Raw genomic sequence first — 71378 nt, 5'->3', positions numbered from 1 at the left:
ACCCCCTCCCATTACCCACCAATAACCCCAAACAGGGTCAAAAAGTCCATTGCCAATACAGCGGCGCCCTACTGGAGCAATTCAAATTAGGGCGCCCAAACGTCGAACTTAAAGCGGCCGACGCCAGACCCATGACCCCCGATCGTCCATGACCGTTGATCGTCCGATTTTTCTGCTGTATGTATTGTTGATTTTTAGTTCTTATTGTGTGTTCCCGAATAACCTCCGTTTGTCGGGGTAACATATTCGAAAATCATGTATGCGATTTAGTCGCTTTTGGACAGCTCAATTAGCTTAGCCTGTTTATAGGGTTCTGATGTGCTTTTGATTGGTTTACTTTTATACCAGGCCAACTTCGTCAGTCAATTACTAGTCATAGCACACACGTTAACATTTTAAACTATATCTACTAGTGTTGTACACAAGCCATTTTTAAATGACTTAAGTCCCAGTCAAGTCATTCGTTGTATAACTTGAATCCAAGTCAAGTCATTTAGAATAAATAACGAGTCAAGTCCCAGTCCAAGTCATCGGTTGCCCAAGCAATTAAGTCCCAGTCAAGTCATTATTAGAGCAAGTCAACTGCAAGTTAAGTTCTTGTCATAAAAATAAAACTTTAAATTATTAAAACTGGTAATCTCGTTCGATTATGAGCAATAAATCAACTAAAAAATAACATAAACGCAACAATAGCAAGAAAATTGTTTGATGCGCAAAAATTAGATAAATAACCAAATTTTATAAATCATTGCTTTATGAAAACACTTTATTTTTACTCAAGTCATTCGTCCAGAAGACATAAGTCAAGTCAAGTCATTTTGCCCAAAAGACTTAAGTCAAGCCAAGTCATTTAAAAGCAGTGACTTAAGCGCACTTAAGTTAAGTCATTGACTTGAGTCATTACAACACTGATATTTACAGTTGTGTATAATTCAGCTGTAAAAGTTACCTTGTAAAACGACAAATCCTACAAACGCGGTTAAACAATTGCCTTATTACCTTTGTAAATGCTTTTGTTCCTCCTCATCTTCCCCCTCCTGGTTAACTTCCTCTTCCTCAAGGCGAGTGTTTGGTTCTTTGTCGCCATCGTTGGCTTGAGTTGCCTCTCGGAGCAGTTCTTCCTGCGTCTCCTCCCGAATCGAGATGGTGGAAGGAGGGTGAATAGAGGACAGCGAGGAATTGCGTCGCGCTTCATTGTGGCCCGGTTTCCAGGCGGTTTCATCAATCATACTAAGAATAGCGTTTCATTGGTAATGAGATTGACCGATATCACTGTTTTGGACCGATACCGAACCCCATTTTTTAAATTTTGTCGACCGATACCCGATACCGATATCGATTTCTTATATACCTAGGAAATGATCAAAATTTGAATTAATTGAAAATAAAATCCAAATAACGTTTTGGTTTATATAGCTTTATTAACTATAAACTATTATTTTGCATAATAACTTGGCATAATGCCAAAACCCAATTTTTTTATCAAAATATGGGTAAGATGTTTGTTGTACACGAAAAATTATAACATATTTATGTACTAAAATATAGGCTGAAGTATCGGCCAACATTTACCGATATTAATATATCGGTAGACGCCAAATGTCGGCCTACTATCGGTAAATAGATATATCGGTCTATCCTCCAGTAATGTTGTCGAAAATGAAAGTCGCCGCAAACAACATCTCTTTTCACCTTGTGATTTGCAATGTAAAATATGCTCTTTACCTGATGGTTGATGCTGAACCGCCTGTGCTTAACCGCTCGCCCGAAGTTGCCTTGTAACCATAGTTCAGAAGCAGAACAACCACTCTATGGTCTAAAGTAGACAAATTCGAAAATAAAACATAAACCAATTATTTGGTAAATCATACCAGTTATATAGTAGAAATATCAAATATATACTAAAAAATTCCATTGACTCGTGGCTGCATTGTCAATTAAAATACATATCGACAATATGCATATTCCTGCTAAATAAAAGTATGGCTGTTATAAAATAACTATACCAACGCAAAAATCTTCAAAAATAATTAAAAGTACCATTGGAAGAGAAAGTCGTGATTTTAAAACTTTTATAAATTATTTTGGGTATATTATTTTAACCAGGCTGTGTTTACCTATCCAGAAAAGAAGAAGCTTTTTGGCTTCCGCGGGGAGCGCGTGTATGTGAGCCACCACTGTGTACAAGTCGATGCCGCTCGCAAGCGTGACGTCATGCACGCAATCGTTCTCGTCACCGAGCGCCAGGCGCATAAAGGCTCGGCCACAAAGTCCCTCAACGCAAGAAGAATTCACCTATCACAGAAAAGGAGGAATTGTAGAATTTTTTCATGCTAGCAACTTATCCTATCAAGAATCACTACTATACGTAAAAGTTTGAACATTTTAACTTTAGTGTTGTCATACACTTACTCAGTATAATCTGCTAATTTCTCAAGTATCAAAATTTCACACAATTGACCTTTTTTGTCAACAAGCTTATTTTTTCTCCGTTGGTTTAATTGCTTTTCTGTCTATTTCTCGCAGCTTATAGCGTTATGTTTACCCGGAAATACATAATTTTAAAATAGTATTTTATACCAGTAATTAAAATAGTAGTTTTACCATAAGTGTTTTGTTTAGACGAATTGTCGCATACCTCAATTGCCGCTGAGAAATCCAAAATGGCTGCTCTTTGGTCTCCCAAGTGCGCCATACACTCTGCCCTGGCCAAGTAGGAACGGTAGACGCCAGTTCCCCCATTTAAACCTGATCGGGCAATACAGCAAGCGATTAATTAAATAGCAACATATAATCAATTACAAGTAGGCGACATAAGTCAAATTATAATGCGTTGCACACCAAATAGACTTAAGGTAAGCATTTTTAGCTGGGAACTTGTTGATACAGCAACAACGTTCCAACACTTTTTGGAACTAAGACATAATAATAACGCAATCATATAAAAAAGCTAAGACCAAAATATAACACAGTAATATATATTGCTATAGTAAACCAACAAAAGATAACACAGCAATCGAGCCCTACGAAGACAAAAATCCCAAACCACAACAAGCCAGTTTCTTGTTAGTGCCGCTTTGACAAGAAATCTGCGGAGTAAAGAGCAGTCAGCAAACTGCCTGCTTACTTTTGACTTTTCTCTTGTCGAGGTGTATAAGTTGCTGGGGCGCAAAGCGAAACTTTATAGTATTTCGCGGCTCGCGATTGATGTAGCCGGTGCTTGGGTACGAGGCCAGTGACCAGGCGGAATTAGACATTTTATCGGCCTTCTTGCGGATTCCAGATAAGCATTTTGTGCTCGGTAATAACAGCCAAAGAGCAGAGGTTTCTAAGCGGCGGACAATAGGGAAAAAATCAGACGAAAAGTTAGGATTGCTAAATGACAAGAGTGTCCTAAAAGTAGATTTGTAAATAAAGATTCGAAGATTGTTATTCTAGATAGAATAAGGAGCAAAGTTACTTGACAAAAGATTAGGAAGACAGGCGACTACAGAATTAACCGGAAAGGAAAGGAAGTTGTTATAAAACAAGAGGCTCAAGCACCTCGAAGTATATCACAGAACAGATAACATTTGAACTAAATATAGAAACGAGAGAAGAAACCAAAATCGATCAAACAGGAGACAAAAAAATGCACCTCAAGCACACAGTTCATACCTTCCAAAACCAAATCGGTTCCCCGACAAGACAGTATGGCGATGGTAAAGCAGCTGATTGCCTGCTTGACTGTATCTTTGTCCCTGTTCTTCTGCAGAACGTCGATTCCGAACTGGTGGCTCTCATCTGCCAAATGTGCCCTTTCGCTGACGGGAATGTCCCGCAGTAGCGACGAAACCACCCGTTCGCCTTTTTTCAAGAGCACCTTAAGGGAGGTTACAAGGTAGTAGAAAGCAAATGTAAGCCGTATTGCGAAATTTCCTGAAACTAATCTTATCTTGAACCGTTACGGAACGCAATTTAAACGCTGATATTAAGTAAACCAACAAATCTCAAACATCTCTAAATATTCCACCTCTATAAGTGAGGCCATCCCGTCATCAATTCGTTTAGTGAAGATCTTCATTAGGCCTAGGTGCAGTTTTACAACGTGAACATCAACTGTCTGTAAAAATGGGAAAAATAATTAGAGATAAATTGCAGGTTCAATAAAAACCCACTTGGCTCTCAGACAGCCGACCAGCCTAATTAAAATTTTAGATTAACGTTCGCTTTGACATATTTGATTAGGATACAAAACTAATCCACCTGAAAGTTATCTTGCAGCATTTTTTTCAGCTTCGTCTCAGCGTCGTTGGTACAGCCGGAATGGAACATGGCTTGGGCCATAAGAATGTGGGCCGACTGGTCAGCCGGGTTTAGTCGAGTTAGCAGCTGGGCTAAACTCAGAGCAATTGATGACGCTGAACCGTCGTTTTCACTAATTACGTCATCAACAGAACCAGCGTCCGGCCGTGGACCTGAACGAATTTTTTTTAATAGTATTTTTTTCTTATATTATTCGCACAAAAGTAAAGGTTTTTCACAATTCAGCTGTATTAAAAAAATAAAATAAAATAAAAAAATTGCAAATTCTTGTCTATGTCAACCGAACATACATTAGTAAAAATGTAGGCTACATATTACACTCAGCATCAAATATTATAGGAGTTTGTAACTGAAACATAGAACATGTAAACTTTAGGAAAAAAGAGTTACCTCGTCTTAAGGGCAGCGGCGCGTCTTGCAGTAAGGACTTTGCGTAGTCAAAGAGGACTTGTCTCGTTCTTGTGCGTTGGACGAGGAGTTCCTTGTTCAATTGAATGATTGTCTGTTTTTGATTGATTCGCGTTGCTTGCTAAACACAGAAAAAGTTTGCAACGTCAACTAAATCAATAATTGTATGCTACATAAAGTGAGGATTCGAAGTGAACTAATGTCATCTATAGATAGAGCAACGAAAATACAAAACATTGTAGAATTTAATTGTTAAAAAATTTCCAACTTGTACCCCAAACTACAAGTCAAAAACAATTGAAATTGATGTACCAAATTGAACAAATAGGGATAAAAACGACGCTCACTAAAAGATCATCTACAAGCGCTTTCAGGTTGTGATCCTCCATATAAACCATCGCGCGTTCACAGAGTAAAACAACGTCCTTTGGATTGTTGCGGAGCAAAGCGTCGTAGTCCTTTTGAGCTTTGACCTAGCATAGGATACGGTAATACAATATATTCCAAATATTAAACCTTGAGCCGCGATATGTCAAAAAAAAATTGTTTATTCTTAATATAAACACAAAAGATTTTGAGCACACTTCGAGATGTCAATAAAATATTTTCTTAAGAACGTTTACCCCTTGACTTAAAAGTAGAAACCTGATCTATTGCAAACTTACATTGTCGACAACACAAAAACTTAAAAAAAAAAATTAAATTACCAAAACTAAATAAATTACCAAAAATCTATTTGCTCTAGTAGAAAATGTATGAAATAAAACATTTTTCCTGAAACACAAAGAAATATAGTAATACTTTAAAATTCAACGTAGAAAAAACATTGCTATTCACAAGGCTAAAATCGCTGCGGTGTTCCTATCTTTAGTTTTGTTTTTAATCCCTTTATTGCCCTCGATGGAAGTTATCACCAATAGTAGATTTACCTTGTCTCCTAGTTCTCGGTGGCACGCCGCTCTCGCAGATAAAACCGACGAATCCTTGGAGAAGTGATGGTCCTCCACCATTTTGTCGTACATCTGAATTGCCTGCTTGTTCTTGCCCAGCTTCGCGTAGCAGTTGGCCAGCTTGAACATTGCGTCTTTGCTGGTCGGCTGAACAACCAACAGAGCGCGATACAGGTCGGAACAGGCTCGGATGTTGTCGATCTTCGTCACTGTTTTAAAACGATCCTCCGCCGATAGTTTGTTGGCGGATTTATCGAGCAAAACATAAAGGTCGGCCAGGTCGCTCGTCTTTCCGCCAAATATGTCTTTTGCGATTGCGACCGTCGTTTTGTTGTCGTTGGTCAAAAATTGCAGGTCGTTGTCTGAATTGGTGCGCGCGTTCGCTCGAATAATAGCGTCGTTTTCTGCGTTCAGTCCGTTAGTTATGTCCGAGATAGCCTGGTCGACGTGCTGCTTGGCCATGTAGCACGCTCCGCGCCGCAAATAAACCTCCGTTAGCTTCGTTGTGTCAGGCTTTTCGTCCAAATGTAGAACGTCCAGAGTTTCGTTCAGCATCGTGATTGCCCGCTCAGTTTTGTGCATGGATTTAAGTCGTTCGGCGAATGTCATTTGCAAGGCGAAATCGTCAGGCTCAAACGTAAGTAAAAATCTGAAAGAGTCAAAAGTATTGAGTCAGCAAGCATCCACATTTTTACACCTCTATAGAGTTTAAAATATTACAGTGATAGTCCATTTCTTACCTGCAGCAGTCTATTGTAAGTGCGATCCATTGCTTGTGTGCTTTGGCATCAGTGTTCGATGGCGGTGTAGAGTAAACGCAATTTCGCATTAGGGTCATCACACTTTTTAAGTCGTCAATTTGTTTGTGCCGTACAACCTTTTGGAGTAAACACATTTCAACAATGGTTGCCGTTTTTAATTTGTCTTGTTTAACGTTTCGTAATCAAGAACATAGAAAACGATCAAATTTTAGGTTTAAACGTAAAAGAAAAAACACACTGTTGTCTCGAAAGGTAACCAGTTTTATTGCACCATCAATTAAAGTTGTGTGTAAATAGCACATCGACTCTGGAGAAGGACTCGGGCATTTACATACCTGAACAGTTGCATCTTTGTCCTTTAAATAGGCCCGGAGATAATCTGATATGGCTTCTTTGTCCTGCCCCTTAATCAAAGTTCGAGCCAAGCCCCTTTGAAGAAGGACTGGGGCTGTTTCTTGGGGATACTGCTTCAGAATCGCAGTACAACTGTCAATCACCTGCATAAGTATTCCGCTTAGGAGGTTTTGCTGGTAATACCGGTGCATATTACGTAAATACTTGGCTACTCTTGGTATGTAGGTCAGTTATTTTTATTGATGTATTTTTTCCCATGTGTTTTAAACAGTAAGCGCCGTCTTTCTCGCAAATGCAATCCCAATTGCTATTTTAAATATAATTGTTGTATACAACTGGTCAAACGGTACAAACCTAAAATAAACGAAACTTAGTTTTGGATGACCATCTAAAACTCATGTGACTTACAGCATAAAATTCGCCAAACTATTGCATTTTGGAAAGTTTGTATCTCTGCTCGTGTCGCCAAAGTTATAATAACTTTAAATATATCGCAAGTGGCCATGTCAACGTTTCAATAAATAGTTAAACGCTATTCTGTTACACAAAACAACAACGTTATTATTTAGATTTCGAGGAATGCCCAGGAGATTTTTGTACTAAACTGTTGAACCTTGCAGTTTACCTGTTGGTATCGCTTTTCCCTTATCAGCGTGTCGATTCGCGCGAAACAAGTGGTGACGGCTTCGGGCTCCAGACAAAATATGAATTCCCATATTTGGTCCGGTGTGGCGACGACTCCTAGTTTGGACCTAAAAGAACATATAGCTGAGATTTGTTATCGGCTTTTCAGGAATGGGTGACTATACTACGTAAATCCGGCCAAAAATAAACCGAAACGCGAGTTGATAAAGAAGCCAAAGACAAAACATGCTGGATAACTAGAAAGTAAATTTTCACTGTAAGTTGTAACGGGCCCACGCCAAGTCCCTTTCTAATTCATTGTCATTTTAAGTTAAACTTTAAGCCAAGTAATTTTGTATTAAAAATAAATGTTTAATTGTTCGGCAAAATCTTTTAATAACGAGCTGAAATCTATTTATCCTGTATTAAGGTAAAGGAGCAACTTTAATTGTAATTAATGCAAGCCATTAATCTAAATTATTTACGTTTAAATTACTTTACGTTTTGCTGTAAAGATTTAAGTTAAGACAAGCTGTTTTAAATCGGCTAAGTGCACTCACGTCAAATATTTCAGTCATTACAACACTGAAAAAGTTAATTATTTGACCTATGTTTAAATGATTTATTTTGAAAAAATTGTATATAGAAATTAATAAAGGGCAGTGTACACATTTGGTTACAACACAATACAGTTTAAGAGATTGAGCGTTACCAAAAGTATAACTTGCAATTTGATGGAATTAACATTAAACCGTTTAACATTAGACTGGAAGGAGAAAGATTAACTTCCAGAAAAAATCAGCTTGTCTCATTCAAATAAGCCTATACGCAAACTCTCAACTGGCACAAGTCGACCTCAAGTCTTACTTGTCGCTTTTTGCCTCCTCCTTGGGCTTGAGCCATTCCTGTAGAATGGCGACGAGTTCGCGGACCTGCTTGGGCGCCAGTGACGTCACGTGCTGCTTGGTTACGTCACCATTAAGCACGTGAGCATGGAGGAACGACACGGCGGCCGCGCTGTCCTCCCCAGCCGCCATCTTGATGTCGCCGTCGACGCAGAACGACTGTGCTTGGCTCGATGAAGTCATATTTCGGTATTGCTTTGTGGTCGGTTACAGGTGTGGCGTCGGTTGGGTTCGACGGGGTTCAGAACTATTGCACCGCCATGTGGCAAGTCACTATGATTGCTTACTGAAGGGATTACACTTAAGTCGGGTTCTGTACATGTACGGTGACAACGTTAAACTGTATTGCACGTGTCGGCAACCTGGAATTGAAACTAAAAGAGCTAGTAGGTCTCGTGTCTGCCAAACGTAAACCTACTGCGAGCAACATTACCAAACTGAGTAGGTTAAACAAAAACCTTACACTTAGTACATAAAAACCATGTTTTACGCGTAAAATACTTTAGTATTTTTCATTTTAACAGCAGCTACGCATTAACCCGACTTTGAAACACCTCGTCCGACTCGTGGTGTGATATAATATAAACATTCACATGCGCTATTGGCTTTCATATTTTCAATTATAGTCTTATAATTGCAACGTGTATACCGTAAATATGATGTCGGTACCTGAACTTCACTGCTCAGCTAATCAGGTATGTGTGAAAACCGATTTAGATTGCCTAAATGAGCATGTTGTTTCTGATTCACGGAAGCCATAACACAAGACGACAGATTTTTATGGCTTATGTGACTCTAGACCTGCGGGTTGCTGTCAATTTCCTTAACTTTATTGCTTGTAAGAATTTGTATATAGCTCCGCCTTAAAGAGCTCCACGTGTATTTCATCAACATTTTTTGGAATATGCTAATGTCTAACAAAATTTTCACAACACGTTCTGACGCAAACTAAGACTGCTATGCAATGTTCCTAACATCGCAATTTAATATAAAATGCGTGGTAAGAAACCTGTTCTTTAAATATAAGGCTGATGCTAATGATAAAGGACGGTTACTAAGGCATCAGTAACCATTCCCAAACTCTTAAAATCCATCAAATACATAAACAGAGATACCTTACAAACGGACTCCCGGGCACGCGCTCCCTAAAGGTCCGTGGTGTTTACACAAGGCATAACCTGTCTTTATCGCCTTACAAGAAGTGCTCATATCGTGTTCGATGGGCGGGCAATCGGGCATTGGCGTTTCATGATTCATTCGCAAAGATGTCGCGACACGTGTACGATGAAATCCGACGTGCTCGGCCATTGTAGATATGCGAAACGCTGACTGGGTGGCTATTGTTCTGACGCTTGGCCTGTGTTTTCAGCCGCCTTTTAAACATCGTCAGTAGCGGGTTTCGAAACAGGCTGGAGGTGATAATAAGCGAGAGAATTTAACATTCTCCGCAACCACCGCTGGACTAAACCTATTATACTAAGTAGGCTACAGGGCATTCGAAAGGCCACCTAGAAATGACAATGGCATGTCACTTTCCGGATATCTAAAATTGCCGTGTATTTCGAATCGACAGGACCACCTTGGAGATCGCAGTATCTTTTTAAGTAATAAATCGCTTCTCGATGACACTTCGTTACATCTAGGATTCAGCCCAATTATAAATTCTGACCACTTTACATTTTATAGGCTTATTATTTGTTAGCAAAGATAAATCCATACAAGCCGTATTTTTTGCGACTGTCCTTCAACAGCATGACAAGCCAAACTTTTGCTGCGCTATGACTACGTGGCTTCTCTTAACACTCTCAATGCTATGGCGGCCAGCTGTTTCGGTTATCTTTTTTGTAAAGCAAACGCTTCCTAAAAATCTGCAAGCGGGATAACTTAAACTTGTCAAAGTTTCCACTGGCACCAGAGGAGCAGCGCTGTCAGTAAATCCACCCCGATAGCCTTTCCCAAACTCTTGCGCTATTTGTGCTGGCTGCCCATCGCGACTAATGGCAACAAAGGCGTGCTGTAATCTTAGCCGCAAATCTGGAAACTGGAAACGTCGATGCGAGACGAGTTGTAACAACCCTTGTCGCACAAGTCGACTTTTAATTGAAGCCGATGCATCAGCCTACACACACCGCCGGATTTGCCTTGTCTGCGCAGGCCGGACTCAATTATGGCCTGCGCCGATTGCAGGTCAAGTGTCTTGTCGAAAGACAAATGCGCACTCTGTCTGTCTACACACCGAAATCAAAAGGCAGATTCTTGCGTTTAAATTTTGCTTCGTGTTAATTTTTTACAGAATAACGACGTGGGAAATTAAGTGGATTTCGTTTGGGAGATGTAATTCTCCGCAGTTTGACTAGGATTAGGTTAATAGGTTATTATACATTCCGAATTAATATTCCTTGTTGAAACATATCAATAACCAAAACTTAAATTTTAACACAAATTTTTTCAGTTTGTTGTTTTGATTTCCAAAGTTTTTTCACAGAGAGCAAATTCAATGTTAAGTTTGCGTTAGACAATGTCGGTAAAGTTTGGCCAAACTGAGAAAAGCCACCCATGGATTTAAAGGTAGCCTAACGCATAAGCCTAACCATGCCATTAGTAGCTTAACCTCCAATAAGGAACCCGGTGTTTGTTGGTTGGCGGCGTTTCACGTGAAATTGAACACGGCGCTCGAGACGGGATGTGAGGGGTCATTTCAAAAGTCCGGGCTGTATAATATTATCTCGCGTAGGGTGTGGATGCGGTTTCGTGGAACGTGAAGGAATTTAAACTGACGAACAAACCGGCGGTGAAATACACCAATGAGAGAGTTTAAATCTTCATAAATTATTTTATATAAATCTCAACGTGTTTACTATAATTTTTTTTCTTCTAAATGTTCAACACTAAGGTAATAATAAATGTGAGTAATATTTAATTTTACGCCTACGTTCATAATAAAGGTAATATGTGTAAGTAATAAAAAAGGTTTGCATTTACGAACACACTTCTTAAAAACTAAGTGTACTAAACAATACACTATGTAGTGAGCCGACTTCTTTTGTAATTTTTTCAGTGACTTACGACACGAATAATCGAGCTAAAAGGCTTGTCGAAACAAGCAAACGTTTCTGCTGTTTAAACCAAGGGCCCCATCTCCTTAGTTTTCTGCAGTACAATAAATATTCCTCCTACATTTCGAATAAAATGTACCGGAAAACACGCAAACAGTGCAGCTTTTCTGCGCGCTAGGTTATATTTTTACAAGTTAATAATTGCAGGCGGCGCATAACGCGTTCAAAAAACAGTTATATCTATCCTGAGTCTTTAAAACAAAGTTCATAAAATCACTATAAAAATGCGCGAAGGCCTAATCTGCATGCATTTAGTCACGTACAAGCCATATTCTACAAGCTAAACCGCGAAATTAAGATAACGCTAGCTGACTGAGAAACTCTACTCTGCTAAAGTAACTTGAACTCGTTTTACGACCAGCATTCCTAACCTAATAAAACGCAATAACGTTCAATCAAACAGGACTGTAAAGAGTATCTCCGTCCGTTTCTTGTTTTAAGTAAACCAGAGCCACACCGGCTTCCTGATAAAACAACTCAGCGGAGAAAGACTGCAAAGCCGTACGCGGCGAGCCAGCAAATCAGAATTTGTTCACCACGTTGTGTTTAGCACTTCAACTTCGCGGTGAGGAAATCACCGGGCGCGGAATCGCGCGCTTTGGCCGTATTTCAACGATGGGAATGACATTCGCCTTTTCGTCGCACGAGGTCAAACGTGGGTCAGTCTGTTGGCGCCTTCAAGTATTCTTGGGCCACGAGACACGGGTCTACGATTTGTAAGGAGTAGCCTACTTAGATCAGATGCTTTTTAAATTGTAGGCCCATGCAACTTTTTTTAAATCCTACTTAAGCCTGCATTTGTTTTGTGGTTTTACATTTCAAGCTAAGTTATCTGCTGATGATTGTTTGGTTCAGAACAATTTGTCCAGACAAAACCTACTTTTTCAAGAGGTGAAATAACAAATAGTATAATAAGTTAATATCTAACCCTTCCTAATAGTTCTAACGGAAACAAAAAGGGGAAATTATTTCGGTCCGATAAGCGCAGTTGATATTTTGGCTCAGCAGCACCTATAGGGTGCCTAACTCGAACACCTATCGGTCATTTGGAAAATAATCAGCTAAAACTATTTGTCCAACACTTTCCCTTAGTAAAGAAAAAAAAAAGAAAAAAACTGTTTTAGACATCGAATCCTTCCAATTTGATAACGCTGCTTAGAAGTTAAAGATGCTTTCCTTAAAGTGTTCAAAATGAACCGCACACGTTGGCAAATTCGGAGGCTGCCCTGAACAAAGATCAATCCTCGCATAACCAGGCATAAAGCGTGTTGAAAGTAACTGTAGGAAAATAACACAAAAAGCAAAAGAAACAGCGGCAGGTCACTTGCATGCAAAAGCGGCGTGCAATGGTGATGGCATAGGCAGATACAGACGAAGTTATATGCGATCCTATTTCACATAGGTGGGTAGAAAGCAGTTTGCGTGAAATCGCTGGCCTGTACAATGGCAATACGGGACAAGGGAGAATGTAAAATTGTACATATATATATATGTGGGTGCGCGAATTTGCTGGTATTTGTAAGCGTGAAAAAAGCGAAACAACGAAAAGAACCGTCAATTAGACGGGCTGCAAATTATTCAGCTGCTAATACTGGGCGGTAACGATTTGGTGTGTGGGTTAGTAAAATTAAGCCAAAGAACGACAGGTTACATAATGTACACGTGAAAAAGCGAATTGAACGCGAGTGTTTGGCGAAAACCAAGCTAAGCCTGTTAAAACTACGAAATTAAAAGTTTGCTTCTTTATACAAAAAATTGGTGCGAGTAGAAAAACACGAAGAAGGATTTATATGCAGATAATTGCGTTCAACCTTTCCGCTTACTGCATTGTAAGTTTGTATAAATACATAGATATATATGAATCTCGCCATCGTGTCATGGTTTGGCGGCAGTGGGATGTCAACAATTATTAACATGAGCTATTTTTCATTCACGACGACATAAATTTCATCTTCTTAAGCTTTATAGATTTTGGAGCCTAATGGTTGGAGGTTGTAGTAAGTCGTAATAAGAATACCAAATGCCATACAGAAAACATAGCAATGTTGAAAATGAATAAAGAGTTATTCGAAACGCTCAAAATGATAACTACTTCTGTATGGGCTTAGATATTATTACGTTTTAAAGATTTACTTAAGAAAAACATCCCGCTTATAAAACACTGCTTTTATGCGTGAAAATAAATGAGGATCAATTCAGCAGGATATTTTCAGGCTATACACATATTTCGACCGGCGTGGCAAAAATAGGTAGGAATCTAAACCTTACGCTCCCAACTTAGTTAATTGTAGTTTCAATCAGCAGACGCGAAGTTTTATGCTTTACATCGCAACCGTTTGTCGGCATTTTTATATACAAAAAATGTACAAGCACGTCCGTGTAAAACGACAACGGCGATCCGGAAGAGAAGTCCGGCTTTTCGCAAACCAAAACTGATGCTCAAGGGTCAACGAAAGATACGACTATGTAGCGGGTTCCCTTGGTAGTCGGCAGGCCCTCGTGATAGTGGGTCAGTCTTCCTGGGTGAATGATGGCGTAACCCTTCGGTATTTTCGTCAACGAGCAGTTGTAGCGGATGAATCTGCAGCCTCCTCCCTGTAAAGTTCAGTTGATGGTGGTTTAAAACGAAAACATTTGCAGGTCGATTTTTCGACTAATTTATAAGTGGCTGCGGGAAAAGCTGCAACCATTTTATGGTGACTCGACTTTTTATTTTAGTAAGATGCATAACGCCCTGATTTACAGTCTCCGGGTTCACTTCTCTCGTCATAAAAAAATCTACAATTCGGAGGGTGGCGAAGGGTAGATTAATCGACTTCAGTTCATAGTTTTCAAGGGGTCCTTCAAAGGCAGGAGGCAACTTCGTTAAACGCTATCGAGTAACAAGGATACCGCAATACCGAGTGATTGTCGCTCTTAGTGTTTTTTCACGTGACAAACAACAAACGCGTGACTCGTTTGACTAGTAACTAAGTTTTTAATACTGGTTTATTGACGTTTTGCGGTTTAAAAACAATTGTCTACTTTTACTGAAAAATATTTTTTTGTACATTTGCAAAATATGAAATAAGCTATTGCTGCCAAGCATAATATATAACAGAGTGTTGCTCTTCCAGCAGGATATATAATAGATCGACGTTTCGACGTGCTATGCAGAACGTCTTTATCAGGATACTGACGTATCTCTGTTATATATTTGCAAAATATGTTTAACCCTGCTGCTTTAAACGAAGAAATGACAAGATAGCTAGAAAATTCAGATTTATAAAGGTGCCGCCGCTGAGTGCTAATGCTCAAGGGTGCCGAGAATTTGTTGAAAAACATCAGAAATCTGATTTTTGCTTTATTGGTAATTAGGTCACTTGTACATCTCGTTGTGTATGATAAGTACAACAAATCGAATTATGTTTTTCTACGTGTGTAGCGTGGATTGTGTTTATCCAATTTGGTTAATGCTATTATTCTAGTAAACCGCTGAACAAAAATTTAAGTATAGGGGCGTCGAAATTTATTTACTATTTGTAGATGTTCCGTAAGCCATATGAAGTTTAAATTATGGAAGTAAAACAGTGATGGGTTGGGTAGTGGTCAACAGTTTATTTTACCTCGTAGTCAACTCCGTGCGTGTTAAGAGCCACATTCATCGTCCAGGTTGAGGAATCGTGGTGTGGACGAAGAAAGGGCTGCTCAGCGGGTTTGTAACGAACCACGAACATCATAGAAGAACGAGCCTGTGTAAGAGAGTTGCATTACCTACTTTACCATTTGATAAAAAACTTGTCAATATAGTGCGTTGCAATTATTCAGCTTAACTTTGACGTATAAAAAATCGCTCGGATCCTCGTATGAAAAAATCGGGACCTTCAAAAATGCTGCCAAGCCAAGGAATAGGTGGCAAAGTAGCCTGGTATTTAATTAACAAAATTAGGTCACTATGGACCGCTTATTCAGAGTTAGAACACATATAAGATTATTTAAGAGTTTTTTAAGAAAATTTATAGGTTTTTAGAGACATAAATTATTTTCAAAGACATCAAAATAAAACAGTAGAAATGCCATGGCCAACACAATAACAAAAAAAAAAGTTAAAAAAATTATTTACTATGGCATTTTTCTAAAAACATAACTTAGCATTTTAACGACTTTTGAAAAAAATGTTTTTTTTTTCTTCAAAGACCATGCAATGTGCAGATCCTTCAAAGATTCAAAGATTTCGTGACTTTATGGAATTTATGTTGAGCTACACATTAAACACATCGGGCTAAAGAGGGCGCCTTTGCGGCCCAGAAATAAACGAACGGTCACGAATAGCGGCCAACTTACACCGGTGTCGTATCCCGGATAGACTTTGTTGAGAATCGTCTTCGGGTATGTTGCGAGAATGTGGAGCCACTGTTTCTCGTAGCCCACCTGGTTCATGTGGGTGTCGATGGTGGGAACGTTCTCGTATCCTCCAGACAAGCGCTCGTCCTAAAACAAAAAAGAAATTAATTTTGCGCCGAAAATGATCGTGACAAGGCTGTCTCTTTTAGCTGCGTTCAAAAACCTTCAAACTGTGTTAGGCGAATTTTTCTCTCTGCTAATTAGCGTAAAACGATTGATTATTTTTAGTATGGAGGAGGGTACACAATTGATAGATGTGCGCCGAAGATATAACAAGGCTGTTTAAAGGCACGACGGAAAACCATTTTAACCGCAGTATGCGAAGAGACGGTTTTGCAAAGCAGCCAAATGTAGTCAGTTTGGTTGTTAATGGTTGGACTGTTAAGTAGTTGCCAGTCGTCTGCATGTTGATGCGTAGGCAACGTTCATTGAGATGTCCGATACTTCGGAGATGTCCAATAGTCTTTCTATTTCGATACCGACACCCGATACTTTGGGCAAAAGTATCGCGATCCGATTCGATACCAATTGACGTCATTACTATGTCCAAACAAAGAAATCGATCAAATTGAAATGTTCAAAGGTATACAGAGTAACTTTAGTTGACCCAGTTGTTTTTAGGTAGCAATCGCGGGGTTGGGCCTAATTGATAGCCGAAATTCCTTTATTAATTTCTAATCGGATTGGCACCGCGCACCGATACAACCTTAGTATCAGACGACTACCGATCCTACCATCTCGAATTGGGTATCGGCTCCGATCCGATAGTATCGGGCACTCCTTTTCAGTATCACTATACACACATTGCACGGTCATTACATTGTAATGCACAAATGAACTTGTTAAAATATGAGCGACCCAACTCCGGCGATAATACAAAGCCGGGTGAAGTTTGTTTGTATTCTGTTGAATTTCCTACTGCGTGACGTTCATGCCAGTGTGCAATGAAACCTGGCACATTACCTCGTTCGAGCCGGTAGACCACTTGTTGTTGGTCTCCATCACTTCAACAATCGAGTCGGCCATCTTTTCGGTGAACAGCGGGAACATGTAGACGTCGGGACACGGCTGAGTAACCTCCGTGTCAGGCAGGGTCGCGTTCCAAAAGCCCGGATGGATGTACTTATCTTCCCAGTCCTGTAAGTTTTTGCTTTTAATAACTCTTTCGAATCCTCCCTTCAATAATGCTAGTCAGTGGTTCTTAAACTGCGGGGTCCAAGTACCCCTTGTGGGCCCGTGAACTATTTTTAGGGGGTCCACGGAGGCCTAAATGAAATATTAGTGTATATTTAAGAAGTAATCAATTTTTCAAAGAAAATAGTTTAATTAGAAATGTACTGAAAACGTTTTGTACTGAACGTATTTAGACTCCATTTCAATTTCACATTTTTTGGACCAAAAACAGCAGATTTCTGAAGCGAAAGCAAAAAATAAATTTAGGGTTCCTTCGTAAAAAAAAGTTTAAGAAACCCTGTGTTAGTCGGTTAAGCTAGTGCTTGTTAACCTTTACCTTGTGGCCCGCATTCCTCCTACCCTACCTTTTTTACCCGGACGCCACTTTTTCACCCTACAGCTTTAACAATATGTCACATACTCCATACACATTTAACACTGCCAGTACTTACAGTACGCACTACGCAGGGATAGAAGAATATTAATTTCTACTAAATCACAATAAACTAAATTGTTGTTCGCACAGGTTAATGGCGTCTACTTGCTTTAACCAAAATTAAAATACAGGTTAGCACTTAGCAGATGAGCGAGACCCGCCCAAAAATCTCCCAGTAGTTAAAAAGCTGTTTATACTAAGTAATGGTTCCAGCTGTTGGCAAAATTGTAATAATAGAATGGCACTCGACAATGGGCGAACGCTGAGTGACTTATACGTAAAATTTCAGGAAGCCTGAAGCGTAACAATATTTCAAAAAAAAGTTGACGGGCATTGATGAATGTTGGCTAAACCGAACATACGAACAGCGAACATATTGTATACAATTGTACACTGCCATCTTTATACTTTCTCGATCTGTAAATGCTATTTTTTTTATGTGCAGCTAAAAACGCCATGAACTATTAAAAGTATATATTAATATTTTGGGTATATTTAACAAAGTTAACAGTCAACTACCAATCGTCAAGAAAGAACTATAAAAGGCCCACAAACAAATCAAGTGTTTTGTGCATTTTACTCCATGTACTTGCCTACCTTCGTGTTCGCCTTAATTTGCCACATGTCGGGGTGAACTGTTGATTCGGGCTTGAGATCGCTGAATAGCAAACGGCCGAACTCCGCCTCGTTGGTCATGTAGATGAAGATTCCCTGTCGGTGAAAGAAAAAGTTGAACATACAATAGTCAGAATTTTCATTGAGCACTCGTGAAAAAGATTATTCTAAGTATATTGCTGACAACAGGTTGAATTGTATTCCTCTGACAACTATCAATACGAAAAAAATGGAATATCCCATTCGAGACAAACCTTTGCATCTTCAAGTTATGTTTATTAATACGAAAATGTTATTCTCTGATGGTCTGCTGTTATCAATGGAACAACTCGCAGCGCTTTACACGGATTAACAGCCGAGTTTTTCAACTGGCATTGAAGGCGTTTAAACGTTTTCTTTATAAAACGCTTTTCCTTCAGGGCAGTGAAAATATTTTCAGACAAAGTTTTTGAGATAAACATCACGATAAGAGTAATTGTACCACAACTTCCAGCCTAGACAAGGATTTTTTTGTATTTTGTGTCAAAAATAGACTAGCTGTTAAAACCAGCGCAATAATTTTATGCTAACTTCGTTAGGCTACCAATCCTACCATAATATCAAATTATTATCATGCGATTACCGCGCATCATTGCTATGCATTAACGCACCTCGTTTCTTAAATGAGCGCAGAAGGCCATGTCGGGGTCGAGATCGCCCAAGATGAAGGGCGAATCGGGGATTTGCTTGACCAGATGCTGTAGAACTTCCGCTTTGGTAAGGTATACGTTGTTCATGAACGGAATGTTCCAGATGCCCCTGCAGCAAAGATAACGGCGTCTTAACAACGTACTAACATATGAAAGCTGACGTGCCAGCCACCAAAAATTGCATGCGTGCGTACTGCGTAGAATAGGTGAAGCACCATATGACAATAGGCTCAGTGGCCAACAATAGAGTTAGGTCTGTTTCATTTTTCTGTAATATGTCATTAGCTCATTTGCGTTTATGTAAAAAAGTCAACTTTGTTAGAAAATATTACACGAACGAAGTTAACTGTCTGAAACATTTTCAATATACCTTGAAACCACTTTTGATATCGGTATTTTCGTATTACACAGTGTTGGAAACAAGTCATTTTAAAATGACTAAAGTCCCAGTCAAGTAATTTCTAAAATAACTTAGTACAAGTAAAGTCTTTTTAATAAATAACAAGTAAAGTCATTTAGAGCAGTGGTTCCCAACTCGTTTTTAAGGCGACCCGTTCAAAAAAAAAATTTGGTATAATCTTGCGACGCAAAGAATAGTCGTAATATCACATACAAGATTGCGTTACAAACAAACTGCACTACAAAAGCAGAAACCTTTGAAAATAAAGCATGTCGCTTTTAACGTCTATTTGGGCCGTTATTTTCACCATTAAATTTAAAAAGCAGTTACTTTTTCCAAAAATAATGTGTTTATCATATCACTAATCATATAGTTGTGCTCGATCACTCTCAGTTGAAATCGAGGCATTATTTTGCTTTAGCATATACACGCATGTGAGCTTTAACTTCCAGTCGGTTTCGTTGTTCAGTTTTTATATTTTTGTGTTTAGTAAGTTTTGTGATCTATTCATGTTTTAAATTTTTAATTGTTATTTTTTCGCCAAAGATACAATATGCCTGAAAAACAAACGACCCCAAAAAATAATCAGGCGACCCAAGTTTGGGTCGCGACCCATGCGTTGGGAACCACTGATTTAGAGCAATACAAATTCACGTCAAGTCCTGGTCATAAAAATAAAACGTTACAGAATTAAAATTGGCAAACCCGTTCAATTATGGGCAATGAGTGAACTACAAAAACGCAACGTATGGCAAGCAAATTGTCTTACGTGCAAGAATTGAAAAAAAGGAATTAATTTTATACAAAAAAATGCTAAGGGATAACACTTCATTTCAACACAAGTCATTTGTTTAAAAGACTCAAGTCAAGTCAAGTAATTTAAAAAAAAAAAAAAAAAATTTTTAAATCTATTAAAAACGGTGACTTGAGTGCACTTGAATCAAGTCATTAGAAATACACATTTTTCACGAGTCCAATACATCCGTCCGCTCACCTTTTCTCGCGGTTCACGATCGCTGTGTAATCTTCGGAACGCGCGTAGTAGCCATCGATGTTGAGAGCGCCCCAAAAGTTGCTCCACAGCTTGCCGTACCTGCGAACCAAAGGAGCAACCACCTGCAAACAAAAATGAGTTCACTCAGTTTGAAGTGATTTGGCTCCCAATAAAGAACATTAACGCATGTAGTAGTTCGTCACTAGCATAATGGTATCGGTGGTCAAAATGACGATATGTTTTAACATTAGCAAGTTTCCGTTTGGTTTTAGACTTAGAGGGATGCCTTTACTCGATATCAATAGCAGTCAATGCTAAACATATGGTACAAATGAAACGGGTGATATCCGTCATATAGCGGCTGTCGCTCTGCCGACTTATTACATGAAAGCTTCGAGTTTGATATCAACACTACTGTCATACTGCTATAAAGGTGGTTATCGTTGGCTGACTTAATGTGTCTCTGTAAACTAACATACCGCTTTATATCTATAAAATATCTGGACCTCATGGTACCCTAAATGTCAAACTGCCAAGAGGAATCGCATTGTCTGTGCAAAAAGTTGGCATTTAAATCGCGTGTCACGTTTTTAAGCCCAAAATCGTGATTCGGGGGTAAAGAATAAATAATGCTCCGCTGATATTTTAAAGCTAACCACAGCCCAAAGGGTACGAATGACGAACCTTTTTGTTTTTGCCGATGAGAAACCGCAGTACTTTGGGGTTGGTTAGCTGAACCTCGGCGTTGATGCTGAATTGATAGTCGCACTTTTCGTCCAAACACTGGCCACTAAATAAAAGAAGTGGACAAATTTTGTACGGGATAATAAATAATTATCTAATTTTTCAGAAATGATTTTACGTTTTTACACTTAAAAAAACTGAACAGTTTAAATATCTAACGATTCGAAAGCTGATAACCATTTTTTTACTGTCTGCGGGAGACGCCTTGCATATGAAAGTATGTCAACTAGAAGTTGGACATTTCCAAAGTGATTACATTCCGGGGTGCGGTACAAAGTATACCAGCTGCTAAAGCATTTCGCCTCGCGTACTTCGTTGCGCGAGTAACGCCCTGCAATTTCTGGTATACTGGAATAAGTCTTAAAGCAAGGAATTTTTGAATAACGAGAAGTGTTTATTCACCAAAAAAACATGATATTGTACTTACATAGCGAGATTCCTCGCTTCTGCTTCGTTTATGGAGTCATGAGGGGCAATAATGTAGACAATGTGGTAATCCGATCGATGATGCAACATGTAGTTCGCTAGTGTCCTTTCACATACTTCTTCCTAAACATATTTGTGTAAATACAACTCTAAGATATACAATTTAAAAAAAAAACATCAATCAATATGTGCTAAGGCAATAAATTAAAACATGTAATATTGGGTAAAAAACAAAAGCCAATTTGTAATTACTGTTTTACTGCGATAGTCTAAGTTTTTATTTTTTAAATTCATATCTTTTTACTTGGGGATTCCTGTAGTGCATCAAGCAATATAGAACAATTTGCTCAATAGGAATTCAATATATATTAGCCGAGTATTTTTATAAAGAGAAGTAACTACAATAACAATTTAACACCAACTGTCTGGTTTTTACTATTGTGGACTAAACTAAAAAAAATTGCTTAATTTTTAACACTTGATGAACTCAATGATTACTAAACATACCTCGAAACCATTAGGAAACAAATTTAAAACTTACAACATTGTGAACAAAAAGAATAATTCTAGACTTGGGATAGTCCAGTTTGTTGAACTTGTCGAGAAATTCTTCGAAGAAAGGAACAGGGCCTTCCACAAACAAAGCAACTTGCACAAGGGGATAATTTTCCTCCTGCAAAACAATAAGATTTAAATTGCATGACTGTATTTATTACAAATGAATTAACATTATATGGTATCGTTTGTGTTTACTCTTGCTTGGGTGCTAAGGCATTTAACTTGTTTAGCAAACAGTCTACCAGATTAAGACATTATCCACATGAAAAGAAAAGGACTTATGATGGTATGAATACATAAAATGTAAGAGCTTTATACGCATTTGTTTTAAACAAAGAACAAGAAACTCAAGAGAAAAATTATTTTTAGATTGATTTAAAATTATTATAAATTGAATGTTATTTTAGAAGAATAACTGGGGTGTGAAGATAGCACAAGATGTGTGTGTTAAGATTTTTAAATTTAATCCATATGTACCTTCATAGTGGATAGATCTAGCAAATTTTCCTCACACTTTCGGCACCCAAAGTCACTGTGCCATCCATCAGGCACATAGTTAGCGAAATAGTTAAGATGGACCTATAGAATATTATAAAACACTTTATAAAAATTTAACAATAACAAAATGACAATTTTTTTAAAAAGGAATTGAATATTTTAATAAAAAAGTTGAAGTCGATGGCTTCTATATGATAAAACTTAAATCTAACACTTACCTTTGATGGTCCGTTGCCATGTAATACAGTTGGCATGGTTAAGTACTTTACATTCTGCACTCTGCTCAAATCACCCTGTTCTGTCAATTCTAGTTCAGCTATAATGTAAAACAAAATTTGTTGTGAGCAAAGATAATGCTGTTTTCCATATTTAATTTTTGGTAAAATTTTAAAATGATCAGGAGATTTAAAATCAAATAATATAAATACATATACAATCAATATGGGGACTGCCCTTTATGTAAAACTTTAAAGCAGTCGTAATATATATATAATAATTATGATAATAATACAATTTAAATTAAAAAATAATCATTCAGTAATCAATACTAAACAATATTTTGTTAAAACTCTTAAAGCTGTTAACCATGGCTGCTAACTGACTAGGCAAAAATGTGTGTTTCATATGCACTTTGTTAAAAGCTGTCGTGATGTCAAGGGCATATAGGCTTTAACAAATCGAAAAGCAGATGGTATGTGACTAATGTCAGTTAAACTTACATCTTGCAAAGTTGATGTTTTGAATAAGCTGACTGGTGTGATCCAAGGAAATATTCAATTGATTCTATGACAAGAAAAAAATCATGAATAAAATAGCAACTTAAATGCAATAATTTCCCAATATTTTACCCTGATAGTCGAATTCAGATAAAGTTTGGTGAAATAAAGCTGGTCATCATCCGTATCTCGAATATTCCATTGGTGAAATGCAGACCAAAACTGGGGTGCATAGCCAATGATTCCCCCGGAGCAAAGAAAACGTTTTCCCAAAATCACTTCAGGGTACTTATCCTAAGAATACAAAACTAAATATGGAGACAACTATATAAGTCAGAAATACACAACTATCTAAGAAAAGTTCAAGGTGAACCCAATGTGATAACCCAGCATCATATACTTTTAGATTAAAAAAATAGAAAATATAGTTAAAAGTTTGTTAGATTTAATACAAAACTAATATAGAGAAAAGTTGTCCACATAAATAACAACTTCATTTTTGTAGCATATACAGAAATAAATACTAATAAATTGTTTAGAAAAACTAAAATCCTTGCATATCTTGTTTTATTTATTTTTACCTTGAGGGTAGCGTCAGGCCATATTGTGCTTTCAGCAGAAAATACCAGTTTTGAGTTAAACTGTTTAAACTTGGTTAAAATTTCTTCCTTTCCACCCATGAACACAACATCGTAACTACAAAAATTAACAAAAACAAAATGTAATTTTATGGAAATTCTTAGTATATAATACATGTAAGAGAAGAACATTACACTGATAGGATAACTTTTCTTATTGTATCACAAGGGCAACTTTTTGTTTTCTAGGTATATTCATTACATCATTGTGGAAATCAAAAAAAAGTTAATTTAAACTACAAATCATTACCATGACATAAATTATTGTCTACAATTCAAACCTTTTAGTCCAAAATACCAACCCAATGTTATTTTTAAATGTTCAAATATCCCAGAAAAAAATTAGGCGTCCAACCAGCTATTGTTTAGTTGTAAATCATTTTTATTGAGTTGCAAGCCCATTTGCCGAATCAAAAATTTAGGCTGACCTGTCTGTAAAGAAGATAACCAGATTTTTGTTGTCCTTGTATGGTTCTAATGCATTCTTGATTAAGTTTACTTTCATTCCACCCCCAAGCGTGACCCTAACGTCCCCTCCAGTCCACTCCTTGTGCATTCCCAACACCTGAATGAAAAAAATTGTCTTCCTTTAGAGCAGGTCTTCCAGCACTTTGGTAGACAGGTGTAATAATTTTACATGACATATAAATTGAAGTAAGGCAGAAAAAATCTAGAGATGCCAGTTGGTGAAACAATACAGACAGGTTTATCGTTAATGTCTACAAATAGCATTACTGTCCATAAAGTTTCATGAAATTAAAAGAAGGTAATAAAGTTTGTATATTAAAAATTTCGGTTAAGCTCTTCTTTAAACAACTTACAATTTACCAAAATGACTCAAAACCAATAAAATTTAGAACATGTAACACCAGTCTCAATAGTGGCACATTGGCTTAAAAAGTGTTGCAGCACTCAAAGCAAATGTTTAAATGTTTAGAGAAAATTATTGTTACCCAAAATAGGTCTCATAATTAATTTTAAAGCATAGTGGGGTCTATCTGAATCTTGTCACTGTACAGGTTTAAAAGAAAACAGGGTGAAACTTTTTATTATTCAAAGACCACAAAAAAATAAGGAGCACCAGCCCACCCCTAAACCAATTGTACAAAAAATTGTATTACCAAAACTTTAAGATCAAAGAAATCAGTTGAGTGTTTGAATCTCTTGTAGCCATCCGTTTCATCAGTAGCCACAGTAACAATGAGCAAGTCAAGCGGTTCTGAAACAGCAATTTGTACACAATATAGAGCTTATATGTCACTATTAAACACTTTCATACAGTAAAACCAGTCAAATTTACCTTCTGCGCTCTTGACCGATGCTAATAACATGCATAGCAATGCTAAACACCCAGTCAACATCGTTCTGTGGTCCATTAGATTCACAGAGGCTTTTCCACAACACTTTATTTATATCCCTAATACCTCTGTAACTCAAAACATATATAAAGTTAAACGCGGTTTCCTGCCTTACTAAATACTATAGAAGTTGGAGTTGAAGGCGGTCTAGCGTCTATACCCGTGTTTTTAACATATCCTGTCTAGTGGCACAAGCAAAGCCTTTAACGTGTAAGTTCAACATCATTTCTCTTAAGTGACATAGGATGAACTAAGACAGCATAACTGGGATTTATAGCGAGCAGCGACAGACAATCAAATAGCATCAAGCTCCGCACTTCCCCTGTCTGCAGCGGAAACGATAATGAAAAAAGGCTCGCTTTCGCTATTTGCTCACGTACGCGTTTGGTAATCATTCGACTCTGCGCACGTAGCTGCCTGCAAACTGCTACCTTTCACGCCAATGTGAAATTATCAAGTTTTAGAGTAGGCCAAAACTGCCAGCTGTGCACAGTGTACACCTTTTGACAAACGTGTTAAGACTGCAGCAATTCAAAAGGAAGATTGGCACTACAACAAAATGTTTTTTTCAATAAATAAGGTAAAACTTAATGTTTACAATCGAGATCTAGTCACGGCATAAACTACGTTGAAATACGCTCTGGCTTTGTCAATCAGAAAATCGAAACTACTGCACTATAATAATACTGTGAACCAGTAATTCTCAGCCTTTTGGGGGCACGGACCATATTTTTGTGACAAACATCCACTCGAAATGACCAGGTTGAAAATGAGAAACACTGCTGTAAACACAAGCAAAAATAACCCGGTGTTTACTGCCATTAATCACTTCCTAAGTCAGGGGTTCCCAAACTTTTTTGGGGTAATACTAATTTACGAAATGATGAATGGTCGGAACGCTCACTAATTTAAGTGTTACCCCGTTAAAACAATTATTAAACCAACGCACAATATTTGAGTTAGGGTGGGGGTTAGCGTTTGGGTGAAGGTGGTCAAGTGTTATTATATTTAATAATAATACTGTGAGCGTTCCGACAATTCATCATTCCGTAAATTAGTGTTACCCACTTTTTTGGTCTGCGGCCCAAATGTCTATTTAATAGCGATTTCGTCAAATTTGGACACAAACATTTTCTATGAAAATAAAAGCCCAAAAAGCACAAAAAAAACAAGCAACCAACAAACTTAGATAAAAACAAGCACAAATTCGCTTCAAAAATGCTAGGTTTGCAACATTGCTACTTACCCACTTTAAACTGTTATCTCCAACACAGCAGCTAAAATCCATTGTTAGAAGACAATGACCTTTCTTGCTAAATATTTATTGTTTTTTAAAACAAAGCGCATAATACTACACCAGGGGTGTTCTACTACACCAGGGGTGTTCAAATGATTTCTGCCATGATCCACCACAGTCAAACCTGACAACGTGATGATCCACCAAATGCGAATAGTAAACATATTAGACACGCTTTAATTTTTATGCTGCTTTATTTATGTAAACGCGACAAGTTTAGTAGTTAATCTTGTTTTTTGTTTGTTGAAGCTTGTAAGTCAGGGCGCACGTGGCGAGCGAAGCGAGCGCGATTTATTTAGGTATACCGGCATTTCTTTTAAATTTCCTGCAAGTTTTTATTTCATTACCAAAAATACAAAATTTAAAATATATATGTGCAACATTTTTTAATGCGTTTTCCATTAATGGTAACGAAGCGCTGATCTAGTTAAAAAGACCGCATCAAAACGTAACCAACCGTACGCAGAACGATGATTCGCGCGAAGCGGGAAAATTTTTCGCACTTACGAGTTAAAAATAGTCAAAAAGTATTTGAAATGGACTCGTATCTAGTTTGTCAAAGAGGCGGCGGGCCGAATGAATTACATTGGCGGGGCGCATCCGGCCCGCGGTCCGTAGGTTGCCGAACCCTGTTTTTGACTTTAGGTCTTATAATAGCATCGAATTGGGGCTTTCTGTCGCTGACTGACATCCTCAAACGCTCCAAACGATTAGCATTTGGGAGTCTCGTTCTATGGTTGATTTTGTGCAAAATTCATTAACACTGACAATTGGTATTGACATGAAAACACTGTAAAACGTTATTTTTTTAAGACTACATTAGAAGATCCGCACAAATTGCTGAAAAGATCCGGATCCGGATCGCGATCCGCCATTTGAACATGACCGTACTATACATTATAAGTTTAACAAAACAGTAGAATCTGTTCAAATGGTTCTGTGGCCCATTCGAAATATCTTAGTGGCCTAGTTGTGGGCCATGGCCCACAGTTTGGGAACCACTGTCCTAAGTAAAGAAATTTATACCGGTACTTCTCATTAAATCCATAAGGTGGTATATTTGCAGCTTGGGCTTTCCACAACTCCCCCGTGAAGGCCATATATCTACGAATTTGCAGGCTATCAACCTGCTTTTTAGCTGCGTATAGAGGGATTTTTTTATTTACATCTAGCTTGAACATTGAAATTATTGAAAAACAGTTATTTTTTAAATAAGCTGAAAAGATCAAACAAATATTTTGTAATATGCTGTTTGTTAATTTGTTTTTTGTCCAAGTAGCTGTTCAAGAGAATCGAACAGTGGTTGTCAACCTTTTTGTTTCGCGACCCTTTTTCAGTTTTGGAAAACCTATGCGACCCCTCCATTTGTTGTGTATTACACATAAACCATATTACAATCATATGCAATTCAGAAAATTGTTCACATTTCTTGACAGATTGTTTTAAAATTAGGCAAGAATGTCTGGATTTAACAAGGTAGAAAAATAATTTTGCGCTTGGTAAATAATGAAAAATTTACATCCCGAACGGTAATTAGGTTTGTAAAAAAACTTGTATTATCTCGCTTTTCCCTGAATTGGTCGAGTGAGTTTTCTCTATATTAGGCTAACGCTTTGACCCTTTACAAGATGTAATTTAAGCCAAATTGATTTAGTTAAAAGTTTAAGACCTATATGCGCGAAACGATAACACCTAATTTGGCTATTGTATAACATGCAACGCACCACTTATACCCAGTGGCGAAACTAGGAGGTCAAGTGACCATACCCGCTAACTACATTTATTTTATTTGATATAGGGCCTACATAAATGTGGACAATTCTTCCTTGCCCGAATCCTGTTTTACTTACTAATAAGCTATGTTTTATCCTGTTTTGAGAAAAATATTTTTAGCCAAATGTCGCACTACCCGAAAGTATTTCTTATACCTTCTCTATACGATCGAGAGCGTTCGTGAGCTATTTCATAGATTAAATTTCTGTAAAATCACTCTAAAACATGTCCAAAGCTTGAAAGTAACAAGTTTAGAACTTTACAAACGCACCGTAGGCTATGTAGGCTATATTTGTCATCTCTTTAACGTGGTCTCCGCAGCGATAGAGCTGGTGGACTATATCTAGCGAAATTTCATTATATCAAAAACTGTGGAAATGGAAATATTTTTAGTGCTCTTACTGTGTCACGTTTTCCACTAAATTAAAATTTGCCAATTAAACCAAATATACGCAATTTTGTCGCGCTTCGCAAAACAACTTTGCCGTGGTATCTTTAAATGCATTTAGATTCCATTTCAATTGTATATTTCCGCACGGGTTCGACAGATAACAACAGGTTTCGCAAAAAACTTGGCCCTCCGGCTGAAGCAGTAGGCTGTCTACGCTGCTATAATTGGTCGTTTCTTAGTTCTTGATGGCATTCCTGTTACGTGGCTCTTATGTAGCTAAATTCCGAAGTAACAGGCAAAGCTATTTTTATATATCACCATAAAACTAGTGTTTTACTATACAAAGACAATTTAAGATGACATACAACTAAAATATACTGACAAATGTGCCTTGTAAACAATATTTACATGGGCAAGTCTTTGCGTACCGGTAGGCCGAATCTTGGTAAATGTCAAAACCAAGGGCTTTCATTGTTGATTTCGAACTCTATACTGTAATGGAAGAAAGTCATAACGATGTTGGCATTAAATTTATTTTCTATTGTTTTTTTACAATTTGATACTTAAACTGTTATTATATTGTAAACAACTGAAACATGCATATGCACAATGTGTTGCAAAATGTCTCATGTTCATACTGCTTACTTTAAAGTTTGTATGAAACTAGTTCACCAACACTTTACGTTGTCCCAAATCTATTTTAAGGCTCCAACAATAATAATTAGCCTACCTTTGCGAAGTATTGTGACATCGTGCTTAACGGCTTGGACATAGCTGATCTTTAACGACACCATGTGTCTATTTTATTAGTTTAGTGAGGGCGAAGAGTCACCCGATCCGTCAGAAATCAGTGCAGTTCTAAGCAAAAAGGTCTACGACAATCAGTGCATTCAAAGGATCAACAAGTCCGACTTTTAGACTTTGAGGTCTTGGACAATGCAGTAATTTGCATTAACAAATGTGCATAAGAAGATTAAGTTTAACCATACTTGACCCAATCAAACCCAAACGCTAACCAGCGCCCTAACCCAAATAATGTGCGATAATTTAATAATTATAACGCTTCAGGCCCCAATACCTCAATTTGTGACGTAATAATCTTAAATACAATGGACAAGAAACCATCCGAGTTTGGGCTTTTTTCCCCAGAATTTAAAGAATTATTAAAATAACGCACATTATTTGGGTTAGGATTCGGGTTAGCGTTAGGGTTTAGGTGGGTCAAGTGTTATTAATCCTATCTCACATTTTTTGTTATCTTTTCTGAACTTTTAATGAATATTTTTAATTTATCTTCGCCGGGAGTTTACCTAAAGGTCCAAATCAGTGCATTGCCAGGACCTCAAGGTCTAAAAGTCTAGACTTTTCTGCCATTGGATGCCCTGATTGTCGTAGACCTTTTTGCTTAGAAATGCACTGATTTCTAACGGATCGGGTGGAAGAGTTGTGAGGATAAGTGTCAAGTGTTCTTATATTTATTTATGCCTAAACAAGTTCTACTGTATATTTTATCGCCCCTTTCGAATAAACAAAAAAATAAATAAAGATAAACAATCATCGGCGTAGGGATCGATACACAGAATTGTCGCAAACTTCGACCTTGTTATAATTTTGCATTTTTTTGCGTGTTCCAATCGTTCATTTGCATATATCGCCTCTTACTATTGTTGTAAATACGTTTTTTCGTTCTTTGTGTTTTTGCGTTTACATTTACTTGTTGCGAATAAACAAACATACAAACCTCTCTCGTCTGAGGCGGAAAACTGCCTTGGCTACTCAGCCCCCGTACATTGTCACGAAACCCTCCTAACAATTGAAGCCAACCCAGGAACGGGCACCAGGGAAACGTTATAAATGTAACAAGTTCTAAGAAATTGCTAACAGATGTCTACATTTAGCTGTATTCTTTCAACCGAAAAGCTCAAATCAAGTTTTTTTTTTTTTTTTAATATTTAGTATGTAGATTTAAATTTCGTTTAATTTATTTTTTATTATAGGCTGGTGAAAACGTTGCGCCACCACCCACTTGCCCAATTTTAAAATGATTATGTATAGATTAACGTAATTTCTAACGGTGGGACATCACACTGATTTTTTTTATCTTGTCTCACTAGGCGAATAAGCGAATTGTTCCGTTCAGGGATTTTTAAGGAAGGAATAAAGATTACATCTACGCAGAAACGATTTTGATAGTTAATGGAGTTTTATCGTTACGAAATTGTCTGTTTCGCATTACTTCCCCATATAACACAGTTGGATTTAAAACGCGCAATACTACACATAAATATTGAAACTTTCAAATTGGCCTCCCAGAAAAGATCTTGCATAACTAAGACATGGATGATGACAATGTAAAATGAGATGTCGTTCTAATTAAGAAGGGAAAATAAACTCTGCCATTAGAAGCGCTGCAAATGCAGCTGCGACCATATTTGTCGAGCGGGGTTGATGACGATGTGTGTTGCCTTGTCTTCCTGTGCGATACGGCAATGCATAAATTACGATTAATGGATTTGCAAAGAGTAATATTGTAATATAGGACCACTTCGGATTTGTGTTTTCAAAACTTAATCAAAAATGTGTTTCCAGCTACTTTTCCGAGAGAGTATATGTTAAGGCAAAAAATATGAAACGTTTTTAAAAAGATAATGCGATGTGCTAATAGTTGATCCACGCTAAATAGGGTATAAAATTTAGGTATTACGCCAAAATATTACCTGTGTTTCAAATAATAGTGCTCAATAAAGTCTCGTAGGTTTGCTTGTATAGCAAAACATATCAGAGCAAATTCATTGATGCAAGATATAGACAAAAAAAACACCATGAATCTCCGACATGTTTTTTTGAATGCGGGCAAATGGCAATACGTCTATACGTGAAGATTTTAGTGGATTTTTACAGCATCGTCATTGCCACCATTCGGTATGTGACTTATATAATCACTTTGCGGCTTTCGAACGTTCATAGCAAAGTCATTTATAAATTATTTGTAGCTCATTAATTTTTTACAGTAACCGCAAATACTTACCGCGCATAGTAAAACAGCGCGTACAGTTCTTACAAATTAAGGGAATCGCAACGATCAGATACGACATCTACTTCCTGTGAGGTTTGACCCTTTTGCCAAATGTTGCCAAACCAATAAAATGGCGTGGAAAACTTGCAGTCGACTACCAACGCAACACATCATATCAGGCTAAACAGCGAACATGGGGTTATAGCAGTGTCAATCAACGGACATTTCGCCGCTACTGGTTTACATGTAAATAGAGGCTTCCCGCCGTTGAGTTACAATCGGCAAAGGCCTCTGGTGATATCAATCGCATCCGTTAGTTTAAAACGTACTGCGCCGAAAAACAGCCATTGCAGCTATGTTCTCCCCGATTTGCTTTTGATAAACAAAAAGCTTCGCCGCGCGTGCCTGGTCATCAACTACTGAAGCACATCAACGACACTGTGTGTCGATAAGGCTGTTGTACACAAAAAGATGCGTCACGGTTTGTCGTTGCGGAAGTGATTTGGGACTTTCGTAATTTATCTCTTAAAAACAATGCTTTCTTACTTACGTCAGCTGTTGTTTACTAACACACGATTAACCACCCTGACGGCGACAATGTTTTTATTTTGCCTACACCATAACAAAGTATAAACGTCTTCCCATCAGTTCTAGCTTTTGGGCAACTACTTTTAGTTAAAGTGATACGAACACGTTGTATACCAAGGTCTTGGCGCGTCACGCAAAATCAACGCATCAAATTTTTATCATCAGGCGAGCCGCGTTCAGTCGAAATTCTAAGCGAGAGCTAACTAATCCGCCCTTCAACTGTAAAAAGCATATCGTCTGCCGCGGCGAGCGTGCTGTTTTGTTATTCGATGGACAGAAGGGATGTTGTCGGCAAAGCAGAAGCGTGTTGTTGAATGAACAAAATTGAAACTCAGCTAAGAATCCGGATTTTGTTGAGCTGCACCAAAGTCGCTGCGCTTTTGGACGTGCTCGATTGACTTCAAATAATTTGCGTCAGTCTGAAACGCGGTTGTTGTTGATAGAAACCTGATTTCACCGGGTTGTGCAGAGTTATACAGCGATTACTTTAGTTCAGGCCAGTTCGTAAATGTTTAGCGCGCAACACCTCCCGTTATTTTATAACTGCGCTTTTTTATAACACTTCGTCGGATTGCAAATTGCTTTTGAAAGGTTGAGTTTTTGAAAGAGAGAAATCGGAGGATAGTAAAATAAAGTTTTACTGATGAAGCCAATGTCGGGAAAAATGTAGTTGTATTGGAAGTTTGTTAAACTGCAGTTTGACATTAAAGTGTTAACTGTGTTGTTTTTAATTTGTAGCCCCTCTTTAGGAGTAAAACAACATTTTATTATTACGAACGTGTTAAGATAGTTGCACTATCCGTTTAAATTTCACGTTTGTTTTTAAATCGTTTTCATCCAAGGCGAGCAAAGCTTTTAAACTACTATATCTACAACCAAATACTGTTTTAAAAGTGTGGCTCTTTGTTTTTATCGTGTAACAGTAGGTAGGAGCCGAGCAAGGCGCATGTCCGTGTACAGCTAAGAACGCGTGTAAATCGACTGCACATTTGCCAACAGCACAAGTAGCAGCCAAAGCAACAGTAGGGAGAAATGCAGCAGCGCAAGAAAACTAACTCAAGGCACCCGACTGCATTGGACGGCGGATGGGGTTGGGCGGTGGTCGTTGCGTCCTTCATCAGCCATATGCTGCTCGCCGCCTCGTACTTTGCCTACGGCGTCTTCACCCAAGCGTGGATAAATGAGTTCAACTCGTCGGCCGCTCTGACGTCAATGGTCGGCAGCACTTCGTCAGCTTTCGCCTCGATGTCAGGTAAGCCCTATAGACGTAAACCACCATCAGATACTTTGCAGTTTAAAAAAGCCCTCCAGCTCAAATTACCGTGGGTTTTGTTTACGCCTTTGCGGTCTTACAGTACGTGCTCAACGTGCATAAACCTTTGCTTTCGGCTTAAGCGTTTTTTTAACTCTTATATATTTTTATTAAAGGATGATGTAAACGGGTTTCAAACGAAATTCTTTGGGATCACTGCGGCTTACTTATTCTTATTCAAATAATCTTTTCCTGGTTAGGCTGTGGTGCTTAAACGGTGTGTGACCCAATACTTTTTTAATTGCAGGCGTTGGAAGAATTAGCTTGAAAACATTTTTTTTCATTTTTAAATAAACATGTAGTGGGGATATTGGTTGGTCGAACCTGTTGTGGCTATAGGCTCCATTATAAAACGTTAAACACCGTTAAATCGCCTGACGGGAACTTTGCTAACAAAGTGATCTCCAGGGCCAGGGAAAACAAAGTTGTACTTTAATTCAGCGCCTCTGGGGAGTTTCATCCAGCACAGGCTCGGTTGCAGAGGCTGCCACCTCATCGGGGGCATCGTTGTGTCGGTTGGCGTGTTTCTATCGTCGTTCGCCACTTCACTTGTCCAACTTTTCGTCTTTTATGGAGTGATGGGCGGTGAGTCACCACGGTTTGTTATTGTTATGACTTGACGCGAGCCGAACAGTTTAGAAACCATCAGCTGGGAAAGGCAAACAAGTTGCTACTGCCCGGCCGTAAATTTGCAAGTTAGTGGTGGCATTGGGTTTACCAACAACGTTACAAGGATAGCACGATCATCAAAACGGTCAAACGAAACATAAACTCCAACGTAGGAAACACAACACGTTATCCTGGCAGGCAACCTACGCCCGCTTCCTCAAAATCGTCATGGTGTTTGTGTTTGCTCGTATCGGCAGCTGACGCAAGCGCAATTGCGACAACTCAGTGCGCGTAAATGCCAGTTGTCGCAAAAGCCACTTTGCGGCTTAACGTTTCGCAGAGCAGCAAACTAACTTGGGCGACGCATCGCTCAAAGTACCAAGCAGGCTAAAAAACAACTTCGTTCCGTCGTTGCACACATAATACGGTCACTTACTATCTAGCGGTGTTATATTCGCCCTGCAGCATCGCGTATTTACCTTCAATGACAACTATTTTTTGCCATGTTCACACCTGCTGTCGAATAGTTCAAAGCAGTTTACTGCGCAGGTGTTAAAATCAACAACTGCTGGTTAAAATATGATATGTCATATTTTATATTATTTGAAGGATGTTATAACTCTTTAATACGGTAAATTTCAACACTAAACATGTGCGTTTGCAGAAATAAATAGCCTAGGGCGGCATTATAAACACACCTCGCTAAACTCAGCGAGCTTGCTTTTATGTCGCACGAGCCCATTTGGTCGTCTTTTGGTATTACGAACCGACATCTCGTCCACCAAATTTTTGCTAAATACCCTGCTTACTAACCGGCGGCTCAAAACACTCGTTAACACATAATTTGTGTCTTTTGCTGTGAGGAAGTTAGTTTTGTACGTTGGACGCCAAATTGTAACGATGCACTATTGACATTGCAGTTAAATCCGAAAAATCCGAAAGCGAAAATCGAGAGGTTAAATCTGATAGTTTAAATCAAGAAAAACTTTCGTCGAAATGTTTGAATATTTGTAAGTATCAATAAATTGCTGAAAAATTTTAACCTACATTTTGTGATATTATTTTCCGCACTTTTAAGTGGGATGCGAACATAACTGGAATGTTACTGTAATGTAATCCAAGAAACACAATTAGGACAGAAGTGTATCAAGAAACATAAACAAACTTGAAAGTCGTATTCAAAATAGACTGTTGATGTAGTCCTAGGCCTATTTGGCAAGAATGCAGGCATTTTAATAAATAAAACATTGTTAAGTTATAAAAACAGATTGTATAAGACTAAGTGGATAAACAACAATGCTTACAACTGTTTTCAACATACAAAAAATAAACTATACGAATAAACGTGATAACAGACAATATCGCTGTACAATACTGTTAGCACAAAATATTATCAAATATTAATTTTTCCCCAAAGTAGTAAAGGCCATCACTCCATCAGTCTATTTTCCTAAAACTGCTCATACTTTTCAAACGCGATTTTTGCAACCAAATAATGCTATTAGTTTTGTAAATTTGATAATGGGCGACAGGGTGAAAGACTGTTATTAGTTGAATGTTACCAAACTTTGCTTGAAGTGTATCTTCAACGGTAAAGCCTTGTGATAAACGAGGCTTATTTCTCTTGTTCATTAGGTTATATCCTGAACAAGGTCTGCGATTTACACATTTACACAGTAAACAAATAGCGAAACGTTATAAAAATCGAGCAGCTACAATGTGTTGATACCCACAAACCGTTTTTTTCGCGGATGCAAATATTGAGTAGGGCATATACATAAAACGAACTATTGTTAAGTGTCACAAATTAGTATCTAACCGTGTAACTTTTCCTTATGCGTTAAACTTTGTCATGTTGTTTACGTTTAGCTTACGTGTTACGTCATAATGCCCCCAGAGTGGCGTGATGTTTACCGGTTAAAACCAGTCAATCTACATTAAACGTGGCGGTGAAAATACGTGTGTTTTATGCGCTTCAGAAATCTAACTGCAAGTTAACACTTCTGGGTATTCAGGCTAAAAAAACACACGTTATTTGTGTTCGTGACATTCAGGAATCGGCATCGGGTTTTGCTATGTGCCGTCAATCATCGTCCTGAGCGAATATTTCAAGGTTCGGCGACCCCTGGCTCTGGGTGTGGCAAGCAGTGGAATCGGAGTCGGATCTTTTATCTTTCCGTTTATCATCGAATATCTACAGGTATAGTTTGTTTTCCTTCTTGTAATTCCCGTGAAAAAAATTTGAATTGTTGAAAGTTAAAAAGCGTTAGCCATTTATATTACTTCTTGTCGTTATGTGTATTATTACTTTGGTACATACAAGTGTCTGTTAAAAGTGTTATACCAAAACTTATTAGACCGCATTAAGTATCTTTTTAGTGTTGTTATATGTTTGATTTGGTGACCAAATAGACTTCTGCCGTAACATACCAATCGTATAGCTATGAGATATTTATACTATGTTAGTGACATCCGTATCACTTAGCTGCTAATTGCCGTAAGCTCATAAATAATGTTTATACCGATACAAAGTGGATGACGTGGGTCAGTTAGTGCCACTGAGCTGGCAACAGGATATCGCAGATAACAACAACAACAACTATAGAAGCAGCAAGTAAACTGCAATGGCGAACTGGCCTATAAACATAGTACATACAGTTGTTGGCGCGGCCGCAACATTTTGAAACTAACCTAGCCTCACTACCGCTCGCTATTTTCTCACTTCTCTCCAAAGGACTTGTACGGGTGGCGGGGATCGATGCTGATCCTTTCCGCCATCATGGCCAACATGGTGGTCGTAGCCGCGGCGCTTTTTCCACTGTCGCACTTCGATCCGGCCAAGAACGTGTCACTTAATCACGACATTAACAGAAACCAGCGAAAATTCGCGCTGGCCTCCGACGAAACCGACCAGCAGGACTGCTTCGCCGATGAACCGAAGGTTTTCGACGACTTAACTGAAAAAGGTGATTTAGCGCTCGAGGAAGAGTTCAAACAGAGAATCGCAAGCAGAGAAAGGAGAAAAAGTGGATTTTCGCTCGTCCGAAATCTCGTCCGGCACCCCTGGATGAGACGAAAGTCTTCCATCGCCGTCTCCGTTTCCGAGATGCCACCCCCAGATGACGTCATGGACGTGACGCCCCACAACGCGATGCTAGAGAGCGTGCTCGAGAAATCATACGAGGTTTGTTTTTATACGTAAGAGCTTCCGACTTCGGTGCCGTTAGAACGGTTTGTTTACCTATGACCAAAAGGCTTTGCAAGTCGTGTTTTGTCGGCATTCACTGGGGCTAAGCACTGTATTCGAAAACAGCTTGACGGAGCCCGAACCGCTTGCTAATTTAATTTTGTTGCTTGAATAATGTTTGCCAACTTGCAAGGTTGGTCTTTAAACAATTCTAACTTTCTATCCAAAGAGCAAATATATTCTACTTTACCAGGCCTTCACACCTGAAAATTGTTCAAGGGGCGCTTAAAGAAAAACGATTTTTTCGCGGCCCGCATATTAATGTTGATTCAACCGTTGTATTGTAAACCATTTTAGGTTGGCAAAAATTGTGATCTTAATAAGGCCGTTATAATTTCTTGATGATTTGTACATATTAAAGAGACATCAAAAGCAAGTTGGAAAATATTTTACTACAGATTGCCAGTAAACGCACGACACTCGCGCATGTGATTCCACAATATTAAATATTTAGAATTAAAACAAAAAATTCGACCAACAGAAATCCTGGTAAACCAGTATAAGCGACTGAAAATAACGCCTGTCACTTTTGAAACGATTTTTACGAATGAATTGTTACGTTATACAATATTACAGAAAACAAATATTTGTAACAATCGTGCCAATAAAGGCCAGATTCTTTTGTCTGCGAGTCAATGACGTCTTCAAACAAGCGACAACAAGGCTCGCGAGCGATAGGCTCCGAATCCTTGCTACATATAAAAATATATCGCCAAGTTAAAAAAGTCTGCCTTGAAGTTAAATAAATCGGTACTTTTTTAAACTTAATTGACAAACGGAAAATATTGTTACGTCACGGGCCGCATTTAGGTCGCGAACGCCAAGTGGCCGTATGTTGTGCAGGCTGTACTATACGTTTTTCTTTTAGGAACTTAACGCAAGCCAAGTGAATCAGTTGACGTCATCGTATGGTGACGTAATAACTGCCAGTCGTTGTACGATTGCCACCAAAATTTCGTATAAGAAGATGTCTTTCTCCGACCAACTGCGCTTTGTTATGAAGCACCCCTTATTCTACCTCATGGTGGTAAACAATTTAACAATGTTCATCGGCATGATGATTGTTTACGGACTCACTCCAAGCAGAGTGGTTAACGACTTCGGTTTCTCGAAAGATCAAGGTAATGTTTACTGATAGGTAATGTGATACCACAGCCGCCTATTTCTTTTACCATTCTTCACTCTTTGACACAAAATAACCCTTTCAGCCCAAAATATGTTTATTTATTTTGCTGTCATTCAACGTATATCGCCGCCAAACAAATTTGTATCGTTTTTGCGGCACTTAAAAAAAGGGGGAATTAAATGATTTGCAGAAAAACCTGCGTTTGCAAAAAGTGTAAAAAATAAAACTGCATATGAAAATCTTTCATCTTATTTGACAATCAATGATATCCATCGATTTTTAAAGGCTTTGCTTAAACCTGTATCAAACAGTTGCTTGACATAAAAATACAGAAATCACCGTTTTGCGTCGAATATCGACTTTTCGAATTTAGGAATGGCAAGTGAGTTTTGTTTTACCGCATTGCTTTGACGCATAAAGGTGCCGTGTTCTTGTCCGCGATCGGCCTCGCTAACCTGGTGGGACGATTTTCGTGGGGGTCGATCACCAACATTTTCCCCTGGATCAATCCGATCACCTTCTTTATATGGCTTCGGATCGCTGCATCGGCCTTGACCCTGCTCAGCCCTCTTGCCACCACTTTTGCGCTGCAAATGTCGTACAGCGTGGCGGTCGGGCTGGCCTTTGGCGCCTGGTCGCTCTACCCCCTCGTACTGGCTCAAATGTTCGGTGGGTTTTGCCCGTATTATAGGCTATATATTACTTTTAATGCTGTGAGTATAGACTACTAGCGGCCTTACACGCAAAAGAGCCGTAAATTTGTTGACTTTTACAATACTGGCTGAAGATTTTAAAAGAAGTACGAACTAATATATTGGGTTCCTTTTGAACGGCTATTACCGAAATTAGTTCGCCTAATATGGATTATAATGCAAGTACTCCTTGCAAGAAAACAATTGCTTCAAAGTCTTACTGCACTGTGTCAGCAGGGCTAGATCCCAGTAGCCTATATGCCCGAGTGGACTTCAAGGCTTAATTGCAAGCACCAATTAACGCCATTAGCAGCAAGCCGTTCAAAAAGATTATATCATATGAAGTGAGATAGTTTTGTTGGTTAAAATAGCACTTTAATTGCGCAGGCGACCGGTGCCTGGGTGCCGCCTTCGGATTTTTGGAGTTCTTCGACGGCGTTGGGGCTTTGGTTGGCCCCACTATAGGTGGCCTGATCTTCGACATCACGCACACATATCACATGTCATTTGTTTTCGGAGGAGCTACTCTCGGTGCTGGAACGCTTGTGCTTGCCATTGGCTGTTATGTTTGGCGAAAGCACTTGCACACCTAAGTCACATATACCTCGATGTTATGCTGTAATGTTGCAACGTTTTTATTCTGATATGTATTGCTATTTTCGATTGGGTATGGTGGACTTACAGTATGCGATAATTCCTATTTTGTTATGAGTTTTTCGCCTTAGCTTGTGAGATTTTTTAGCCTAACATAAACGCCTCGAAGCATTTTTTACCTATACCCTACTTTTGCACTTCGGCCGCGACAGCTTGGTTTCAATACAATTCGTGTAACGTAGCAATAAAAAGATGTAATTCTAGTAGTTTGTATATTAACTGTTTTGTCGTTATAAGAAAAGAATCAATATGGTATAGAAACAGTTTTTTATTAAAAAAAAAATACATATCGGAAGCTATAATGTAAAAACCATGTCGATAAGCTAACCTCACTTTTTGTATCCCTCGAAAGGATCTTAGCAGTTCGAAGTTATGCGAGATCATGTCTCATCTATCACAGTGCTCTGCAGCTTTTGGTACACCAACAAAGTTTAAATGCTTTGCGGCACGCCTAGACAAAAAACTAAAACGACGATAAACTCGTGGGATAATATCCAATGCAACCGAGGATCAATATAGAATGCTTTGATGTATTATATTCACCTCTCTTCTCATTTAAGGGGCTGTGTACTAAAACAAGCTGCGCAAAGTCATGGAACTTGCCTGGGTTACCTTACCTATTCTTTATATTTGCTTGGACTTTGAGTGTATGGATAATGTCCCCGGGGTTCCGCTTCAGTATAAAAATGGTAAAGCGTTGTTGTGTAGTTTGGATGCGCTCATGGCCTGGAAGTTGAGTTTGTTTTAAAATTTACTCCAAATTTACTACTTTTGCGATTGAAAGCAACACAGTTTTAAATTTTTTTTATAATCGAAAGAAAGTTTACCAGAACTAGCTACATAAGGAAGGGACGTTACCAGAATTATTGCATAAAATCGAAATGCCTGTTAAAGCTATACGGTACTTTTTTGATAATTAGTACGAAATTTTAGACAGTGCGTTTGGAAAAAAAGTGCAAGTGAAAATGTCTGGTCACATCGCGGCACACCTCAATGGCATGTTTTGCACATTGCGTACATTTTTCCAGAACGTGCACATTTTTACTGATGTTTGGAAGAGTTAGAGTTAAAAGAGTTAGATTCAGATAGTTAGAGGTAAAAGGGTTTCACAATGTGATTTGGAGGAAGAATTGGAAAAAGATTTGTATGAATGTTTGAAAGAATTGTAAAAGAAAGACTTAAAAAAAGTATCTAAGGATTAGAGTTAAAAGAGAAGAGAAAATGTGTGTAGATTTTTCACTTTCGCGTGCACACATTTTGCGCACATTGTGCAAAAAACGCTCGCATCTCCGTCTGGCACACCTGGCATGGTTTTAACACACCGGTTGCGGAGCACTTCTCTATTATAGGCAAGGTTTTACGGAGCTACGTTTAGCTTTCTATGTTAGATGTTTATATAGAACCAGAACATCAACAACTTTACGAACTCACGGTTATTTAATAACGAAATAACATAGGGTGTATAGCATATTCCTTCTATATCTTCCAGGAAACATTTTAAAATGTGTCTAAATCTTTTAGGATGTATCAGGTAATTTTATGTTTCCACTATAGTTAAAAAAAATATATATCTTGTAATTAATTAATAACATAAATTTATTCCGTAAAATTATTCATGAAATGAGCAGTTACATATAGAATGCAACCTCTTCCATAAAACGCTGATCATTATATTACTGGAATTCAAGTCAAGAATGGTAACGTATAGACAAAGCCTTTTTATCCTTCCATGACCAGTTAGCTAAACTTGATGGTCCTCCAAAAGTGTTAAAGACAATCGCCACATTCAGATGAAGTTCGCTCCCACTTTGGTAGCCTTCCGAAGCCGCGCGCCGCTAAGCCAGATCTCAGTAAAGCGATAAGCTTATCGATTGAGCGTACGTCCTTGTAGGTGTACGGGTCCGGGGTCGCTTCTCTGGCCTTTCTCTTAAACCGTCCCTCACTGTTCCGTTTAAGGCAAGCCAGCCTCCGCTGGAGGTTGGCCGGCTGGTAGCCCACAAAATCCAGGATCCTGTACAGCTGCTCGGCCTCGCTCCGTTTCAGGTCGTCGTAGGTGATGACCAGCATGGGGTGTGGACCGGTCAGCACTTCACGGTAGACCTTCTCGTAGCCCGAGATGATCCACTTCAGGTAGCCGTACCAACCTGCGAAATTTGAACCTCGAAAAAGGGTGCAACTGGAAAGAGTACCAGATAGTAAAACGAAAGATGAAAATATGTTAACTAAATTGTTACCAATAAATTTATTCAGCAATATGTTTGTAAAGGTGTGTAATAACATATGTTAAAATGTTGAAGTTCAAGTCTTGTTGGAAATACAGAAAAAGGCTTTTACATTTCAAAAATTAAAAATGCTGCTCATCGCTGTTTAACGCACGTATCATGCAGTGAGTAAATTTACTTTGATTAGATTTGTTCCAGGTATATGGCATTTGCCAAAAGGGTACAAATAATTATGCCGTGACCCTGGTCCTTACCCTGACATTTATTCTATAAATCTGTGCCAATAATACTAGATAGTTTAATCCCTTAAATAAATTTATTTAGTCCCCCAATACCAATAAAAAGCAATGACTGTCCGAAATATATTTTTATCTTAACATCACGAAAGTTGGTATTTGTGGTGACAATATAAAACCTTTTTGTGGTGATCGCTCATGACGAGCTTTGGAATACGTTTAGAGTTTAGTTTTTCTCTATAAATATGTGTGAAGCTGTACGATACACAAAAAGTTGACCAAAAAAGAATAAAAGGCAGTGTTTTAAACAAGTCATTGTAAAACGACTTAAGTCCCAGTCAAGTCATTTGTAAAATATCTTAAGTCAAAGTTAAGTCTTTTTGAATAAGTCAAGTCTCAGTCAAAGTCATCAGTTGTCCAAGTCAATTCACAATTTCAGCCAGTCAATTTCAAATCACGTCCTTGTCATACAAAAAAAAGTTAAACAATTGGAAACTGTTAAAGTCGTACGATTATAAACAACAACTAAACTAAAAAACAAGAAAAACGCAATATATAGCAAGCAAATTATTTTATGTGCAAAAATTAGGGTAAATAGCTCAATTTTATAGCAAACATGCTTAAGAAAAACACCTAATTTCAACCCAAGGTATTTGTCCAAAAGACTTAAGTCAAATCAAGTCATTAGTCGGAAAGACCTAGGTTAACTCAAGTAATTGTGCACAAAACACTCAAATTGAAAACAATCACTTAGGTGCAGTTAACTCATGCCATTGACTTAAGTTATTACAGCACTGGTAAAAGGGGACATTCTATCCCAACCTTCAGTTATAAACGTCTTACGCGCCGACTGAAACTTGTCGGAGTTCACGTGGCCCGTTTGACTTCCGGTCATGCGACGATTGAACTCGGCGATGATGGCGTCGTAAGGGTTCCGAAGCAGCAAGATGATTTTGTCGAACTTGTGTGGGTAGACGGAGATGCCACGGTAGATCACGTGATCCTTGATGGTTAGTGTGCGGTTCGAAGTAGCCGGTTCCATTTCGCCGAACATACCTGGCCAGCAATGGCGCATTAACCACAGGATAAGCTGAATATTGAGGTTAATTTTTGACTCTTATTGAGCCTGGATGCGAGAAAACATTGGTCAGCGAAAACGTAACCTCGAGTTTTAACAAACAGTTACCGCCGTGGCAAACACAGCTGACGTCCTGCATTGAATAAAGCGTAAAACGCTGATGTGAGAAAAACTCACCACGTATTACAAAATAAAATATTTTTATACTAGCAGACGTCTGCAGTTACTAAACAACTCATGGTTGTATTATTAGATTCCTTAGAGCCGTGATTACGCTTGCGATACACAAAGAAACGGAAAAAACATCTCGGCACACTTTTTACGAAACAAAGTTATCATTATTGGTGAAAAGCGACGCAGCGTACCTTTGCGCGTAATTGACATGGAGTGGTACACGCTGCCAGTGTACGCCCCGATACCGGTCTCGATCAAATGCCGTAGCCACGAGTTGCCCGATCCGGGCATGCTGACCAGTCCCACCAGCGGCACAGAGCCGGGTTTGAGGAATCCGACCGAACCGCAGCTCTCCTCCACTAGGGTGCGCCACAACGACACGTGGCTCGGCCCCCCACACATCAGGTCCCCGTTTGCGTAAGCTCCTGAACCTGGACATTTTTGCGAGCAAAGCGATGCGTTTGACGCCGCGTTCGTCCAGTTTGCTCGACTGCAATGTTTAAATACACATTTAAAGTCTCAACCACGGTTCCCAATGTGGCCGGTACCGCCCCCTTGCGGGTGTTGGCAAATTAAAATGGGTTGTTTTGAGTAATTTTCTCATTTAGGGGGTTGCGGGTGATATACAATATTATGGAGCCTAAGGAGGTACTAGTATAAAAAAAGGTTGGGAAACACTGGTCAAACCTAAAAAGTCAGCGACTGAAGCATTTTAAACATAGCAGGGCTGCGTAGTCGGAGTCGGACTCGGGACTCGACAGAGTCGGGTTGTTTTGCTTGAGTCAGACTCGTAACTCGAGTAAGACTGCGTAAGCTACCCGAGTCCCGAATCCGACGTACGCATGCGCATTACCAACTTTTGATACTCATATTGCAGTTAATTGTAATGGTATAAGTGTAATAACAAATGTTGGAATATTTTTGTGTGGATCAATTATATGACACTCCTATGAGTGGATTGCTAAATATCCAAGTTATAATCGTTACGTAATGGAGTGAAATGCCGGCTATAGAGTCAGAGCCGGACACGTGACTCGAATAAGGGTTTATTTTCTTGACCGAAGTCGGATTCGGGGTATTTTAAACCGACTCCGCAGCCCTGGTATACATAGACAACTGATATCGCAAGTATTTTATTTGAATTGAGGGTAGCACACAATAATACCTACAAAGCAACCAAATCTAAAGCAGATTAATCTACAATATCATAGCATTAAGAATAACGACCTAACAAATCCTAATTCACAGTAAAATCCACGGCCGAATAAGATCTAAATCGTATGAAGACCTAAAACAGATTTAAACCTGTCAGAATACTTTCTAAATTCATCGAAATAAGGCCTAAGTGGCCAACATATCGCCTGAAACTGCAGAGAGAGGGTATGGGACGATAGAGGGCCATCAATCCGGCATCGGCTGCAATGATGTCGACGTTTGAGTTTAAAGAGCGCTGTTAGGGCGCTGCTGAATTTTCACCAGATTGTTTGCCCCTGTTTGCAACAGGAGACATGGCGTTCTTTTGCACAATGTGCTCAAAAATGTGCACGCAAAAATTCGCAAAAAAATGTGCACACATTTTAAAATGCTTTAAAAAATGTGGGCACATTTGGAAAGAGTTAAGAGTTAAAGGAAGAGTTGGAGAACGAGTTTGAGATCGAGGTGGGGGAAGATCAAGATGGAGACTCGGAGAAAGAGTCGGAAAAGGAGTTAAAAGAAGAGTTAAGAGGAAGAAGTAACACTAGAGGAAAAAGTTAAAGGAAAAGTCGAGGAAAAGCGTTGGAAGCGGGAAGAGTTAGAGAAAAATATTTAGCGACAAAGAGTAGGAGAAGAATAGTTAGTTGTGAAGGGTTGGAGTAAAAGGATGCAGAGTAAAAAGGAAACCGTTAAATGCTGTGAAAATATGTGCGCACATTTCAAAATGCCTTCAAAGTGTCCGCACATCTTTTAGGTATTGATATTAGTCCTATATTGGTTTTATTCCAAAGTGTGTTTTTTCGACGTATTGATATTGTTCTTAATGTGGTCTTGAGGCTAAAGTCCGAGGTAAAACGCTTTATAGACAAAGGCACACTTTCGAAATATAGGTAAGAGACGTAGTTCCAGAGATTCAATTTTTAGGTGGGGATTCCACATAAGATCAATTAATTCTTTGTATATTTTATCGGTCAACTAAAGAAATAGTTATTTCTTATTTCACCTATACACCAAAAACCTCCATTTTTTTCTGAGTTGACTAAAACAAGATCACATTTGAATAAAAAATACAGCTAAAGCTGCTACTGCTGTAATCGTATTTACAGTTAAAGTAATAAAAGTATCGGTCTATATACCCGCTTAAATTTCCGCAACTGCATTTCGCGTTCTCATCAATCATTGCCAAGTGAAATCCCGCCTTTTCACATTCCAAGAGGCAGTCAATGGGTCGCATGTGATCTACGGTAGGCAGATCTCTGGCAACAAAGCCAGACAAAGAGGATAACGAATAACAGCCGAACTCAGCAGATCTTGCGTCACCTTGGGTAAACGGGCCTACGAAAAAGTAAAACTTATAAAATGTGATATAATTATACCAGCCTTTAAACGTTTAATTGGTAGCTGGCCGGTAGATAAATGTAGGTAAACTCACGGGGGTGAGTTCGACTCTCTAGAGCAGTGGTTCTCAACCTGTGGTACGCTTTTATTTAAATGTAACTGTGTTCCTGTGGTAAATGAAGTTCGTTTAAAAACAATAATACTGTTGTTTTTGTCTTATTGGGTAATTTACAGCATTTTGTGACAACAGATCAAAATTAAGTATAATGCGTCTACTCAGTATTAATACCATGTTACGGAATGCTACAGGCCAATATTGTCGCATTCGTTACAACCTTTATGGCAGGGAGTGTTCCGCAGATAGGTCTGCATGGACAGTTCGTCGCCGCAAGTAGCATTACTGTTGCCCGGACAAGGTGCCGCACATTCCTCCCTTCGCCGCACATCGATTCTTTGCTTGGGCGTGAAAAACTTGGCGCAATAACACCGCGTTCGTTGCACTGCCGAAAGTTCAAGTCCCCTATAAGTGAGTAAGAGTGCAAGCTTTAAGACGTCGTTTATGAAAAGTAAATTTTATACGCAGAGTATATTATTTTTAGTGTTTTAGGAAGTCGACAGTTAACCTAGTTACGCTTATTGTCAACTCCCAATTCTAAAACTTACTGCAAATAACACTGCAAGATGCATTTCTGTACCGTGTTGTCATCAAAGATCTTGCCAGTCAAGCGCAGAAATATCTTCTCGGCGCCATTGTTATTGTGGATACATCCAAGGTAAGACGCTAAACATAGGGTATAAATACATTATAATCGTCACGCATAGTGTTTTTGTTGAATTTTAAAACTGATAAAACATCTTTTACATGTTTTATATTGACGCTTATAACTAATCTGAACATTTAAAGAATATAAATACCCAAAATGCAAAAGGAAATACTCGCCTAAAACGTTTGATTTTTTAATATGTTTTTTTCTCCACAGAATCTGTTTTATCGTTTTAAAATTACTTGCAGGAATTAGAAGTTTGGTAGGTCCTTTCGTCATGGGTTATTTCACATACCTCCTTTAAAATATTCGAACTCTTTAAAGCTTTAAAACCACTAAAGATCCACTATTGCCACAATTTAAAGCAAACCTTGACAACGATAAAGACGTTCATCTTCAATATTTCGCGGAAGCCTTGTACGAACCGCTTGCAAATCGAAATTTCTTGCCTCTTTGCTTCCTTCAGCTAAATTAAACCTTCAAAGTGGACAGTGGTTTGTGATAATCTTTAACTCAACTCACGAAAACGATTTTAGTTCAAATTTTAAAAGAAAATTCATTGTGACTTTTATTAATTTTTAAATACTCGATTTCCTGATATAACGATGTTTTTATATAAACATGAATAGCACCTTCTTACCTGCTTTCGAACAGTTTGACAAAGTTTCTTCTTTCGACAGAAATGCATATCATGAAAATCACAAGACTTGTCCTCCATAAAAGCTTTACGCAACACGCAAGCCGATGCGGCCTACAAACTAATGACATAGTATCTACCCAATATTCGATTTGGCAATTTGCAGATCTAAATATTAACCTTTTGCATTACCACTGCAAAAAATAGACAATATTTGGTTTAAATCACACTACAAAGTGATTTCTAAAGTGCAACAAAAACAAAACTTGGTTTGATGACGTATGTTGTGTATAGAGACCTTATGCGTATCCTGTCCTATTTCCTTTGTTATTCGACGATAGTCGACCGTGTATAGCCTCGCATGTCGCGAAAAATAACTGGCGTAAAAAGGAAACGACTTTCTTTTCGTTTTCCGCTGGCGACGGTCGCCTTACCATAAACATGCTTTACTACTACATCCATTATATTTTATTGCATTGGAAACTAACGATGGTCTGAAATGTGATGAGAATACTGGGCAATTTTTATAAAAAAAAGTATTTGAATTATTTAGAATAACGTTTGTTGATAGAGAGTAATCAAACTGCGTCGTTTTTACAATGTTGTGTTGCCCAGTCAACTCTGGTATACGTACCTTTCTGGCGTATCTTGTGTCATTTTTTTCAAGTTTACGCACCTAAAATTTATTTTTTAATTACCTTGATATTGGTTTGTAATGTCACATAAGATTTATATCAGTTGGTTACAAGTCATTAAACTATATTACTGCATGTAATAAAGGGCTTTTCTGTAGCACGATGATCACATTAAGCCTTAACAAAAAAAAGATACTTACACAGCTTATATATAGCTCTTATTGCATGCTTATGACGTACCGGTACCCCAGAAATTCTTGGCAAATTTAATACAATTGTCTGGAAATGCGAACATTTTGCCGAATTGTATAGGATTCCACCAAAATTAGGGGGTCAGGTAGGATCTGGAAGACTAAAAAGGGGGTTGAGAACTTTCGGCGACAAATAGTTTGAAAACACTGTGCTGGAAACAGTCATTTAGATTTTAGAAAAACGTTTAAACTGAAATGAAAAAAATTGTTTTCTTTCTAAAAGACACGTTTCTTTATATCCGCGACCATAACCACGATCCAGAACGTACCTAATTGATTTGAAATGGCAAAAATAAAGGTTACAGATTGGTCAAGGTGTTTGCCGATGAATTTATTGCGAAACTTAAGAAGGGCAGTGAAGAAAACGAGTAAAAACACAGGAAAGAAAGTGTATAGTCAAGTAATCAAAAATAATCATCACAGTGAGCTATGTTCGAAAACCTACAGAAATTATTAATATACCTTATCCACTCTTTAACTGATAACATATTTCTGTTAGAAATCATTTCAACTTTCGGGTAAATCTTTAAATAACACTTATCAACATAGAAATGAAAAAACTCTTCCGCTACATTTAACGATATTCTTCCACTCAATAGAATTATGACTAAGGCTACGAAACACTGCTTTACGAATTTAGCAACAAAAAGTAGTATCATATTGCAATTAGTAGGATTCGAGCTAAATATTCCCTTATTGTAATGAACGAAGTAGTGTAAGTGAATATTAACAATTCACTATTATTTTAGTTTAGTAGTCACTATTATATTTAATTTACTATTGGAACCGGTTTGTAGATTCGAACATCAGTAAAAATTTGCATAAAATAATACCAAACTTTGGAATGTAATATACTTCGGACCTTACACAAACCAGTTAAACCTTGTTCAGAGGAGTTTTCAAACACAAACAGTTCTGGTCGTATACCTGTCGGCTTTGACAATAAGTTAGCAGTACTTTTTCAGTGCGCATCGTGGCGAAGTAAAAACTAACGTAGTTGTAACACTTTGACATGCATATTTATGTAACTGTCATGAAGAGAAAATAAAACAAAACGTACAATGTTATCCTGGTAGGATAAAAATGACCATTATTTTCGGTTAATTTACTAGGCCGTCGAAATTCGACGCCAAATGGCGTTACTGGCGTGATTTAGGGCAAGCATTCCACGCCAAAGATCTCTGGCGGGAAGGCACTAAAATGCAATCGGTACCTGCCTGTAAAATTCATATGAATCAAGAAAAAAAAATGCGTCAAGTGCCTTTAACCAGTCGGTCAAACTCGCGGCGTTGGTCTGGAGTACGAAATAGAAGGAGCAGATTCGTGCAAGAGCAGTTTCCTTCTAAGGAAAACGACGGTTCCTCCCGGCGACATTCCGCGCACCTCGCCTTCAAGATGCACCCGCATCCTTCATCATCTTCTTTCTGCGTCTGGACGCTGTCGATGTCGCTCATCTGGAGACGCGAGAGGCAGCGGCAGAACATCGAAGCGAATTCCTCCTCCAGGAAAAAGAGCTGGTTCTCCGCCACCACCACGGAGCAGGACACGCAAGAGCCGCTCGAGTCCTGTAACAGTGCACGATAAGGAGTCATTTTTGTGCTGGAGTATAGTGGGTTTCGGCCAGGTGTTGAGCACCTGGACCAACTTGGCACGCTGAGATTGTTTTGGGGCACTATAAAAACAAAAAAGTAAAATTCTTATCGCTGGGTACAACGCAAGTCCAAGAAATATTTCCAAAGGATTCAACGACTATAGGTTAAACATTTAACAATTTACAACGTTTAAGTTAATCAATAAACCTCGTAACTATTTGCCACTGCAGTAATGGCGCCTTTGGTTGTTTGACTGTAAACGAAAAAAAAACGGGACAAAGAGTCTTTATTACGATCATAAAACGGGACAAATAGTGTTTATTACGAGTTTATAACGCGATTTCGAATAGCCTTACAATAAGGTTAAATGTATTTGAGGAAAATTTGCTTCTGTACTTAGTGTCACTTTTGATTGACACTTTTCAGCCAACAAGCAACAGAATCGTTTGGCTGGCCACAAGTAATATTTCGCATAGTATTGGCGAGTTGTTCTCAGGGGCGTATCAAGGGGGGCTCCCCTTTTCGTAAGTGACATTATCGTTTTTTGTTCGTTTTTGTCAGGGTTTAACTCACCGTCCGAAGCTGCGTTTTTTTTTCAGTGTAATTGAGTTACGCGTCTGGATAATGCGAAACCAAAATCAAACGCAAAGGCCTTTTTCGTTTCTTGTTTGGTCGACCGTAAACGCTAGATAGTTTTTCTCTTTCGCCTTTCGTTACTCGTTCGGGTTGGCTGAATAGCAAGTGTGTGTTCGACAATTAATAACAATCAATCAAGCGGTCTCTGTAATTCATCGGGTCCGCTGCCTCTTCGACAACCTATACACGAGTCCATTTTAAATACTTTTTGACTATTTTAACTACGCAGGTGCGAAAATTTTTTTTCGCGGTTGGCGCGAATGTTCTTTCTACGTCCGGTGTGGTAAGCTTTGGTGCTGTCTTTTGAACTAAATCAGCGCTTCTCTACCGTTGCGCCATGGAAGGCTGTCAAGTGCGTCGCGGACAAACGGATAACGTATTAAACAATATTGATCATATATTTTTTAACAGCTTTTTTACTTTCGGCAATGTAATAAAAACTTGCAAGAAATTTAAATGAAATTCTGTTATTCCCCCCCAAAAATCGCGTTCGCTTAGCTTGCCAGTTATGCACTCAGTTAAAAAGGTTATAAACACTGAACTAGATTAACTATTAAAGTGGCGTTTTTGCAGATGTTGCGCTACTCAAATAACACCGGGGAAAAACGATCTTCGTTTAGTATTGCAGAAGGCGACGGACGTGCTTGTAATTTAGCGTAGTCCCGTACACGGTTCTACCAAAATCAATCACATTTATTTTACGGTCTTGTTTAGTTTTTCGCCTGAAGTTAACGAATGCCCACTAAGCGGTTTTGCAGCTGGCGCCTGGCAGGAGTGTCGGCGACGCACGTGTGCGTTTTGCGTCTAAAAGTTTGATTTTGCTGGACGTTAATTTGCTGTTTCCGATGATTTTTTTTTATTATTTAAAACGTCATTACAATCGCTGTTTTATGACGGCATATCTGTCACTATTTTATGACGTGATTAACGTCAGATGGAAAAACGGGAAATTCCCTAAGTTGAAAATTCGGGACCCCCTTTTTGGATTTCTGGATACGCCCTTGGTTGTCCTGCAACAACTAATTAAATTTCTCACTAAGGCCACTCGCTAGTCGGGCGCGTGGGTGTCAATCAGCACTCGCCCGGAGCGATTTTCACTCGCATTGGTGAGCGGGCGAGTGCACAATTCAATCCTGTACATTGAAATAATTACGTATTGATCCTCGTACTGGCTTAAGTAGTAGCACTGCAGCAGCAATCAAGACGTTAATGTAAAGTTTTGCTATCCTAGCAAAACTATATGTTGTTTCATATAAATTCGTTTTAAAAAAATACGATGGGGAGCATCAATGGGATGGCATCACAATAAAACTTAATCAGGCAAACGTCTTCTTTTGGTTATTTTGCCTTCATGCTTTCATATGCGAATACAAAAAAAAAACGATAACGCACGACCGCAAAAGCAGGTAACACTAATTTACGGAATGATAAATGGTCGGAACGCACACAGTATTATTATTAAATATAATAACACTTGACCCACCTGCACCCAAACGCTAACCCCGACCCTAACTCAAATATTGTGCGTTGGTTTAATAATTGTTTCAACGTGAAAACACTTAAATTAGTGAGCGTTCCGACCATTCGTTATTCCGTAAATTAGTATTACCCGCGAAAGCTTACATACAGTGTCACCCACCGCGTTGGGGTTCTCGATAATGGCTTGAACGGCGGCGATCCACTCAGTACAAGCTTGCGCACTTAAAGCCTTAAGCTCGACAGTCTTGCCGTCATTCATTAGCAGCTCGAAGCAGCATGGGTCGTTCATTGACATCTGGCAGTGCAACAAGTTCGATATTTGCCAGCTCTGTTCCGGTTTGCTGGCGTTTCTTAATGCAAAAAATGTGACTTGGTTAGCTAAAGAGTCGTGCCACGCATTTGCTTTTCAATCACGAGCGCCACGTTCTTGCTGTGTTTGACAAGTGACGGGTAACATGGAAGGTAAATAACTAAGAGAAGGCTTTTTGTTTTAATAGTTTTTCGTTTAAATAACTACAATTCTGAATTTGGAGCTATAATTTCACAGAATATTATTTTATAGTTTTGTGTTATATAACGCTGCTGCTTCTTAAAGGTCGCATAAAACACATTCAACAGAAAAACAAACAGTTGATTTTTTTGTTTTACTATATAAATATTAGTTTATTGAGTATCGAAACATCTGATTAATAGCATTGATGTACCTGTTTTTAAACTGTGACAGGCTGATCCTATCCAAGACGAAGTTGAAACTACTCCAGCGCTCTCTAAAAAACAAGGATCTTGTACCTTTGCATAACAAGATTCCCTCCTTTCGTCCTAAAAAACGATCATAAAATGTAGAAGGGCTGTAAAACACCATACACAGTCAAGTATATTATTGAGCCAGTAGTCAATTCTAACCATATATATTCGACTGGCACAAGTTCAACATGTTAATCAAACGGTACAGATCAATCACGCAGTTTGGCTTTCCAGTTTCCAAGAAAATGCATTTCCTGATCGCGGCTAAATGCTTCTCAAACCCAATGTCAGCTGTCTACAAAAATAAAATAAAATTAGTACAAGACTAAAGATATGACAAAGCTATGAAGTACCTGTTGTGCAACAAAAGTAGTATCGGTTACATGATACTTCATAAATTGTGATTGAATTATTTGGGAAACAGAAGCATCGGAGGTTTCACAGTTAAACAAACATTTTCCTGTTGTTAGACAAGTGATAAAAACACCCTGAAAAGGCAAGATTTAAGTTCAACATGAATAACAGTTTGTCCTTTAAGTATTTATTTGGTAGTTCACCTGGTTGTCACACATAAATTCCATAGACACTTTATTGTATGCAAAATAATTTTTTCTCAAAAATGAAGTACAATCCTCTTCTACGATATAGACAAACTTGTCAGCAAAAGCAATATGTAGAGAACCTACAAGTTCTTGTTGGTTGCCCGTTTTAAATCTAATCATCTGTTACAAGAAAATAAATATAAATAAGGCTCATTAATGTAGAGCTGCTGGAGATATAAAAAATAAGTGATATTAAAAGCGATAAAAATAATCGAAATGTGTTTTATCCTGCAAAATTATAACAATGTATATAATATATTGTATAATTATTATAAAAAAAATGTATATTCAAATTACCTTTAATAGTTGCTCATCTTCACTGAGAAACACGTCAAGCATTAATTTAAGCTTTAAATTATTGTCAATATTTACAATACATGTATGTTCATTTGGGGTTTTGTTTAAATTTGTACAGTTGGCAGAATTTGAAACAGAGTTGCATTCGCTTGCGATAGAATCTTCTTCACATAAATTAGATACACAGGATTCTTTTCTTTCATCCTTATTTTGGCAAAGACTAATTTCAGAAACAACATCTACAATTTTTGGACTTACACATATTTTGTTTTGGCACATGCTATTATCAGTTTTTATTTTAGAAAAAGAAATGCTTTCATTCTCATCCATTGAGGATAAGGTGTAAATTGACCAGTCGCTTAAAACCTGGAATTGTGCTGTGTCTTCACAGTATTGAACATTTGACTTTTTGTCTGAATCTGATATTGACAACCTCATTTGAACAGTTTCAATTATTTCATTTAAAATGTTTTCACAAAGTGACTCATGATCAACCATTGCTTCAACACTTTTAGGCAACACAGTGGAAGTGGAGACATGCTGCTGAAAACAATCTTCTTCAGCATCAACTGGTGAATTTTTAATTCTCTTTTTAAGACTGGAATTTATGGAAATTTCATTTCCTGCTAGTATTGGTTCAAAAGGCAAATTAATAGAATTCTTTAAAGGTTTGTGCACGTTAGCATATAAATAACTTAAATTTCCCATTGCAGATGCTTTTTCAAATGAGGTGTTTTGTTCAGTCTCTGTAATTGCACTGTTGTTGCATGACGTTTGCTGGCCAACCTCTGATAAGCATGAACTAAAGGTACCCATGGTTGATGGAATAACATTGCTGGAATGAAGGTCAACTGTACCTTCGTCAATAGAAATCATATTTAAAATAGATGTATCACTATTTTCTGCAATTTCTGATTTTAAATCTGTAGAAACAGTGTGACTCTGACTTGTATCATTAAAAACAGACATGGCACTTGCAGTGTTTTTTATAATGGCACAATCCTCCGAGTTATTTGTTGTGAAAAGTGTGTTTCGATCGGAAACATCAGGTGCAACATATTTCAAAGTTTTGGTTTCCTGAATAGAGCAAGTGCTTTTTACCAAGGTATACTCTTGCGTACTGCTGTTAGGCGACAAAGCAAATATAGGTTCATCATTGAATGATGTGCTCATGCCAGAGGAGGCTGAATAGAGTGAACAGTGCTCATCCTCACAGTCACTCATTAAGCCAGAGTCAGTTTCAGCACAAAATTCTCTTTTTAGTTTGATTTCATCGCACTGCGTACTTTGCGATTTTGTTTTTTGTTTCTTACGCTTGTCACTCTTCTTTCGCTTTCTTTGGTGAACCACCTCAATGGGATTGTCAGTTACAAGGACATCCAAGTTGTGTCTGGTGGCAGATGAAGGTGCATAGTTCAGCTTGATTTCTTCAGCAATTTGTTCTTCACTGACAGTTCCGAATGGATTGTGCCTTACCCTGGGGTTGTGTTTTAAATTTTTCACATTTACACCAGAGTTTGACTCAACACTAAAACTAGGGATGTCAATTTGGGCTGAATATATATTTTGTGAACTGGGTAGTGCTGTTGGGCAATCAATTGGCGGAATAAGTGGTTCCAATAGAGTTGGATTGTGTTGTATGTCCTCATCTGAAGTTAGCAAACATTCTGTAGGAGGCCGAGTCGTTGGTATGCAAGTGGAATAATCATAAATGGTGTCCAAAACTATTCCTGTCTCTGTTCGCCTGTTGAAAATCTTCCGAGAAGAAGATTGTAGAAAACCTTGCAAAGCATTGGCAGCCTTTTGAGTTCCAACTTTGGCTAGATTTGCGATAGGGTCTGTGTTAATATAAACAGAGGAACCAGCTTCAACATTGGGATTTAAACTTTCTGAAAGTGTAGGCGCTATATAGGGCAACCTTGGGGGTTCAGGTGTATTTGTTGGAAGCATTGATATATCAAGAAAACTTTGGTCCTGTATAGAAAAGTATAAATCTAACTGTCACTTGTTTCAGAATAGACTAGGTATAGAATGTAAATTAGATATTTAGAGTCTATAATTTACATTTCGACAGACAATTGGAACCATTGTGTCTGATGAAGTAAAAACCTATTGTTTTTTTTAAATAACATGTATGTTTTCTCACCATATCTAAAGAAAAATCGACAAACTCCAATCCACATAACAAATCAACAAACAGATGAATCTGAAAACAATAAGAGGAAAAATGATATTTTGTAATGAGGTTTTAAAGCATGCCTAGGACTGACATTATTTGGATGTTTTGTAAATACAATACAACTTTATCCAATTATAATAATTAAAAATAATCCATTATTAAAAAAAACAGGAAAAAAGGCAAACTCATGCCTTATTTTCTCATACATAGTCCCACTGCCTCATGTCTGCATGTGTGCCTGTCTAAATAAATATCAATTTCCTTTTACCCAGCCCATAAAGTTTTAACAGTATATATATCACAGATGTGCATGCTTACATGTATCAATAATTTATATGGCCTGGATGAGTAGTTCGGTACGATTCAAATACTATTTATGACTTTAAAAAATGTTAAGTGAGCCACTAAAACTTTTTCTTGCATAAGATTAATGCACTATTATAAAAATCTTGGTTGATAGACTATGTATTTGTATTATTCAAAAACTGAAAACAGGTGTCACTGTTAACAAGTTAATGAGTTTTCACACAACCATGCTTCATCAGGTCAGAGAAACAATAAAAAATAGTGAAAACAGGGAAAGTAAAGACTCAAACACACAGAGTAACTATTATAAAATTGACACAAAACTTATCTTACCTTGTGTGACTTGATAATTGCAAAGCTGTGAAAATAATAAAATCATTTATTATCTATTTAACTTTTAAAAATTATTTAAAATTTTTTTACAGAGGCGCAACTTTGGTATTGAATTAATATAAATACATTGTAAAAAAGCTAATTAGAATAACCACACAATATTTGCTTAAAATAAGGAAAGTTAGTTAACAAAGGTAAAGCAAATATTAGTACTTACCTGTTGTAGAACATATCCATTTGCTGCATACCATGTTGGATATTAATTAAAAAGCTTTCAAGTAACTTTTCATTGAGTGCTACACATAACCAAGCACGACCTAAAAATAAATGGATAAACATATTATATATCAAAAACATTTGAACAAAAAATATGTTTGACTAAATGCGAAAACCATATTTGTAAAAAGGCAATTAAATTTCTTAAACGGGTCTAGTGGTTTCCAAACTTTTCAATATAATTAGTATGACAAACTCAGACTATTTTTTAGTTTTTCACACAGGCCTGTATAAAAAATCAAAAAACAAAATCAATATACATAACAAAACTTTGTAAAAAAATGATAGTAAATAATAGTAATATCCAAAAGTTTTTCAAATCTATCCAAAAGTTTTTCTATTTGTCAAACCCAATTTTTGAAACCTTTGGTCTGATCAATTACTTATTTCTTATTGTTTTTTTACTTATGTTTTTCTGTGAAAAAAAGAAGCTCAAACCTCTTCCCAGATCAGTAGTTACATTCCGAAGAGAATACAACATTTGAACCATGTCTCTTTTACAATAGGGTCTAACGACATTCCAATATCCATTTTGCTTGTTTCGCAACCTATGAAAATTAAAAATATTTATTAAACAAAAATATATGACATTATACAATAAACTTTTAGTTTAAATAAACTATTATGACGCATAAAAGGAATTGCTTTTATTTTTTATTGTAAGCTGACAAACTCTTCATGGCAAACTCAATAAAAATTGCTTAAATGTTTTTTTTTTAAATTGGACAACATACAGTACCCATAAAGAAATATCTTGTCAAGGCTAAGCAGAAGTGTATTAACAGATTTGCTATTGTCATTCCCAAACCCTTCAGCATCGTCCACTAAGACTTGATGTATTTGAACCTGGAATTAGACGACAAAGAAAAAAAATAGTAAATAATTATTTTATGTATTTACAAAATAAATTTTCAATAAAAAAATTTTCAGTAACTTATATTGTATACATTTTCAATACAAGTTACAAGTCAGTATTTTAAATATTTAAGTGAACACACTACACACACACATAGTTGGCATTTAAATTTAGAACAAAGGCTACATACAGCTTTAATGGCAGAAGAAAGTTGTTCTATAAGAACATCTGAGAAGTCCATACTCTTTAATGAACAGTTTCAAAGCACATTAGCCAGACATTATCTGGCTTAATTAAATTATTTTACATTTAAATAGGCCAAGGAACGGATGCTATAAATTTTGCCTATCATGTGCCTAGCTTAAAACAAAACCAAGTGGCAAGAAATTGTAATATCAATTTGTTATAGATTATTATTTAAATGTAAAAACATCTTTACACAAGATAAATAAAATTTTCACTAAAAATAAAAAAAATGTGTTTATTTAAACGAGTCAACCAAAGAAATGCCATAAATAAACAGTTATACAACTTAGTTTATTTAGAATTAACTGAACTTTTAATTTCATTTTTTGTGAAAGAACAAATTAATGTTGGGATTCTTGTCTTTTTAAGTTTAAAAACTTTCAGTCTCATCCTGAGACCCAAATATTATTTTATGTAACTTGCACAATCAAAATGTTGTGTTTGTACTCTAAACAAATGAAATGAAACAAATAAGTGACTTTCCGGAGCTGAATGTATTTTATGGAAAGGATTTTGATCAGCAGACCTTAGTTTCCAACCTGGATCTGAGTAAGGACTGTAAGTTGGTTTGGGCTGGGTCTTGTATTATCAATATATTTATTCTTCCTGCACCCTAACCCAATTTCCCAAAAAGATTTAAAAATTGTTTGAACGCTGTGGTAGGATTTGAGACCATCGCCTTTTACCACATCGTTCATATCAATTACATTCTGTGAGCGTTACCGTTACCGTTGCTGTTAGTAAACAACAACTTGAAAATAGTCTTACAAATTTGCTTAATTTTTGTACAGTGTATCCGTTTATCGTCAGCATATTTTTAGTTGCAGGGTTTGCAATAAGACAATAAATACGACTTTTTCTGGTTTTCTGCTTACGAACGAATTAAGCTGGGAGAATAATAATAATCGCTCTTGTGTGACGAATAACAACATCAGTGGAAGCACATATAATATCGATCACAGCACATCGAAGATCTCTATGAACTTAGCAATTGACTGTATGTAGGAAATGATTTCATAAAGCATTCCTTATTTTGCTGTTTATAAATTTTGTCAAAACGTATACCAGTGTTCCCTTGGAAATTTAAACTTTTAGTGAGCTTTAAAATTACGTCTGCAAGTGAGCGAAATAGAATTTCACTGAGTAAATGAGTTGAGGGTTCTGCGCATTAGCACGCCTTAGAGAGGAGGTCCTGATTATTGTTAATGAGCAATAAGTATGCTAGTCGCTTGTAGCGTGCTATATTTCGAAGCATTTTATTTTGTGTTTTTCACAGGGATGAGTTAGTAAAAACCAGGGGATGAACCGAGCCACGACAAGTTCTTTATAAACCGGTTTAATGCTAAAATTTTCAGTTTACCAAACCGTAATCGAACCTAAGCCTTTTTTTGTAGATTTAAAACAGCCGTACCGGAACTTAAACGAATATCTATTGAAAGAACCCGAAACTTAAAAAGACCGTTTCCCTCAGCATGACGTCACAACTTATATTAGACTTAGAGGATTAGGGCATATAATAGGGTTGTCATACGTCAGGATTTTCGGTGACATGTCAGGGAATTTAGTGTTGAAATCTGCGTAAGGGAGAAATGGCAAAATCTGCTTATATGTCCGGGATTTGACGGTGCTGTAATAATATATCGCCAATGCATTCACACGATAAATTTAACTACTAAAATTAGCTCAATTTTTTGTTCTGTTGAGCAAATAGCTTTATTTAAAGGACGTTACCATAACCGTTTCTGTTGCGTGCAATGCTATTCTTTGTTACGTCACACACGACCATGTTTAATACGTTTTAATCATTTTGTTTCCGCTTTGGAAAAGAGTTTTAGTGGATTGCGTTCTATTTTAGTCAATTTTAGACAGAAACGTTCAACCGGTAGTATGTTTATTTATTTTTATTTCGTAAGTTAAATAATGGAAAAACCTAAACAAGCAAGATTATATATTTTTTTGTTTTTTTTACCAAATATTAAACTGCGTATAAACACCAATTTGACTTACGGCTACGGCTACGGTTGAAACATACTTGAAGAGGTGTCCGAAACTAATTGTGTCTTATCCCGTTTTGTTGATTTCGGTTTACTCAATTGCGCCGTGTGTCTCATCGCACCATCGAAAATAAAATTTTGGTCATCTTAAACTATACAGCTTTAATGACGATATGAGTTAGAGCAGGGGTTCTTAAACTGGGGTCCATGGCCCCTTGGGGGTCCGTGAACTACTTTTAGGGGGTCCATGAAGGTCTTATTGAAATATTAGTGTATATTTAAGAAGTAATTAATTTACTAAAGAAAACAATCTAATTAAAAATGAAACGGATTTGCACCGAATGTATTTAGATTCCATTTCACTTTCACATTTTTGGACCAAAATCAGCAAATTTATGAAGTCTACTTGTACTGCGGCGTCAATTTATGACGTTATTTTTTTTTAAATTTGCCTAAAAGTGGTCCACGCGAAATGAACGAAAATTTTAGGGTTCCGCGGTAAAAAAAGTTTAAGAACCCCTGAGTTAGAGGCTGTTTGCGTTATAGTGCCTCGAGAACAATTTGTACCAAAAAATCGCATCACGCAAGTAGAACAATTACTGCTACCACACGGGCCTATCGTTTTACAAATTTTCGTTGAATGTTGGACTATAGCGGTTTGAGTTTTAGAGGGTGGTTAAAATGCATTTTAATAGGCGTTAAAAATACTTTATAGGCTAAATTTACCTTGCACTCTTTGCGTCCAAACGTTAAACATCAATCAAACGGCTTATTGTATGCTATAATACGATTTAGGACGTTTATTTATTTAGCGTTACAGATCATAAAAAAGCCACGTGCAATCTTTACCAGACGATAAATTACTACCGGTTTTGTCATAATCCTAGTTTGCAAATTTTGAGCAGAATTTCAAACAATAGTAAAATCACTATCTATCAAATCAATTAAAAATTATTTATTAATAAATTGCTATATAACGTTAAAACTCTAACGTATCCTATCCTAGAGGTTCCACTTATATTGATAAGCTATGCTGAAATTGATTTTGTTTGGGGTACCAAAATATGACTTAACATAAGGGATGAAATTGGAGATAATTATAGTCTTAGCGCTAATTTAGCCTAATAAATTCAAAAATGACCTTTTAACATTTAATTTTTGTCTATTTTTATTGTTTGAAGATATAGTAATGGCAGCATTTGGTATTGGATCGGCCCGCGATACTTTGTGTCAAAATATCGGGTCTCGCTATCGGAACATAATGGCCAGTATCAGACATCCCTAAAGTGTCCATGTTGAGATCTTTTAGTTAAAACCTAACCGACATAAACTAGGGCCGGCCAACAAACCAAACTCATTGGATAATTCAATTTGAATAAATTGAAAAATTTTACGGCAACAATAAATCCTTTAAATGTAGCTTGACTTTGAAAACGTTTAACGCAAATATTGTATTTTTATTGCATCGAGACGGCCAATATTTGCATTCCGAGCTTTAGTCTGCTGTTTGTCGGAGGCGCTTTTGTAAATCATATCTGTGCACGACTTGATACGATACACAAATAAACTACAGGCCAGGTTTGTTAAATATATTTTTAAGTTTGTCAACATAAAATTTGAAACTTGCTTTCGAAGGGCTTGTGGATCCATAATAATTGACCACGGCCAGTGTTTTTTTTAAGGTGTTTTGGGGGACCGAAACGCTCCCCCAATTTCTCCAGCGGTTTCCCAAATTTTGGACTTGCAACTTTTTGGTATTTAAATGAAACACTTGCGGTCTCTTAAAACTACTTGGCGGTCACCCAAACCAAACCTTAAAAAAACCCTGACGGCAATTAAAACTTAGATAATGTTAAATATAGTTAAAGTTCTTTATTCTCTCAATAGTTTGTTTGTTTGAAATATAATATATAACGATCAATCTGGTGTTTATACAGTCGCTTTGCGTCCCCATCATGTTTCGTGTAATTTCGTCCGCTACAAGATATTGATGTGTTGACAAACGGTTCAAATCTCGTTTCCAAGATACAAAATACAACACAAACATATACACAGATTGCTTGTACAAACTGCGCACTTGCAAAAACACAGTACAGTACACAATGAAGTCCTGGTTTTATAACTGTCAAATAAAATTAGGAATTTCCCATTTTTTTATAGCAATCACTTGAAAGTTACCAGAAGCGTGGTTTGAACTGTTTAGGAGAGATGAGGCCTGAAAAAGTTTTTTCGGAGAAATCTTAAACTACCGGAATGGAATAGGCGCAAAAGTAAATATGACGTCGACGGGCTTAAACAGCCATATCATGTTGCTTGGCGTGCGTTTATGTTTGCACACTTTTTACCTTACGGCGTCGTTATTAAGTATTTTGAGGGAAGTTGTTAAACAAACGGTGATTCATTTTGTAGTGTTGTTTGGTTGTCGCATAATGACCAAGCTGGTTTAATCAAACTCGAGTTGCATGCGTGATAGGTAAATGTGAAATGGCAGGTCAGCACAGTCGTTTCGACCACAATCAAAAGTATATTAGAACGTATAACCGTTGCCCAATTGCAAAGCCTTTATTTGCTTAATGACCGAATTACCCAATGTCGGACCTAGGTTGTTTAATTTGATAAGGCAGCGTTGCGTGTCAAATCCTAAAAAAATAGAAGTCAGAATCGTGTTTGGGTAAAAAACTGTTACGACTTTTACCATAAATTTAAACAGCCCATGTGTACTAAAAACGATTTTTACTTTTCGAATAAGTTAGAGCAGCGTTTTTAAACCCATTGGTCGCGACCCAAAACTATAGGTTGTCGTTCGATCTAGGTATTTTTTTAGAAAATTTCAGGGGCAATACGAAATCAGTTCGAGTTTACTGATGTAAACATTTATGTTTTGTTCGCTTACGAAAAGTTTAGTGAGTTAAACTTTATTAACTTTATTATCGTTGAACAAAGAGATATAACTAACTATATTTAACAAAAACTGTACTAAGCTTTTATAAAATTGACGTTCAGTTAAAAATTTAAACATAATTTAGTTTAGAATAGAATTCGGCAACCTTTTATGTGAATTTTATATGCTGCAGGCTGGCAAAAAATACCCCCCGGGCCTGTATGTAACATGCATCAGATTACTATAATTTTTTAGTGCTTAAAGTAACCAAAATTTTTCCGTCATTAAAATAAACCTTAAATATTGCGGACAAAAATGCCAAGGTAGCAACTTTGTATTACGTCATAAAACGACACCAAAACTGCCGTAAAGCATTGAACAGCTGTCATAAAAATTGTGACGACTAGATTTTAACAGAAGATCACGTCATCGTGGTTTGCGATCATTAACCGATGATTGAGTTTGCGGCAGAGAAGGTAAATTTAGGCAGGGCAATGCTGCGTGTCGCGTAGAGTTTTGACAACCCGTTCTACAAACAAGGATCCGTGTGTAAACGGTTGCCAAGCGTCGTGGATTATATTGGCTTGTGGAATGGAGGTCTTTTACGCTCCGAGGATGTCGGGAGGTCACACGTTTATGGGCGTGTTACGCGGTGATTGCAAGCTTGATTCAGATTGAAAAAGGCCGTTGATTTTCGCGGCATTTCGAAGAGAAACCTTTGTATCGCACAAATTTTCGAGTCGAGCAGTGTCGGTCTTAGCCTTGTTTGACAAAATAAAGTCAACTACTAGACGTAATAACGGCCGCAGGTGAGAAGTATTATATTTTGTCGAAAGTAACAAAACAAATAGGAAAAATGAGTTGACCCAATTACCTTTTTGCTGCTATTTTCGACAGACCAATATTTGAAAATCGTCTTTTTGTGTATTTTTTAAGATATACGGTCACTATAGTGGATGACTGTATTACATTTGTGTGTGCGGTATGTGGAATTATATTTACCGTATACGTAATCCAATAACACTTGTTTTTACGATAAATAAATGTGATACATTATTTTGATAAAATTTAGATTGTTTCTACAAAATAGAGAGCATAAGTTGCCACTTTTCTGTAAAATTAGATTCCGTTATTTCGGGAAAAATTCGAATCTCTTCCATGCCGATTTAAAACTTTTTTTTTAAAGTGGCGAGCCTTTAATAGCTGTTGGGTATTTTGGAGTGCAAAACTGTATTAGACTATTTCAGGCAATATGCGAATTTCATTTATGTGCCTATAATGCGCCACGTATATCATTTTGAATAGAAAGTTTGCCGAAGTTAAACCATAAATGCAATTTTTTGCATTATCCTATATGTTTCACCTACCTATTTGCCTACTGGTTTGCCGGAAAATAATCGTTCTTTATAAGCGATTTAACATGCTTTTTGATGCCATCGCTGAAAGTTTTCATTGCTCCCCCCTAAACAAAAACCTAGGTCATCCCCGTCGGTGGGGCTGGCAAAATAATGTTTAAAAAACACTTTTTTTAATTAAGATTTGCCGTCTACCCATACGAATGTTTTTTGCTGTTTGCTATAAGTTTTTGTAAGCAGATACTATTAAATGAAGTACAGTAACACCCGAGTTATCCGGTTAAGTTCGCATCGCAGCAGTTAACAAAAAAAAAAGTATCGCAAAATCTATAGTTTCAACTTTTTCAGCAATTTATTGATATCTACAAAACATGTGAAATCAAATTATTAATGAATTCACAATAAAATCTTAACAATATTGCAGACCTAAAGTGCTAAAACGTTATCCTACTTTGTCAATCGGTTTATCTTATACTGTCTTTTGTATTAAGCTTCCAAAACCATCTGGCCTAATTTTTTTGAAGTGTTTGAAAGAACTTAAAAGTTCATTATAATCATCTCCTGCTTGAGATAACACAACAGTTTTAAGGGGTTTTTGGATTTAATTTGCAATATTACATAAATCTAGCTGATCGTAGGTATGTATGTTTGCAAGGCAGAAACGCGGTGTGTGGTGGTGTTTCATTTCTGCCCATGTGTCACATGTGGTGCTGCCTAAGAAAGACGGCTCTTGGTCATCCATGTTATACAACAGTGGTTCTCAACCCTATTAGCTTATGGACCGGTAAAATAACAAAACAAATTTTGCGCACCGGTTGACCTTTAAAAATTAAAATCAAGCCAAAATGTAATTACGACAAAAGTATATAACTTAAAAGCAAAGAACGAAAACCTCAATGTAATGAGCAATTTGCTGCTGTGTTTTTGATATCATACATGTTTTACGTGGTTTAATTGAATTTTTTCACGTACAACTGTTCTTAAAGTTTAATACTTAAACGAGTTGTAGCCCTCTTTTAAACAGTTGGGCACAACATTTGTAGCATTGTGACGTACGATAAAGTTCAAATTAGACCATTAACTGTATGTTACGTCGCAATGCTGCAAATTACAGAACTGGCGAAGTTCTAAATTTGATGGACAAGCAGCCTTCAACGACTTACATTTTGTGATTGAGATATAAAATTGTAAGACATTTGGCGGACCGGCAAATAACGCGGACCGGCGGTTGAGAACCACTGGTCTATAACATTGACGCGGACCGGCAGTTGAGAACCACTGGTCTATAACACGCCTGCACTATTCAAAAGTATAATATAACCCAAAGCAAAACTGGCGAACCGCATACTGAAGTTGATATAGCCATTAACCAATGTAACGCGCAAACTTTGTTCTCAAACAAAATATAGTGCGCAAATATGCAGTTAAAAAACAGTAGAATCGCGCGCACCACGAAAAAAGGTTTTATTGGATTTGAACAAAACGAAAATACTCACCTTAAAATGCTTACATGTCACTTGATGTTATTGCCTAAAAATCCACAGGAATGTTCTAACGGTACAACTAATGTATGATAACTCGATTTTGTCCACTCAAATATCACTTCGAGTTCACAGTTTGTCAGTTTCTCGCGCCCCCCTTGTGAACCTCCCACGCCCCCAAAGGGGGGCGCGTCCCCCAGTTTAAGAACCACTGGTTTATTGCGACATTCTAGTGAATAATTACCTACGAAGAAATGTTAGGAGTGCTGCAATCTATTTGCTGTTTTGAAGGGGTGCCGCCAGCCATAAAAAGTTGAGAAACACTGCTGTAGAGTTTACGAGTCACACCGTGCAACATTCCACAGTATATGTATTTTTTTTTTTTTTTTTGAGACGAATAGATTACTTGAAAAATGACTAAAATTATAAAAAAACGATTATATCAGTAAAGAAAAGTTATTATGTATATTCAAATAAGTTAACAAAAAATGAAGTTTGTGGAAAGCGTGGCCTCATGGACTGTTTGTCTCTTGCCGTTGATTGTTGTGACAATCAATTTTCGATTTTTTGATTTATGCCTTGTATTACGTAACAAAACACATCACACAGTGTTTATAACGCAGAATTTTAAATTTCTAACAACTCGGGTTCAACTGGGATGTTACTAGTGTAGATCTTTGTTTAGAAAATTGCTAGACAAGATTAAAAAAGCAGGAAAGTAATGCGTTCAGGGAAAACTTCAGAATAATTCGGTTAATGAAAAAATATTTTCTTGGTACTGTCAGTAGGCTAGTAATTACTGTTGAACCCGTGTTAAGGCTCTTCCTTAAATAACGTATTTTACTTGGTTCCTGCGGTAATCTTAAAGGCATAAACATGAATTGATTTGTAGTTGTTGTTTAGATTTTGGATAGTTAGGCAGCTGCTATCGTATTTTAGGATTTCGAACAAGCACTAAAGTTCGAAGTCAATGTTATTGTACACTCTTCGTGGAATTTATCTTACGCTGATGTAAAGCAAATGTCAAAAATGTTTTTTCGATAACAAACCAGGTTACGAAATGCTAAAGAGAAACTCCCCCTTTACGAATGCTTACAAGACGAGATAACTTTGGGAGATTCCTTTTACCTAATATAGCCCATATTATGTATGACATTTGTTCTGTCGAATTTGTGTACAGATGTTCAACTAAAATCGAGTAAATACATTTACAATAATCATTTATTTAGGAATAGTCATTAACCCTAAAGTTGTATAGATGCACACTATAGGTAAAACGCAAAAACATTTGCCTAAATCGGGAAATAAATGCCTTTGTGATTTGGTTCCCAACCTTTTTACTTTCGTGGCCAATATTTGTTGCACAAAAATTAAAAGTTATGACAATAGTTATAAAATAGGTTTAGAACAAATGACTGCATAACATATTTCAAAACAGATAATTTATTCAACCGTGCATTAGTGAAATACTTGCTGCTGAACAATAAATTAGCATTGTTTAATTAACGTTTTCTTCAGAGGTTAACGGAGGCTGGAATATCGATAAACCAGTCTTTAATTTTAATTTTTGATGTGCATAGTTTGTTCGAACAGGTCCGACTAAAGCCCCGTTTTTTAGATTACTTATTAGATATTAATTTGCACTACAATTAAACATTTTAACAAAAAACATCTAATTCATAAAATATTGTTATAGTTAAAAATTGTCCACGTAATTTTAGCATAGTTGCCGTAATACAAACACTTGCATAAAATGTACGGTCAAATGTGCACCTTCATCGTCGGATGCATTTCTACATTTGGAACGACCTTTACCTGCTTTTGGAACCTATGGGCTGTCAGCAATGCCCCTGAGAGCTCATCGCTCCTTAACTCGATCTGGGCGTGGAACGGGATTTGGGAACAATGCCTGCAGTACACCACGGGACAGTTTCAGTGCGACAATTTCGCTATGATGTGGATTAACCTTCCTAGTAAGTAAACGATTGCAAATTCGTACCCTTAAGACGCTAAAACTTTTCACCTTTAACTCGGAAGGTTGTTTTCGTATATAAGCAATATGCGCATGCTGTTTGAACGAAATCTGTGAATTTGTTTAAGTTGAAAATTGGAAAATTATACATAAGTCGAACATAGCTAAAAATACTTATATTTAATGATTTTACAGACCTTAAAATGTAAAATATGACTTATTTTTTTCTCTCTTTTAAACCAGATCAATATTTAGACTATTTACAAAAATACAGGTGAGAATCAGGCATCTGATTTCAGTGATAATAAGACACTGAGAAGGAAAGCGTGTTAATTTAACTTTGGTAAATCCCATTTGATCGCAAAACATAATTAAGCCACACTAACAGTGATTCGCTATGAAATCTCATACAAGGAATATCTCACCGCTAATAAAATGTGATCCAAGGTTGCATCACTCCACAAAAATTATATAGGATGCTGAAACAATTTCTCATGAAACACGAAATGTCTTGTATATTTTTATTCAACAGTTTAAAGATCTTTGGTTGTATTGCTTTTTTCATTGTTTTGAATACCGGTATAAAAAAAACAGAAATCGATTTACTTTTCGAAGGATATTATTCAGAATTTATAAACAACGTGCTTTCATGTGTATTGCTTTCGACGTGATTTCATGTATTGCAACTGCGAGATAACCGAGCTGGGATACAAAGCCTACCATTTATAAATCAGTATGCAGGTGCGCTTATTGGCGCAAAAAAAGCATCGGTAAACATACGCTGTTTGATGACGCGTCATTTTTTGCCCAGGACGTGTCGCTTGCTTCCGTATATTCCGTATAGTCTTACACTCGCCAGACGGTAGACACACCTAACTGAAAAGTATAGGAAATTTTATCAAGGTAAACAATAAACATCGGTTGAAGTGGACCTATCAGACATCGTGCTGTCAGAAAACCAGGTCATTCGATAACTAATCTGGATTAAAGTAATATAAATTACCCGACCACTGCGTTAAGATTGACGTTGTATCGGGTTATGATTGGTGGAACGAATGGTGGACATTCACTGAAAAATGCGACAGTTAGCTACGTGATAAAAACAGCAACGCTTCTTATTTTACATGTGTGTCAGGCAAATATGCAACACATCCTTGATGTCTGATCCCCACCGCAAGTAGGTGAATGACCGTCACTTAAGCCGCGTATGGCATCACGGGTTGTCCCTCGTGATGAAGACCACTGTTATCTTATGAAGTACAACGCAACATCAAGCCGCTGTTTTAGTTTTTGTAGGAAGGGTGTGTTAACTATTTAAGAGCTTGCTCAAAGCATTAGAAATGAGCTTTCGGTAAAGATCATATAAAATTGGCAAGTTTTAACTGCTTTAAGTTGACTTCTAAAATATTTATTAAGTTTGGATAAAGAACGCTTTTTTACTTTAATGACATCAATGGATTTTCGATGCAATTTATATGTTGTTATATAGTTGAACATTTATGGAAAAATAATACTCTAATCATAATCATAAGTCGAAAATATCTAAACTATTAGTTAAGTTTGACTTAACCAATAAAAAAACGAATATTAACCCCTTTTTACATACTAACTAAATCAAAACTAACGAAATATTTACGCGATTGATCATTCTACCAAACAAAAAGGCCCTAAAGTGCAAAGATGTTTTTCAATTTTTAATTTTGTTACTTTGGATGAATTTCACAGTTGAGATAGTTTTATTATACAGGCAAAACCATGTTATGTCAAATAAGTTGTTTTATTTTTGGAACACTTGCGTTAGCGAGTGCAACTTTGACCTGTATTTGGAACCAGTGGGCCATATCAGGGCCCCATAGTACATCTTTGCTGAACGCGATTTGGGCCTGGAACGGGATTTGGGAACAATGCATGCAGTACGCCACTGGGCAGTTTCAATGCGACAACTTCGATGTGACTTTGATGGATCTGCCTGGTAGGTGTATGGCTTCAAACGTGAATCAACCTGACTTAAACAAACCGTTACTTTTGTTTGCTCTATACTTGCCAAAATCATTGAAAAAAATCACGAGTAAAATTATACCTGATGAAGAATACAGCACTGAGATTTCCCTGCTTGGTCTGTTGAACGCATCAGTTAAATATCTATTCTGGTTTGCTGTAAAAAAACAACTAATGCGATCGATAGCAAATTTGAGTTTTTTTATTAAACAAAAAAATTCAAATTATTTTTTGTTTATTTGGTCACGCTGTCAAGAAAAAGTATGAAATATTGTTAGTGTATAGGTAGCATTCAATCGATATAAAAACAGGGCTTGCTGATTTTTATAAATAAACAGTATACTTTAAACTGGGGGCGCTAATTTAGGCGCCAAAATGATTTTAGTAAACTGATTTCCAACCTGTGGGTAGCCATGTTTTGTCTGGGGGTTGCCGTGTATTATTTGCCTAACAAAAATTTTGTAAACAAAAATAGCTTGATGAATAAACAAAAAGTTATAAACAAAAATTTAGCAATACAGAAGAAGCGAAACCAGCCGCATTTCTAAAAATTCTACTTGTTAATCAATTGTCGAAAAATAACCTTAAAGTAAGAACAGATTTGGCGACACACGATAAAACTCTTTTAAGCACTTTTATGTAGTAACTCTTCATCTGGGGCGAACCTTGATTCGTGCAATTGTAATTGGGCAAAATTACACTCAAATAGCGAAAAATATGCGTATGTTTAGTTAAAATTGGCAAATCTTTTTATTTACAATCTACGTATCTACATAAATGAAATATATCTACTTTTCCTGGGACGGCCCGATGCTGATTCCAGCTTCCGCACTCCTGTCCATATTTATCAGTATAAAATTTTGCCAGCAACCTATGCATAATTTTACCTTTAAAACCGTTACACTAACATAAAAAACATAACTTAGCTCATGGCATGTCTAATTTTTGTAAGCATTACATGCCAAAAAAAAAATTGAACTAGTGTTGTTTGTGTAATTATTGTGTTCAGATATAAATGTTTGCTTGTGGCTCTAAACTTGTAAAGTACCGTATATGATAAATGGAAGAGAGCGTCCGTTTAGATTTAGAAAGATGATGTAAGTTTGACCTGAGAAAACATGTTTTGTAGATTGGCTGGAATACTTTGATTATATTGCTCTGGACAACATAACATACATAACATATTTGGACAACATAACATAAAGTCTTACTGCAGTAGATATCATTTAGTTTTGACAACACATACAGCGCAATCTGTTGTCAGGCGCGTCAGAGTGGCTACATCTACACCTGTTGGTGCCTGCGGTTGGCAGAGTTTTGCGACCTCTTAACCGATACCGCAACTGTTGCAAATGAAAAGCTGACGAGATATGGATTCTACAGAACAGAATTAAAACAGAAGTTTTACACGTAGTTGCGCAAAAGACAGGTTTTATGTGAAGATAAAATGTTGTTTTGAAAGAGTTAACATTTCCTCAGGGAAAAAATAAAATCATCCTACACCAGAAGAGTAGCATATATAGCCTGTGATTCGTGGAGTTTTGTTTCGGGCTCTAAAACAGTTTCCCCGACACGAAACCTAAAAAATCGGCGGCACCCCTAAAATGCATTATTTGATTGTTAGTTGCTCCAAAGCTCCGAAATATAACGTTTTATATTCCCCTTATCTTACAATTGGGAAGTTTCGTGAGCTTCTTAAAAAAATATGTAAGCCTTAAAAGTGTCGTAGGTTTACATTGTGTCGCAGAGTCTATAATATGCAAGATAACAAGTTTGTCTGATTTTGCTTTGTTGGAAATTGTCCAATGCCCTTGTTTTATCGCGCCGCGGCTTTCTATATCCTTACTGGTTGACTTTAGATTGCGA

General features: G+C 37.4%; 5 protein-coding genes across 6 annotated transcripts in view; 1 reads left to right on the top strand and 4 right to left on the bottom strand.

Annotated features, from left to right (window-relative positions):
• LOC146147116 (uncharacterized) overlaps positions 1-8612 on the bottom strand; it is a 12927-nt gene extending 4315 nt beyond the window's left edge. The window contains exons 1-14 of the mRNA XM_083387265.1: positions 8270-8612; positions 7404-7530; positions 6760-6921; positions 6404-6540; positions 5643-6312; positions 5061-5186; positions 4696-4834; positions 4246-4457; positions 4013-4102; positions 3658-3862; positions 2639-2748; positions 2118-2295; positions 1726-1816; positions 1000-1230 (exon numbers count right to left, since the gene is read on the bottom strand). Of these exons, the coding sequence (XP_083243391.1) occupies positions 1000-1230; positions 1726-1816; positions 2118-2295; positions 2639-2748; positions 3658-3862; positions 4013-4102; positions 4246-4457; positions 4696-4834; positions 5061-5186; positions 5643-6312; positions 6404-6540; positions 6760-6921; positions 7404-7530; positions 8270-8490 (2699 nt within the window). The 5' untranslated portion in view covers positions 8491-8612. The remainder of the gene's footprint in view (positions 1-999; positions 1231-1725; positions 1817-2117; positions 2296-2638; positions 2749-3657; positions 3863-4012; positions 4103-4245; positions 4458-4695; positions 4835-5060; positions 5187-5642; positions 6313-6403; positions 6541-6759; positions 6922-7403; positions 7531-8269) is intronic.
• Positions 8613-12672: 4060 nt separating this feature from the next.
• On the bottom strand, positions 12673-25121 carry LOC146147115 (procollagen-lysine,2-oxoglutarate 5-dioxygenase 1-like). Its single transcript, XM_083388549.1, has 18 exons — positions 24994-25121; positions 24815-24912; positions 24122-24258; positions 23637-23751; positions 23188-23349; positions 23059-23122; positions 22558-22655; positions 22319-22420; positions 21825-21956; positions 21285-21406; positions 20798-20903; positions 20114-20235; positions 18681-18828; positions 18013-18126; positions 16770-16943; positions 15747-15893; positions 15029-15154; positions 12673-14018 (listed from the first exon to the last, which is right to left on the bottom strand). The coding sequence occupies exons 1-18, from the start codon at positions 25067-25069 to the stop codon at positions 13863-13865; spliced, it is 2199 nt and encodes a 732-aa protein (XP_083244675.1). The 5' UTR covers positions 25070-25121; the 3' UTR covers positions 12673-13862.
• An 8027-nt stretch (positions 25122-33148) lies between these two features.
• On the top strand, positions 33149-39952 carry LOC146147114 (monocarboxylate transporter 14-like). Of its 2 annotated transcripts, XM_083386793.1 has the most exons (7): positions 33149-33368; positions 33870-34013; positions 36092-36237; positions 36772-37221; positions 38153-38405; positions 38831-39079; positions 39490-39952. In XM_083386793.1, the coding sequence occupies exons 1-7, from the start codon at positions 33149-33151 to the stop codon at positions 39693-39695; spliced, it is 1668 nt and encodes a 555-aa protein (XP_083242919.1). In that variant the 3' UTR covers positions 39696-39952. The 2 variants fall into 2 exon arrangements, with proteins under 2 accessions (XP_083242919.1, XP_083242920.1); XM_083386794.1 differs by lacking the exon at positions 33870-34013.
• A 1571-nt stretch (positions 39953-41523) lies between these two features.
• Positions 41524-48056, bottom strand: LOC146147113 (sialate:O-sulfotransferase 2-like). Its single transcript, XM_083387919.1, has 8 exons — positions 48034-48056; positions 47133-47239; positions 46694-46779; positions 46334-46469; positions 45797-45995; positions 43658-43956; positions 43058-43270; positions 41524-41900 (listed from the first exon to the last, which is right to left on the bottom strand). The coding sequence occupies exons 1-8, from the start codon at positions 48054-48056 to the stop codon at positions 41524-41526; spliced, it is 1440 nt and encodes a 479-aa protein (XP_083244045.1).
• A 947-nt stretch (positions 48057-49003) lies between these two features.
• Positions 49004-57936, bottom strand: LOC146147112 (uncharacterized). The gene is made up of 11 exons (XM_083387918.1): positions 57776-57936; positions 57469-57575; positions 57168-57277; positions 56671-56770; positions 56454-56478; positions 55782-55841; positions 54002-55609; positions 52896-53031; positions 52697-52811; positions 52153-52342; positions 49004-49850 (listed from the first exon to the last, which is right to left on the bottom strand). Exons 1-11 carry the CDS (start codon positions 57824-57826, stop codon positions 49539-49541), a joined length of 2814 nt encoding a protein of 937 aa, XP_083244044.1. The 5' UTR covers positions 57827-57936; the 3' UTR covers positions 49004-49538.
• Positions 57937-71378: the final 13442 nt, after the last annotated feature.

The sequence above is a fragment of the Ascidiella aspersa genome, chromosome 4, assembly GCF_963924565.1.
Source record: "Ascidiella aspersa chromosome 4, kaAscAspe10.2, whole genome shotgun sequence".
Lineage (NCBI taxonomy): Eukaryota > Metazoa > Chordata > Ascidiacea > Phlebobranchia > Ascidiidae > Ascidiella > Ascidiella aspersa.
The sequence above is the reverse complement of the archived record's forward strand: the minus strand, read 5'-3'. Positions and strand labels throughout refer to the sequence as shown.

What these genes read in the sequence shown, in the direction of transcription:
- LOC146147113 (XM_083387919.1), bottom strand. Translation starts at nt 48,056, where the DNA reads ATGACACAAGATACGCCAGAAAG. An exon ending in GAACACTCCCTGCCATAAAG is followed by an intron (nt 45,996 to 46,333) that starts GTTGTAACGAAT and finishes ACTTTTTCGTAG; the next exon opens with GCCCGTTTACCCAAGGTGAC. An exon ending in CGACAAGTTTCAGTCGGCGC is followed by an intron (nt 41,901 to 43,057) that starts GTAAGACGTTTA and finishes CAAATTTCGCAG; the next exon opens with GTTGGTACGGCTACCTGAAG.
- LOC146147112 (XM_083387918.1), bottom strand. Translation starts at nt 57,826, where the DNA reads ATGGACTTCTCAGATGTTCTTATAGAACAACTTTCTTCTGCCATTAAA. An exon ending in CAATTATCAAGTCACACAAG is followed by an intron (nt 55,842 to 56,453) that starts GTAAGATAAGTT and finishes TATTGTTTTCAG; the next exon opens with ATTCATCTGTTTGTTGATTT. An exon ending in TCGATTTTTCTTTAGATATG is followed by an intron (nt 55,610 to 55,781) that starts GTGAGAAAACAT and finishes TTTTCTATACAG; the next exon opens with GACCAAAGTTTTCTTGATAT.
- LOC146147114 (XM_083386793.1), top strand. Translation starts at nt 33,149, where the DNA reads ATGCAGCAGCGCAAGAAAACTAACTCAAGGCACCCGACTGCATTGGAC. An exon ending in AGCTTTCGCCTCGATGTCAG is followed by an intron (nt 33,369 to 33,869) that starts GTAAGCCCTATA and finishes ACTTTAATTCAG; the next exon opens with CGCCTCTGGGGAGTTTCATC. An exon ending in CTTTTATGGAGTGATGGGCG is followed by an intron (nt 34,014 to 36,091) that starts GTGAGTCACCAC and finishes CGTGACATTCAG; the next exon opens with GAATCGGCATCGGGTTTTGC.
- LOC146147115 (XM_083388549.1), bottom strand. Translation starts at nt 25,069, where the DNA reads ATGGACCACAGAACGATGTTGACTGGGTGTTTAGCATTGCTATGCATG. An exon ending in AAATTAAGGCGAACACGAAG is followed by an intron (nt 16,944 to 18,012) that starts GTAGGCAAGTAC and finishes AAAAACTTACAG; the next exon opens with GACTGGGAAGATAAGTACAT. An exon ending in CGCACGGAGTTGACTACGAG is followed by an intron (nt 14,019 to 15,028) that starts GTAAAATAAACT and finishes TGAACTTTACAG; the next exon opens with GGAGGAGGCTGCAGATTCAT.